At 52.4% G+C, this 68896-nt stretch overlaps 3 protein-coding genes across 10 annotated transcripts; all 3 read right to left on the reverse strand.

Annotated features, from left to right (window-relative positions):
* Positions 1 to 8978: 8978 nt before the first annotated feature.
* Tnfaip2 (TNF alpha induced protein 2) lies at positions 8979 to 20209 on the reverse strand. Of its 2 annotated transcripts, none has more exons than XM_075948397.1 (12): positions 19936 to 20209; positions 17355 to 17718; positions 16490 to 17120; positions 14775 to 14889; positions 14541 to 14663; positions 14295 to 14395; positions 13628 to 13726; positions 13107 to 13230; positions 12264 to 12386; positions 11884 to 12039; positions 11645 to 11766; positions 8979 to 10493 (listed from the first exon to the last, which is right to left on the reverse strand). In XM_075948397.1, exons 2-12 carry the CDS (start codon positions 17701 to 17703, stop codon positions 10352 to 10354), a joined length of 2085 nt encoding a protein of 694 aa, XP_075804512.1. In that variant the 5' UTR covers positions 17704 to 17718; positions 19936 to 20209; the 3' UTR covers positions 8979 to 10351. The 2 variants fall into 2 exon arrangements, with proteins under 2 accessions (XP_075804512.1, XP_075804511.1); XM_075948396.1 differs by having other exon boundaries at positions 19774 to 20209.
* Positions 20210 to 31427: 11218 nt separating this feature from the next.
* Exoc3l4 (exocyst complex component 3 like 4) lies at positions 31428 to 44122 on the reverse strand. Of its 4 annotated transcripts, none has more exons than XM_075947994.1 (13): positions 44002 to 44122; positions 40164 to 40315; positions 39295 to 39707; positions 37784 to 38438; positions 36710 to 36821; positions 36403 to 36525; positions 36030 to 36130; positions 35796 to 35876; positions 34653 to 34767; positions 34180 to 34299; positions 33948 to 34100; positions 33019 to 33140; positions 31428 to 31918 (listed from the first exon to the last, which is right to left on the reverse strand). In XM_075947994.1, exons 3-13 carry the CDS (start codon positions 39689 to 39691, stop codon positions 31735 to 31737), a joined length of 2163 nt encoding a protein of 720 aa, XP_075804109.1. In that variant the 5' UTR covers positions 39692 to 39707; positions 40164 to 40315; positions 44002 to 44122; the 3' UTR covers positions 31428 to 31734. The 4 variants fall into 4 exon arrangements, with proteins under 4 accessions (XP_075804109.1, XP_075804112.1, XP_075804111.1 ...); XM_075947997.1 differs by having other exon boundaries at positions 40164 to 40235; positions 43992 to 44122; XM_075947996.1 differs by lacking the exon at positions 44002 to 44122 and adding an exon at positions 40992 to 43971.
* Positions 44123 to 50336: 6214 nt separating this feature from the next.
* On the reverse strand, positions 50337 to 55806 carry Lbhd2 (LBH domain containing 2). Of its 4 annotated transcripts, XM_075947566.1 has the most exons (5): positions 55599 to 55802; positions 54420 to 54485; positions 53802 to 53883; positions 51861 to 52017; positions 50337 to 50683 (listed from the first exon to the last, which is right to left on the reverse strand). In XM_075947566.1, the coding sequence occupies exons 3-5, from the start codon at positions 53868 to 53870 to the stop codon at positions 50553 to 50555; spliced, it is 357 nt and encodes a 118-aa protein (XP_075803681.1). In that variant the 5' UTR covers positions 53871 to 53883; positions 54420 to 54485; positions 55599 to 55802; the 3' UTR covers positions 50337 to 50552. The 4 variants fall into 4 exon arrangements, with proteins under 4 accessions (XP_075803681.1, XP_075803683.1, XP_075803679.1 ...); XM_075947568.1 differs by lacking the exon at positions 54420 to 54485 and having other exon boundaries at positions 50337 to 50670; positions 55599 to 55806; XM_075947564.1 differs by lacking the exon at positions 54420 to 54485 and having other exon boundaries at positions 55599 to 55800.
* Positions 55807 to 68896: the final 13090 nt, after the last annotated feature.

Raw genomic sequence — 68896 nt, forward strand, 5'->3', positions numbered from 1 at the left:
TTTTTCAAAATTATCTCTTATTTATTTTTTAAATTTATTTTTGTGTGTCTATATGCCTGTGCACCGCGTGTGTGCTCCGTACGCACAGAGTCCAGAAGAGGGTGTTGCGTTCACCTGGGACTGCAGTTACAGGCAGTTGTGAGCAGCCTGATGTGGGCACTGGGAAGCAAGCCCTGACCTCCTAGAAGAGCAGCCGGTGCTCTTAGCCACCTCTCCAGCTCCCAGTCAGCTCTTTCCTTGGAGAAATCCCCTTCTTCCCACATGCTTTGGGTGCAAGTGTGACTAATTGTGCCCGGCATAGGAGATTTATTTTAATCTGTAATTTTGTTGCCAACCTAGAGTAGCAGTAGGGAGAGCAGCTGACTTGGGAATGGGCAGAGGATTGCAACCTGGGTGTGTATACTATGACAGATCATCAGAGTATCTGGGGAAGTTGAGGCGAGGGAGATTTTTAGAAGTACATGAAAGTTATTTTGAAAGAGTTCATTCGTCACAGTGGTTTGTCACAGGCAGTGATGTGCGCTTGCTGCTGTTAGATCTTCAGTGCCCAAACCTGGCTGCAAGGCAGTGGGCTCAAAGGCCCTTGAAAGCTTGTGGTGGGTTGGGCTGCCTGGCACTGGAGACATGTCCTTGTAGAAGGGGCCTTTGCTATGAGGCTGTGATTTCTGCAGTCTTCTAAGACATTCTTGGCGTCAGGCATGAAGGTTACTTTGTAGCTATCCTTAAGGTTCTCCGCTCATTACCTCTGCTCCATTTCATCAGGGTCAGATGTGTCTCCATTTTCATTCAGGCAATTTAAAATTTTATTCTTTTTTTTAAGATACAATATATTTTAGTACTTTTTGAGACTTCCACGTATGCACGAGTGTATTTTTAACACATTCATTCCCTCTTTCCCCTAACTCTTTCCAAATCCACCCCTTCCAGCCTCCTCCTTTTTTGTCTTCTTGGTTTGAGTCTAGTCTTTAATGGCTGAGCCACCTCTCCAGCCATCCCCTCCTTTTTAAAATTTGAGACAAGGTCTCATTTTATAGCCAAAGACGACCTCGAAGTCCCAACTATCCTCCTGCCTCAGTTTCTTGGAATGATGGGATTACAGATATGAAAGTTCTTACCAACTTTTTTCTATCTTTCCTTTCTTGTTGAGACAGTTTCACATGTAGCTCTGGCTAGCCCAGAATGCACTGTGTAGACCAGACTGGCTTCAGAGATCATCTACCTCTGCCCTTGAGAGATGGGGTTAAAGGTGAATAACACCACACCTCGCTCTTTCTCCCCTCCCCACCGCATTTTTTAAGACAGGGTTTCTCCATGTAGTCCTAGCTGTCCTGGAACTCACTCTGTAGACCAGGCTGACCTCAAACTTCTTAGAGATCTAGTTTCGGGATTAAAGATCAGCACCGTTACCACTGGGTTTGGTTTTTGTTTTTGTTTTTTTTACTTTACAATAAAACACACATAAAGCTTCCCATTTTTACCCTTTTTCAGTGTGTCTATTTATTTGTTTTTGTTTATATGTGTGTATGTGTGTGTGTGTGTCGGTGCTTTGCGTGTATGTATATCTGTGAACCACATACATGCCTGGTGCCAGTGAAAGCCAGAGGAAGTAGATTCCCTGGGACTAGAGTTACAGATGGTTGTGAGCTGGCATGTGGGTGCTGGGAACCAAGGTGGGATCCTCTGCAAAAGCAGTGTGTGCTCTCAACCACTGAACCATCTCTCCAGCCCACCCTGGCCCTGTTCGTCATGTGCAGGGGAATTCAGTCCATTCGCAGTGCTTTAGAAACCAAAGCCACCATCTGCTTCCAGAACCTTTATCCTCTGATTCCAAATTCTGTATCCCTTAACCTGTGAGTCGGGATTAATCCAAAATCTGTATCCCTTAACCTGCGAGCTGGAATTAATCCAAATTCTGTATCCCTTAACCTGTGAGTCAGGATTAATCCAAATTCTGTATCCCTTAACCTGTGAGTCAGGATTAATCCAAATTCTGTATCTCTTAATGTGAGTCAGGATTAATCCAAATTCTGTATCCCTTAACTTGCAAATCGGGATTAAACCAAATTCTGTATCCCTTAACCTGTGAGTCAGGATTAATCTAAATTCGGTATCTCTTAACCTGTGAGTCAGGATTAATCCAAATTCTATATCCCTTAACCTGTGAGCTGGAATTAATCAGCTCTTCACCCACTTCTTTCTTCTGCTTGTGCCTCTAAGAACTGACCTTATCTGAGCATTCCAAATACATCACAGGAGTTTTCCACATTGATGCCGCTTCCTGATTGGATCTGATTAGCCGGAAGTGTTGTGACAGCCTGTTGCCATCTGTGGCTCCATCTTGCTTTATGCCTGTTCCTTGGTCCGCATTCCTGAGTCTCTTACTGTCAAGATAAGACTAGGAGGTCACTAGGCAAGCATCACTTCCGGCCAGTGTCAAAACACCAGACATACCAGTTCAAACTCCAGGAAAACCGCCTTCTGCACTCAGCCCCAACCTGATCCTCTCAGGTTGTTAGGGATTCCTCACTTGGTCTTGGGAGCAGTGAGTGGATGTGGGCATTAGTCTACCTCCTTTCCGGGTCACTGGCACCCTTAATAAAACCCGTCCTTCTCCCCTGATTTCTGGAGCATTGATTTTTACAGGTGACAACACTCTTATCCATCAATCTAAAGGACAAAGTTCTGTGAGGCTCAGTGCAAAAGGCCTGGGTTTGCTGTAACAGAGAACCACGGATGTGTGGCTTCAGTGACAGAGTTTATTGTCTCATGGTTCTGGAGACTAGAAGCCTAGGATAACGCATGCACGCATGCACACGAGCACACATGTGCGTGCACACACACGTCTGACATTGTGAAGGATACATTCCACACTCCTCTTGGCTTTGAGTGGGTCTTTGAACTTCGTGGGACTGTAGAGACCTCCCCTGTCTGCCGCCAGCTTCCTGTGCTGTCCTGTCCGCACCTCTCCTTTTGCTCAGGGCACTGGTCACTGGTCACTGGGAGAGGGCTCACCCTACTGAGCTCGTCCTAGGCAATTGCTATGTCCAAATAAGGTCACATTCTAAAGGACCAAGAGCCAGGCCATCAGGGTGAATGTGGAGATACAATTCCCCAGATAGTCCGGTGTTTCCACAGAACCACGTTTGCTTTGGTGATCTGACGAAACCTATGCCTTGGCTCAGTGCCATGGGATGAGTGTCCCAGACTGATCTGGTTTGGCAGGAACTAGTACATGGCCCCTGGTGGCACCATTTCCATAAGGCAGCCAGTCACATATGTCAGACCACGCCCATTGGAAGGGCAACCATGTCCTCTCCTTGAGCAGACACATGTTGGGACTGGATTGGCCTTCCCTACCCATAATGCTTTTGCTGACCCCTGGGTTTGCAGATTCACCAAATAGCAAGCTACTCGCTTGCTGCTCCATGGACCATTGCTTTTGACTAAGGAATTCATTCCACTGTGAAGCAAGGGCAGAGGGGCTGCAGTTCACAGTCTCACTACCTGCCCCTCACCCAGCACATGGTCTCAGAAGGTTGAGTGACTCTGAGGATGGGGCCACTCAGGCAGCACTCCCAGGAAGGGTGGGGCCCCACTTTATAGGATTTCACGCATGCCTCGGAGCAGCGATCACTGCGGTTGCATTTCCACACCCAAAAATGCAGTAGGCCAGGGACAGGGATGAGGGGGGACCACAACCCCCACACCACACCCTCTTGCCCCCCTGCCCCCTCTGTTCCCACACTCTCATCATCCCCACTCTCCCCACTGCCCCCACACCCTCACCATCCTCTGAAAATGCCTGTAGTTTACGATGGCTCATGAAATTGTGGTGCTGCCAGTAAATAAGACTTGATTTGTTTCCTTGCATCCATGAACCAGTTTTGGGGAGCCAGGCATGAGACATCACTAAGGGAAAGTGAGGTGCCTCTTCCTAATCTGGCTACATTTGGAGGATGTACAGCTTGTGTTGCGATACTAAAACAGGTCACAGCTGGGCTGGAAGGGTGCTCGCCTCTGAGCTGATCCCCAGCACCACACAAATGGGGAGTGGGGGTCACACCTGTGATCCCAGCACTTAGGAGGCTGACAGGAAGATAGGGAGTTCAAGGTCATCCTGGACTACACAGAGGGCTTGATGCCAGCGGGGTCATTATAAGATATAAAAGGAATGAAATGTTGGATGTGAGCGAAAAAATGCAGAGGCAGCCTGCTGCCTCTCAGCTCTGCTCTCTCAAGTTCCGGGACTCGGCCCTTGCTAATTGGTGGTATTCAGCTGCAGAGGGCGCTGGAACGACCACGAAGAGGGTTTTTATTGTTTTGTTTTGTTGTTTTGTTGTAACTGGGGTCATAGCTTCCCTCTGCTTCTCTCAGGACTTTGCAACAAGCTTTCGAGCCCAGCCAGTCACTGCCTGTGTGTGACTCAAGCAGGAGCCGGAAGGGAGCCACAGGCTTGACGGAGTTGAAGGACTGACTTCTTCCCTGGGGCTCAGCCTCGCCATGGTTGGTGGCCATTGCCTAACTCTGATATTCCTGGGGTTTATTTATTTTTTGGTAGTTCTCTCTTAAATTTAATTAATTTATATATCTATTTTTGAGACAGTGTCTCACCATGTAGCCCTGGCTGACCTGGAAATCACTATGTATACCAGGATAGTCTTGAACTCAAAGAGCTCTGCCTGTCCCCGACTCTCGAGTGTAGGACTAAAGGTGTGTGCCACAGTGCCCATATATTTAGAGATACCTTTATTCTTCAGTAGCCAACGCCTTGTTTCTAACCCCATGTCAGAACCTTATGTTAGATGTCCCCAGTCAGACTACTGTCCTGGCACCTCTTGCTTGGCCGTAGATGGCACAAAGACCACTTGTTAAGGCAGAGCCCTCTGCATAGCTAAGTGTCATAAGAAGACTAGAGAGACCCCAGGGAACAGCACTAGGCCTTAGGCTTGTCCTCCTCTGGGCTGGAGACAAGGTCTGTTAAAGAGTCTGTTGGCCCTTCTTCATGACATTATCAAAAGCAGCTGTCCTATCCTGTCCTGTCCTGTGCTGTCCCATGTCAAGAGTCCAGTCATCTCTGTGAGTTCGAGGCCAACCTGGTCTACAAAGGGAGTTCCAGGACAGTCAATACTGTTACATAGAGAAACCCTGCCTCCAAAAAACCAAAAATCCAAAGAGAGAGAGAAACTGGGGGATGCAGAGGAGTATCATGAGTTCCAGGCCAGCCAGGGCAGGCGGTGAGCCTAGGGTTAAAATACTGTCTTTAAAAGGGTATAGGAGCGTAGCTCAGTGGTAGTGGGGCAGAGGACTGAGGCCCTGCTCTCCAACCCAGCGATGAGCAGATGGAACGGCTACCTCACTAATGGAGCCATGCTGAGACTCAGCACTCAGTTCCAAAAAGATCACAGGGTTGTTGATGGCAGCCGTGATCCCTATCGCAGGGAACTTTGGGGAACTAGGCAGGGGAAGACATTTTGTTCTCGAAAGGAATGCGCACAGCTGTAGTCAAGATGGACTGCGATAAACCGGCAGAGGGATGGCTGTGAGCACTCCCACAACTCCCCTCAAATACCAATCCATTTCTCCAGCTCCTACGTACGGACTTGACATCAACTAATGTGGCTCAGGCAGGAAGGAGAAGAGTGCAAAAGGCTTGCTCTTTCTTGCTGTGAATAAAATTGGCCTGCTATCACGTGTCCAGGCCAGGCAGGACATATTGTCAGCTCTAGGACCCTCTGAGGCACCCGACGACAGGAGGCTGTGAGCTCAGCCTCTAGATGCATGCAATCCCAGACATCTTCCAACACTCTTCCATCCCACAGGACGGCTGTCCCACTAGTGTGGGTCTTGACTGCCAATGCCCCTGCCTCCTCCTGATACTAGACTCCACCGGTACAGCTGCTGGCTACACAGCAGTGTGGCCCTGACTCATCTAGTCTTTAGCATAGGTTTAGTGTCTGCACCCCATCCCAAGCTCAGACTCAGGGAACTAGGACCCCAGATATTCATCATTCTCAGGGGAGACTCCAGAGTAGACTAAGACTAGTCTTTGTGGTAAACTGAGAACTAGCCCCTTGCCTCAGGTCAGGGAAGGCCTTGTTGAGGTTTGCGCCTGCCCACTCACTCTGCTATCGCTCTGAATTTGGGCTGCTGTCATCCGCTCCTGTCTCTCTGGGCCTCAACCTGGGTTCTCCAAGGGCAGCATCTGGTGCCCCCACCAGCGTCCATGTGACGCTGACCAGTTCCTTGAGTTCTCAACTCCCGGTGATGCCAGCCACACTGCTGGGTGACACCCCAGCCCTGCCTGATCTGCACCTATAACAGCTCCTGTCTCCATCACAAGGGCCCTCTGTGACACAGGAGTCCTGTCTCTGTTTTCCTTACTCCTGTGACCGACTCCTCCACCTGCTGGGGCTCCTTCCTTCCACAGGGCACCGTGTCAGAGCTCCTTACCCCTTCACGCATGCCCCATTCCCCCTGCCAGCTGAAAGCCTGAGATTTCTCGGTGAGAGCTTCTACCCAACAAGCCCCTTGTGCCTCCCCTGCATTCACCCTCTGCTAGGAGCCCCACTGTCACTCCCGGTCTGCCCTTGAGTGCTGAGGAAGCTCACACTGTGCTGTGCCTGCTCCAACCAGATGCTGCGTCTGGACCATCCTACACTGGGAATGTCGCGGCTCCTTTCCATTCCTGAGTCTCCAGCAACACCTGCCTTCCGTCCCTCAGTTGAGTGTGTAAGTATAAAACACTAATATCTACACGTGGCTCCATCATGAAATCACTACAGCTGCACTCAGAAGCAGAGTCAAATGTATATTCACGTTCCGTTTGCGTTCATTTAAAGGTAGAATACTGTGCGCTGTTATATACCGTGCTCTCCCGTAACATTATATGATCCGAATTTTCTAGTCAGCACGGAGAGACCTTTCTCCCTTTCTCTACAGCTGCACAGGCCTCCATTGTTGGGTGTGCTGAGATTATTCCCAGCTGCCCACTGATGGGCACTTTGGGAGTTTCCAGTATTTTGCTGGGACAATGGAAGTGACTGGCCCAATACCCCTGTCACTTTGCATACTTGCTGAATTACAGATCAGATAAAGTGCCAAAAAGGGCACAACTGGCTCCCAGTTATGAGATCTGCTAGCCTCAGCCCCGCCTCCCCAGAGCCAGGGCTATGCACAGATGTCTAGATCGGGTGCCCGACCACCTTACCCAGGACGCTGTCATTTCTCACATCTTGTAAGGAGCCACAGCTCATTTCTGCAGACCTTTCAAACTGAGCTTGGCTCAGTTCCTCCCCAAGTCCCCCAGACTCCCAGCCCTCCAGTTCCCCCAAGGCCTTCCTCACCTCTGGGAGTAGTGTGTCTGACCACAGCATGATGAATTGCTTTTAGCACAGAGCTAACCCATCTCTGTCCACAGTCAGCACCCTCCTTACCCCACCTCTCTCCCCTGGGGAACTCAGTGGGTCTTCTCTGTCTCTAAATCACTAAATCTTCTCTTTGAAACTCTCTACAGCTGGAATGAACTTGGCCTTGCCTGTCTCTCATTGCTTTCTGGCCTGTTCCGACCTCCTCCTGGGCCTGCTTTCACCCCCCAAATCCCCCCACCTTCTCCCTACAGCCTGACTCACCCCAGCTCCCATCTGCCGGCTTTTGTCCAAGTGTGCTTAGTCTAGGTCTGTGCTGGGGCGCCTCAAATCTGGGCTCTCAGCCAACTGTCTTCTCCTTTAGCCAGTTCCCCATAAAACCACAGCTAGAGTCGCCCCCTTGGTCCCTCCTGCGTCACCTCCACGGCACCCTGTTGTATTTAGGTCTCATCTATTTTCTCACTTGGTGTTTGTGGGGCCTCTGAAAACAGTGGGCATCAAGGAAATGAGCCCTTCGGTGCAAACCCTGGTGGATGAATGACTCTGCTTCCAGTGGCAGAGATGACATCAGGTAGTGACCTCTCCCCTGTGTCAGAGTTCTGGAGCCTGCTGGCCTACTGGCCTGCTGCACAGAGCTTCTGCCCCCAAGCCCGGTGACTCACTTCCCCTCTCTGGGACAAATCCTGCTTTTTGTGAGATTTTCCTGGAGCAGTGACTGGGGTAGAACTCAGGTGGCAGTTAGGTTGGGGCCTTATCCCCACCGAGCGCCAGGGACCACTGTGGTCACACAGGTGCTGCTCTCCTCCACTCGGCACCCTGGCACTTCGGGGCTCAGTGTATTCTGTGGGACCCTCTGACCCAGTTAGTGTCCCCTTATCTTCATCCTAGCGGGGAAGTCCCAGGTAAGGTAGGAATGTCCTGACTCCAATTCCCTGGGCTCTGTGAAGGAGACATAAACCAGCAGAAGATGGCAGCCAGTGGCAAGCAGTGAGGGGTCCTGCCCAGCTGTCCTGTCCTTTGGGTCTCCTGCCAGCCTGTGTGCCCACTTTGTGGTGGGATTCATTCCATCCCCATACCATGAAATTCTGCAGCAACACACGTGCACACACACACACACACACACACACACACACACACACACACCCCTCTATGGGGGGGGGCACCAACTCATCACTACCCTCTAAATTGTTCCTGAACTTCATGGAGTGGATTTGTTAAGCCCTCTTTTTTTTTGTCCCCGAGAGACTCAGCTCTGCCCCAAATCCTAGATCAGAACTGGGGTGCAGAGGAGGTGGCCATCATGCCCTTCCAGCCCTGCACAAACCAGGACCTTCTTGTTCACTCGGATCCAAGCATGAAGCTAACACGATGACAGCTCACACCTCACCTTTCCTCGTGATCAGTTCCAACTTATAGGGAAGAACTAGGCCTGGGTTCATGCAAGGGTGCAGGCATTCTCCAGGTTGGACCACAAGAGCTGGGAAGCCAGGACTGTAACTATGAACCAGAACTAGGGAAGAGAGGGTTTGCAGCCAACAGGAGGGTGAAGAAGCTACTAGAGCCACCCCAACCCCTCCCCCAACTTTGCAGTTCTTTAAATAAACCACTCTACAGTCACTTTTGAAAAGTTTTATATCAAGCTATATAAAAAACAACCACCCTAAATTCTGTCCTGAGTACATGCATACAAAATCAATACTATAAATATAATATTACAAATAGTAATGTCATCAAACAAGCTAACATCTACAAAAATATGAAGGCCTTTGTGCATTGCTTATACCAGCCAGTTTCTGGCCAGTTTTGTAAGACAAGTACCTGGGAAAGGGGACTTTAAATCCTAGCCTTAAACCACGAGGAATAATCAAGGCTGGCTCAGTGCTGAGAAGGGCTTTCATGGCCAGAGAGGAGAAGAGTCTATGGAGTAGCAGGTGCTTGATGGGAAATGGAGTTTCTGGTTTCCAGGGGTCAACCCTGTGGGACCCACAGGTCCCCAAAGCCAATGACTATTGGATGAAATGGCAAACAGGAATTAAATTTGCAGCTGGACTCAAGGCTGCTGATAAGTCTCCAGGCAGATTCAGTGCATCCCGGGGTCCTAAACACAGCAGGATTGGAAGCAGGAGACACCAGGGTGGCATGAAGGACACAGTAACTGCTCCTGGCTCTGAAGGTACAGGGTCTCAGATTAGAGATGTGGGCAGCCTCTAAAACCTGGGAAAGCCCAGGAAATGATTCTTCCCTGGAGCCTCCAAAGGAATGGGCCCTGACCACACTTAGATTACAATCCTGTGTCACACCTCGCTGTTTGCAGAACTGGTTCAAACCCACTCTGTGTGTGAAAATGTGGCACAGCATCAACAGGAAGCTAAGGAAGCACTGGCAGACCCCGTGTTCCCGTCCAGACACACACTCACACAGGGGCAGCCTATGGGGAGTGAAGAAGCGGGTCCTCCCGGCTGAGTGGCAGGGTCAGGGGCCACTACGGAAGTGGTTCTGATGCTGGCTCTGCCGTGGCATTTCATGAGTCTCCTTCCAGGCCCCAGATGCAGAGATTATCTTTTCCTTTTTCCTGTGTTTTCAGCTCGATCTCATTGCAGCCCATGGGCTGCAGGAAGCAGGATGAGGCTTTATCACTGGTCCTAGGAAGCTGGAGGGGCGACTCAGAGCCACCCGAGGGGGGCATCAGGAGACAGATTGTAATATAGAAGGCAAGGGGCACTCTGCCTAAGATGAACCATCATTTACGAGAAATTTCTTGTGGGCTCACAGGTCAGTTTCCCACAGTGGGTTCTGGGCCCCACTGGACAGGGGTCTGCTCAATCCTGGCTGCCAGGTCTTGTTCTAGAGTCAGGGCTAGGCAGGAGCATTAGAAGAACGTGGGAGGTCGGTGGTGGGTCACAGTGCCGGTGCCATGGATCATCCCCAACTGGAGTGGTGACAGATGTTCGCTGTGTGCTCGTTAGCACATCAGACATCTGGAAAAGCTAACCAACTTTTATAAGTGAAAATAGGGGCCTGCATGGCTCCTGCACCTCGGTGTTGATATCCAGTATATTCCGGATGCTCTTGACTTCGCTGCTTAGTAGATTTCCTTTGATGGCCAGGATGGCAGTCAGGTGGCCTTTGCTGGCAAAGAGAGCACCCTGTCAGCCCCACTGGTCATTACCGACCCTGCTCACAGTCCTTGCTGGCCCTCCTAACTCCAGGCCCTGATACAGAACCTGCAGAGAGTCAGTCACTCTGCCCAGTAGGTGACCTGTCCTCTCTACCTCCTCCACTCCAGCCCATCAGACCTTTGTATCTCTCCGCACACCCTTGAGGTGGCTGACTTCTTCCCATCTAGAGTTTCAACTAAACGTTACCTCTCTAGATGGCTTTGTCCTCTCTGACCAGCAACCCCCCCCATAATTAAAGATGATTCAACTCTACAACCTGGAATTTTCCCTTTCTGCCTCACTACCTCACCATGGTTAACCCTCGCCAGACTGTAAGCTATAGGAAGAGGACTGAGGCCCGTGCTTCCCTGTATCCCAGAACAAGGCACAGCAGATAGAGTCCAGTGTCTGGAAGATTGATAAATGACTGTAGTTGCGGTCCCGGGAGAGAAGGATGAGGGATGGGGTCAGTGCACAGCTGGGTAAGCAGACAGTGGGTTGGTGAGGAAGTAGAAGGATGGACGGGTAACTGCATGGATGGTTGGATGAGTCGGTGGACAAACGGACAGATAGCTGGAATGATGGACAGATGGGTCAATAGAAGAGTGGAGAGGCGGGTTAACGTAAGCACAGATGGATGACCACACGGGAAGGTGGGTAGACAGGGAGATGAATAGATATGTGACGGACAGAAGAGTGGATAAATACAAAGACTAGGTGGGTCGGTAGAGGTGGATGGGGCTTATATGTATATAGGTCAAAATATGTAGATAGATGACTGAATAGGTGGAGTGGGTCAGCCACACACTAGACTAGGCTAAGCTATATCAACCCCAGTCAAGACCAATTCAAACTTTCCCATCAGAGGACACAGCCTAGGAAGGAACAATGTCCATGGTTGACTGCGTTCTCAGATAGGTCCTTAACAGGAACAGGAGGGTGCAAGACACAAGCTCATGCTCCCAAGTCATCTTGAGAGTCAGACATTACGATCTCTCCTTGGTGGAACCTTAGCAGTTGAGGGGGTCATGAGGGGGACTCTCATCCCAGCATGCTCAGAGCATAGTGGGACCTGGCAGGGACAAACCAGCTACTCAGTTCCCGAGGGCCTCTAGTGCTCACCTGAAGTCCGGGTACAAGGTGGCATATGTGGCCACCTCAATCTTAATGGCGTTGGGATCTTGCAGGTGAATAATCTCAGCGATTTTAGGGAGGGCCTGGTTCAGCCAGGTTGCAGTGGATCCCTGGAGGCAGAGGAGTGGTTGGAGGATGATAGCTATCCCTTTCCCCCAGGGGTACTAAGAATGCAGTAGCTGGCCAGGCTTGGGGAGGGTCTCAGGGTGGGGTTGAGATGTGCTCACATTCTGAGTGCAGAAATGCTGGATGACGTCAGCGTTGGCCAGGATGTGCCTTGCCAGCTGCTGCTGCTGCTCCTCGGTCTTGAGGACCAGGCGCCGTTTGCTGAGCCGGATGATGTACTCCTTCACCAGGTGCAGGTGCACAGCCTCCATGAGCTCCTGGGCAGGCAGAAGCCAGGGGAGATGAGCCATCCATTGGCACCTACCCATAGGGCTAAAGCTTCTAAGGCAAAACACCCAAGAATGCATAGAGACAAAAGTGTGAGCATGGGTGCCTGCCTTTCCCGTGTGCATGTGGGGGGGGGGGGGGTATAAACACTGATAGTTGGTGTGGGTGTCCAGACAGCACCAATCCCCAGGTCCATTCCTGAGGATTTCCTCACCTCCCGGAAACAGTCCTTCAGTTCTGAGAACTCAGGCAGCCTGACGTCCACAGCAGTGATGATTTCCTCCAGGGTCTCAACTGGCGTTGCCCAGCGGGTCTGTGTGAACTTCTTGAACAGTGGCTGGGGCAGGCAAGAGGCAGGATGTCTGGTCACGCACAGAAAGGAAGGGCAGCCAGGCGCAGACACCCTCACATAGACACTCATGACCACAGGGTCCCAAGGGCTTTCCAGGAGCTGGCTAACTATGAGGTTCCTGCCCCAGATCGGAAGCAGAGGTAGTCTGTGTGTACCTTTCTCCCAAGGTCATGCAGCTGTGACTGGGGAAAGGCAGGACAGCCTGTCTGCAGCCCTGCACTCTCTTCCACTGCCCCTCTCTTAAACAAATAAATTTCTGCATAAACAAGGCCTTGTGCTTTGCAGGCTGAGCTCTGTGCCAGGTCATCTGGGGTCACCCATGGACTTCCCATACCCACTGGCCGCCCTTTATACCTTCAGCCCTGAAGTTGAGCAGGGAACCTCTCCCCTGCTTTCTGAGGGGCACCCAGGGCATGGAGTTTAGTTATCAAGGGTCCTGAGCCCCAGGAACTGGGAGCCAGGAATGGTGGGGGAGGGAGTGGAAGATGAATCTTCTCTAGATGTTCCTAGCTCTGTGGCCCTTCCAGGCCAAGGCAAAGTCAGGATGTGCGGTGGGTCAGCTGGAGAGCGGGTTAGGGCCCCATCACGTGGAAATCTCCAGAAACACTGCACACCCCCTCTGTACTGCCCACAGGTCTGAAGTGGGGTCTTCTACTACCACTTCCCTGATTTCCCTCCTGTGCCCCGGAATGAACCTCCTGATACCTTTAGGTCTAAAAACAGGCTCTGGAGCAGGGTGTCGAAGCCATGAGCCTTGAGATCTTTCAAGGGCTCCATCAGGTACCGCAGGGAATCTTGAGGAATCTGCCATGTCTGCTCCATAGACGTCCTGGAGAGGGAACGGAAGGGGGTCATGACAGCCTGCCCAGTCTCCAACACCGTGATCCTTGGCCTACTTTTCCTGAATCAGGTCCTTGCTCTAGGACCCTCAGTAGCTCTCCACTCCCGGTGGGATCTAGTTCAAGCTTTCCCATGTGTGCCCCGTGCCCCAGGCACACCCCTTCCGCCTTTGGCTAGTCTCTAGCTCTTCCCGCCTTCTGTTCACAATTTTATTATAAAGCTAAACTCATAAATAAATCAATTGCATCCTGCTGACTCCACCCCTCAGCTGTGGCTGCTCCAGGCCCTGTCATTTCCCCCACAGCCTTGTGACTCTTAATTCCCCTTCTGGGCTCCACCTCCCATCTGCCCTCTTTCCATGAGGCAGATCTGCCCAATACTCTCACCAGAAGGACGGGCAGTTGTTGATGTTGGCGATGATGTTGGCCCTATAATTTCTCAACAGTTTGCTTTTCTCTAAAAATTCATCAAAGGTGCGCTGGTAACTGACAAAACCAGAAGGGGCACATTTAGGACCAGTTCAAACACTGGGACAATAGAAGCCACTCCTCTCAGTCTGTGGGTTGCTGATCTCCCCAGGGATCAAGGGAGGGACCATAAGCTCCTAAATATCATATTACAAGCTGTAAAAACTGAGGCTAGAGGGGCAGAGCCCCATTTGGGCTCCAGAGAAAGTGCTGCCTGACTCTAGGGTCCCCATTCTTTCCCCAATCCCCTCCTCTTCCCCAGCCCCCTCTGTAACTGGGACGCCTAAGGGTGGGGAGGAAACGAAGTTAATTCAGAGGACATCATGGGAAGGAGCAGCAGGCTCTCTGTGCCTCGTGGCGTATCTTCTTCTAAGCCACAAACTGCTCAGTTAGGGAGCTCTGCTGATGACAAAGTCAGGGAGCCCACCCGAGGTTCTCGGTGCTCTGGACTGGGGCAGGGCAGAAGACTTGGGCTATAGCTGACATTCTAAGCGCAGAGAGATCCATGGTTCCCAGTGGTGCTGGGGTCCTGTGTGCTACACACACACACACACACACACACACACACACACACACACACACGTACCTCCTCAGCAGTGCAGCCAGCTCCACCAGTAGCAACTGCTTTATCTGTAGCCCCACATCGGAGGTGATGTTCTCAGCCTTGACCTGGCTTTGTGAGATGATCTGCAGGGAGCAGCAGGTAAGTATAGCAGGTACCCTCTAGACTGGGACAGGGGCAGAGCATGGGAGGGAAGTGCATGCTGGAACATGGGGCCCAGCAGAGGTGAGCTGTGGCTGTTCTGTGGGTCTGAGGGGCAGTTACGGGTACCTGGACGATGTCGATTGCCAGCTCACTGTGGTAGTGGCCATCCAGGCTCTGGGGAGCCACATCCCGGGCCCAGCGCTGAGACTCTAGCTCTAAAGCTCGGGTCATTAGTAACTTCACGTTGGTCTAGGAGAAAAGAGGCTGGTTACAGTGGCACTAAACCTGTCACTAAGCTCACGCAGAAGTGTCTGTCTCCACGCTGCCCTCTTAGGCCCCGCCTTCAGCATTTGAACTCACCACCTCATTGGACAGGAACACAGCCTCCAACAACCTGATCTGCTTAGGGGGCAGGAGGCTCCCAAGCCTGATACCTTGTAGCTCCTTGGCCAACTTAGGGCTGTTCAGAATATCACTGTAGGCAGAGAGACAAGGGCGTGAGGGGTGCGACAGCCGCAGCCCTGCAGCTTAGTCCAGCTGCAGACATTGTTGCATCTTCTGCCCCTCCCCCTCCCCATGTCAGACCACACTCAGTTGAGTTCAGGCTGGAGTCATCCTGCTTCTTTGTATCAGCCCCAGCCACCCCTCCTGCTCTAAACCAGTTCCCTAGTCCTTGTGCCCTGAACCCCGCCCAGCCCCATTCTCTCCTGCCCAGCTCTCTGAAAGATCTTCTTCCTTTTCCCTGCTTCTGCCCTGGCCACCAACAGTGTCTTCACCCTAGAGCCGCTCTCAAGTCTGATGTGTCTACCAGGCTTCCCCGCTTGCACAGATGCAACACAGCTTCTGGCCCCCTCTGCCTGTCAAGCCAGCCCAGTACTCCCATCAGGTCAGCCTTGTGGCTCAACAGGATGGGCTGACCTGGAACTGCTCTGTAGAACTCTCTTGGTGCCTCAAGTGGCCGCAGAGTTCCCAGGGGACCTGCCCAGCCGTGGCATGGCCTAAGGCCCTTTGTTTGCCTGGAACATTAAGAATGACCCTTTGTGCGCTTCACCTAGTTTGCATGCACTTGAGCCGCACTTTGGTTAGGGTTAGGCCTCAACATGCCTCCCTTGGGCTCCGTGTTCAGGCTAGCCTTAGCTTCCTGTCTTGCGGCTAGCTGTGCCCAAGTTAGGAGACCCCAAAGCATCACAGGGGCAGGAAGGTGACCAGGCAGGGGGTGTGAGTGCCTGGCATTTCCTGGTGAGTCAGGACAAACCAGCAGGAACTAGCTCAGGGCCCAGCTGTCTGTGGACGTCCCTGCCCGTTTTCCCCATTTCCTGCTGGCTCTTCACCTATCACCCTGCTGTGCCCTTTCGCTGGCCCTCCCACAGGAGGCTGGCTCAGCACCTGGCAAGCTGTTCACACACTGCTCACACTGTCGGAACCCCCAGTCTGCCCTCCGGTATACTTTACACTCAGGTCTGGGGAGTCAGTACGAATCCCTGGTCTTCCATTGAGATCTCTGTCTATCTGACAGTCCCCAAGAGGGACACCTAGAGCCACTCCACTGTAGCTAGCTCTCTTGCTTGGGGTTGTTAAGACACAACAGCTTGGTTCCCAGAATGTCACTTCTCTTACCTGGAAAATCACCCTCCCTACCACTTCTTCTTTGTATGTTCTGTCCCCTCCCTGCCTGACAGTACATCCATTAAAGTGTGAACTGACTCAATACATAAGACTCCCTGACTCCCCCAGATCTGGTCTCCTCTCAAGCCTGGTGCTCTGGCCTCCTCCGTGTCCAGCTGTGTCTGGCACAGACCCTCCCTGTTTCGCTGCCACAGCCCCTCCCTGTTTCATCTCTGTTCAGATCGGGAACCTCCTTGAGAACGAATGACCGAGTCCCTTTTTCTGTGCTTCCCTTTCCCCGATTGCAGAAGTGGCAAAGGTCCAGGAAACTGAAGTGCAAAGCCGCTGGGTACAAGTCCCAGCTCTCTCCCTTCACCCCAACACCAGCTTTCCCATCAACAATGTCTGCCTCTAGTGTCTCAGCACCCCTTCCACAGAGGAGACCCATCCCATCCACTGGCAAAGCTCACTTGGGGTAGAAGTTCTGCACCCAGAGCAGCAGCAAGTAGGTGTCCCTCTCACACAGCTCGAATTGTGCCAAGGTGCACAGGTGGGCCGCGAAGTGCTCGTGGTAGCTCTTGGCATAGGTGTGCACAACGTTGAATTCAGCGGGAAACAGCGGTTTCAGCCGCTCCACCACCACCTCCAGGTCCTCCTTCATGGTGCGGCCCATGTGCAGGAACCTGTTCTCGGCCTCCGAGCGGCCCTCGGGCACCACGGCTGGCTGCGCGTCCAAACGCTCCGCTGCCACCTCCGCCACGCCACCCCTCCACAGTTGCAGCCAGCACCGCGGGCGCGTAGCTGCCAGCACCGCCACCGCGGGTGCCGTGGCCGCCCGACGGTCCTCCAGCTCCTGCTGTGATACCACCTCCAGTGCCTGGTGCAGCCGCTCAGGTGGCGCCTCCAGTGGCCGCCGCAGCACCCGGAACACCTGGTCACGCAGCAGCAAGTACAGCGCCTCCACCTTGCTCTGCTGGCGCACCAGCTCCTCATCACTTGTGCCACCCGCAGTTGCCTCAGCCTCCAGCTCCCGCTCCAATGCCAGCACCCGCCACGCGGTCTCCAGCCGCCCACTCTCCAGGGCCTCCTTGACCTCCTCCACTGCAGTGTAGAAACCCGCGTTTAGGACCACAAACCCACCAGAGACAAGCGGAGGGTGAGATCCCAGGGAGGAGGCCAAGGCCCCCGACAAGATGGGGGCAGAGAACCACATCTCCTAGACTGGTGACTCGCCTAGCTGCCTCACCTGGCCGAGTGGCTTATGACCCCTTCCCCTCCAAATCTGCACCATGCTGCTTTCCTGCTACTCCAGCCTCAGCTACCCCCACAGCCTACCTGTCGGTGGTGGACCATCTAGCTCGGGGCTGGACTTGGGCTGGACTTCAGGATCTGATAATCTGGGCTGGCTCTTTTTCTTCTTCCCTTTGGTGAAGACACTGAACATGTTGGCCAGTCCTTTGGACTTCTTCTTCTCCTTCTTTGCAGACTCTTCTTCCTCCCCATCCGGAGCCATCCCAGTATGTTGGGATGGCATCAAGTCCTCAGAGGAAGCTTCTGACATGGAGGCCTCTGATTCTGCCTCAGATGTGGAGCGTGACTTTTGGGGGCTTCCAGGGAAGTCCAGGGTCCCCGGCACAGACTTTTGGCCAGGAAGCCCTTGGAAGAAAGTCACCATCTTCAGCATTGCCCTGGCTCAGGCCTGCAGATTGGAAAACAAAGCCTTCAGAGATGACGGTGAATGGTTCCCAGGCCCGAGTGCACGGCCAGTTCACAGCCTGGACAGTGCTCTATCCATTTCACCTGTACAGCCACCAGAAACCCTACTTCCTCCTTGGCCATGGTGCTGTGGTGCCCACAGCTTGTCTCCCCAGGCTAGGAGGATGCTGGGGGCCCGAGACCTCCCAGACTGAGGGGGCAGTCTCTGTACTGGGGGAAATCCTCCCTGGACAGTGAAGCTGCTTGGAGGGAAAGGGGACATGAGAAGTGAGTACCTTTCTACTCCATCAGACTCTGGTGAGGAGCCAGGGCACAGGTTACTGTTCCTTGGGACAGCAAGAATGGGTCTAAAAATTTCATAGCCGCGCTATGGGCACCCTTCCTACTGAGACCAGCCTCCACCTCCTCCCTGTGCCTCCTTGCACAGTTCTTATCTAGCTTTGGGGTCATAGATATATACCACCAGCAAAGCACAGCTGTTGTACTGGGACCACAAGAAGAATAGAGCCTGTCCCCTATCCTTGCTTGGTATTGGGGACTCCAGACTCTGAGCAAAGGACCCTAGGATGCTTTTTACATGTCAGTAAGGCACAGGGATGCCAGGGGAGGGGAGTGTCACAGCAACTTGAGTGTGGGACCCACACAGCTGGTTTCCACCTTACACTGCTTGTTTCTAAGTGTATTGACACAGTCTGCACAAAGGCTGTTTCTATGCCCTTCCTGGGTGCCCATCCCATCTCTTCTCTCCTCAGCAAGGGTGTTATTTAGCTTAAAATAACCTTGTGGTCAATAGCTTGAGCCACAGCATCTGGCTCAATGGCCGGCTTTTCCCAGGTCTCCACATCCCCTGCTGTATCTGGCTTGTCGGAGCAAGGAAGACCACCAGAAGAAGCATGGCTAGCTCAGAGAGAGAAGCAGACAGGAGCAGGGCCTCTGAGGAAATGGTGTGGCCCATTACCAGGGGGTGGCCTGCCTGCCCCATCCCCAAGAATACACAACCCAAGCTGTAGCTTCAATTCACCAAAATGCCCTAGAGTGGCCCTGAAACAGCCATAGACCCATCATCACGAAGAAGCAACTGAAGCTATCAATAGGAGGTGCTTGCCCCAAGCACCACCAGCTCCACAGGCTCAGATAAGGCAGCACTTTCCCACAGCCTCTCTGCCTCCACCGGCTCGACTGCCCGGCCCATTTCCTGAGGGGCTTGTCCCATAACTGGGGCATGGGTAGAGCACCCTGATTAGACAGGAAGCCTGGGCTCCTCCACCCCAGCTCTTGACATCCTTCACTAGGTGGCCTAAACAGAGAGACCCCACTTTTTTAAACCTCACGAGGCCTGACAATTCCACTTAGGACCATGCAGTGTTTAAGGCCTGTGCCACCCTATTTGCCTATCCGCATGGCGAACACCCAAAAAGGCTGGTCCAGCTGATGGAGCTACCCAGCAGCAACCTGAATATCTGGATGCACTTGCCCTTCAGTGCAGGGTTAGTCTGTGGGTCCAGGAAGAGGGACCAGCTGTGGGCTCAGCCCTACCGTATCTCACCAGTGTTAGGGCTGAACAACCCCCTTCCTCAGTCGGCCTCAGTGTTACCATTTGTGAAATGAGGATGAGCCCAGCTACTCACAGTGCTGCTCAGAAGATGTGGCAAAATCTCAGGCCAGGAACTTGGCACCAGATGGACCTCATCTATGAGTCCCCTGAGTCCTTGTGACCTCAGGCTCCCCAGGGAGCAGGAGTAATGAGGTGATGGCTCCAGGTGGACCCACTGAGACAGGAAGGGCCTTCTCAGAGGCACTGGTCTTGCAACCTACTGTCTCTTTCACCGGGTGACAGGAGAGCGTGCCCATGTCTCACTAGAGACTACCCAGGCAGAGAATCCCGCGGGTGCTGGAATCTTCCCATTATGAACCTGAGACTCCCTAGCTTTGTCCCCGTTCCTACACCCTGCCTTTCTCCGGAGAAGAGTCCTGTGCTGCATGCCGGGAACCGGTTCCCTGGCTCAAGGGGTTCAGAGTAAAACTTCTAAGGCCCTACCAGTGAGTATGCTGGAGGTCATGGGACCTCGGAATATTCCGCGTCTTCTTGGCCACTCAAGGCCATTCCCTCGGGGAGTCCTGCCGGAGATTCTGGGTCAGAACCCGAGAGGAAGCTATACAGAGCGGTAGGGACAGGGGCACGCCGGTGGAGGTCACTTACTGTGTCCGGGACAGGACGCCTTAGTCCTGGCCCTGGCCAGAGCAGAGCCTGAAATAATCTCAGGCTCCGCCCGGGCTCCGCCTACCCCACGAGCCGCAACCGCGGAAAATCCGCGGGCGGAGGCCAAGGACCCCAGCAAGACCAGAGCTGGGTGCGGGGCCGGGACGGTAGAGAGAGAGGCGGGGTCGCTTCGTTGTTCCCAACGGCCTTGAAAAGCGTGGCAGAGCTGGCTGAGCGTGGCCCGACTGTGTGCGCGCAGGGAAGGGCATCAGGGGGACCACAAGTTCCGCCAAGCGCGGGGCCATTGTCCCACGACGGTCTCTGATTGGCTGCCAAGCAGAGGCGCGCGCCCAGAGTCGCTGTTCCGCGTCACAAAAGTCAGCACCTACTTAGGTCTGGGGAGCGCCCTGTAACACTCTGTTACCCATCTGAGCACCACTGAGTCCGTGGAAGCCTGGAAGACAAGCCTCCTGAAGGAGGCGTCCTAAAGCAGCGGGGCACGCCGATCGTACTGGGATCTCTCAAGACATCTCCTTACCAAACCTTGAGTGTTAGGGGAGGCTTCATCTTTACCCAGAGGTCACACAGGCAGACACCCCTCACTGAGCCTCCTGCGGGGCTCCCACTGGCAAGCTTTCTCAGGCTGGGTTTGGGCCAGATCATTAGAATTCCTCCTGCAGGCTTTTTCTCAAGATCTGCCTAGGGAGGCTGGGGTTGTAGGCCAGTGTAGGAAGCAGGGTGCTTCACTCCTTAGGAATTTCTGCCCTCTGGAAGATGGGCTCACTCAGGAATTTCCCCCTGCTAGACACCAGTTTCTTTTTTGCCTCTACTTAGAGTTCGGCTCCTCCCCGTCTTTTGTTTGGGTCCTCTCTTTTTCCCCCTGACAGCCTAAGCTGGACTTTGAAGGGAGAAGAAGGGCAGCTGAGTAGGGGTTATGTTTAGGGGTTGTCCCTGGACACTCAGAATTTCCTCTTCCTCCTGGGAGCAGTGGCCAAGTGCCAGGTTTAAGTTGCTTCTCCATCCTATCCCTAGGCAGATTGTAGAAGGCAAGCACAGACAGTTGCTGGGCATGGTGGTACACACCTTTAATCACAGCACTAGGGAGGCAGAGCAGACAGACTCTATCAGTTTGAGGCCAGCCTGGTCTACATAGCAAGTTCCAGGTAGGCAAAACTATACAGTGAGACTCTGTCTCAAAAAACTAACATAAAAGTCAGGTGCCACCTCTTCTCCCAAGGTCCTAATGGGTGACATTTTCAAATTAGCCCACAGAGCTCAAACTGGGGTTTATTGCCTCTGTTCCACAGGGCACCCAAAGGAGACCAAGAACTTAGTGTTCCACCACACTTATCTACAGACAAAAGAGGACAGAAAACCAGGAGTCCTAGCCTACCACCTCCTGGCTGCTTCTTGATACAACGTGCAACTTCACTAGAGTCTCCCCAGCCTCTGCTGTATCCATCCAATTCCTAATTTCAAACAAGTTAGGGAATGGCTGGGAAACTCCACAGGTAGGGTTGAGAGAGGGAAGCCAGACCTTCAAACACCCGCATCTGCTCAGAACCTCTGGGCTCTGTGGGACTGATGTTGGACTGACAGTTTTGTCCCAAGATGCCCACAGTAACTTCCTCAGAGTGCAGCCAGGGTTGGCAGGAGCTAGTGCCACCCATCTTGTGTGGGCACACTTAGCGCTTCTCTAAGTTCAGGGTGAGGGCCAAAGGTCCTATGGGAAGTTTCCAACAGAGAAGAAATGTGGAAACTGGGCTATGTGGGTATCCAAGGGCCACAAATCATGTGGTCCTCAGGGACCTAGATAGTTTAACGTCTCTCCATAGTCCACCAAAGGTCAGCCGAGATGGATCCCACAGGAGAGAAGTAGCTGGAACAATTTTCTTGAAAAGCTGCTGTCCCAGCTCCAATTCCTGGCAACTTGAAAGTCAGAGCAACAAAGTCTCCTAGTCCCGCACAGAAGTCCTGTGGGGGGCTGGAGAGATGGCTCAGAGGTTAAGAGCATTGCCTGCTCTTCCAAAGATCATGAGTTCAATTCCCAGCAACCACATGGTGACTCACAACCATCTGTAATGAGGTCTGGTGCCCTCTTCTGGCCTGAAGGCATACACAGACAGAATATTGTATACATAATAAATAAATAAATATTTAAAAAAAAAAAAGAAGTCCTGTGGGCCAGTGCCTGGCTGGGAGCAGTGGCAAACTACCTGCACACAGCCCAGGGTTCCTGCTCGTTTGTTTGTTTGAGGTAAGAGCTTTATAGCCCAGGCTGGCCTGGAACTCAAACTCTCTCTATTCTATATCCTGGGCACTGGGATAACAGGCTAGCACCATCATGGGCTCTCTCTTTTGTGTGTTTAATTATAATATATACATAACACCAAATGTACCATTTTAGCAGTGCTGAACATTCTGTCTTCAGCATTCAGTGCAGTGTGTGTGCGTTTCTATGAGTATGTGTACGTGAGAGTGCAGAAGTTCAGTAGTCCAGAGAGGGCATCAGATCCCCGGGGCTGGAGTTACAAGCAGTTGTGCGGCTGCTCAATATGGGTGCTGGGAACTAAACCTGGGTGCTCCTCAAGAGCAGCAGGTGCTCCTCATCAACTGAACCATGGTCCCCATTGTACAACAACTGCTCATTCCCTTCTATCCCCTCAGCTCCTGGCAACCCCATTCTATGGCTGTGTGTGCCGCATGGATCCCATGAGTGGATGAATATGGCCCGTGTCCTTTTGGGATTGTGTGGTGAACTGCATGAAGGGAAAAAGACTAACTCTTGCCTTTATTCAAGAGTGGACCTGATGTATCCAAGAGTCTGGGTCTCTCCTGTTCTAGGAGTCCAATCTAGAATAGGTCCAGTCTAAAAGAAGTCCTAATTTAAGAGTCCTAATTTAAAAAGAGAGTCCTGAATCTAGGCTGTTCTTGCTATATACTGAACAACACAGTAAATGTAACAAACAGGAATGAGCAACTTTGGTCCTAATCTTTTGCAGGAATATTATAAAGGAGAAAAAGAAAATTTTCCTGGCCCTACCTACTCGGACTAGCATACAAAACCACAATGAGAGCCTGGCGATGGTGGCACACGCCTTTAATCCCAGCACTCGGGAGGCAGAGGCAGGCGGATCTCTGTGAGTTCAAGACCAGCCTGGTCTACAAGAGCTAGTTCCAGGACAGGCTCCAAAGCTACAGAGAAACACTGTCTCGAAAAACCAAAAAATAAAAATAAAAACACCACAATGAGGTATTATTAAACTGTAACCACAAGTTGCTTCCAACATATTTTGTAGGGGGTTGGGTAGGCTTGGTGTAGGGGTAGGGCATTGTTTACAATTCCTTACTGCTTCTGGCACGTGATCCTAGATCTGGTCAACATAGCCGGTGCACACACGTTGTCTTGAGTCAAGGGCATGCATGGATTTGTTGTGCAGCAGTTTCCTCAATATTAAAAGCTTCAGCTGTGGAGTGAAGTCCCAAAGACACCCATGGTGTTTCCAGGGAGGTAAACTAACAAGGTGGACTACGAGGAGGTGAAGCATCCCATGGAGCAGCAAAGTTGATTAAGATGGGAAGTAAATAATTCAGAATAGCTTCAGGAAGTCCCTAAAACTGACTAGATTCACTAGGTTTCTCTTTTTTGGTTTTTTTGTTTGTTTGTTAGTATTTTGAGACAAGGTTTCTCTGTGTAACAGCCCTGACTGTCCCGGATCTAGCTCTTGTAGACCAGAATGGCCTCAAACTCAGAGAGATCCGCCTACCTCTGCCTCCTGAGAGCTGAGATTAAAGGCGTGCGCCACCACCACCTAGCTGGCTTTTCCTTCTTTAAGCATGTATATTCGCTGTAAGAACTGCTAAGTGAGGCTCTCAGATAAGCTGAGCAGCCTAGAAGACGCTTACAGTTGGGCCTCTTGGGGAAATCAGACCAGTCAAACAGCCTGGAAGAAACGCATCAGCCAGACCTGCTTCATAGAGGCTCAGACTGCCTGAGCTCCCTGTAAATGACCCTCTCCAGCCTTCAGTGACCTGCCTGTAAGATGCTCAGTAAGAGCTCCAGGTCCCACTGTTAAGAACCATCAGCCATGCTGGTGATGGCTTCTGGTGATAAGGGCTGCCTGAGTCATTTTTCCTCCTCTAAGTAACCCTTCACCCATACACCTGTATGTAACCCCAATAAAACTCGTGGTTCACCAAGTTGGACTTAACATGTACTTTGGTCTGTTCACTGGTAGAGCAGGTGGACATTTGTCCCCAGGAATTGTGACCTGCAGCAGTCACAAAGGAGAAGTAGGATAGGAAAGATAGTATAGCCAAAGCTGCACATTCAGCTGAGCTTGCAAGACTTAGTTATGTTGGCAGTCCAAAGTATAGTAAGATAGGCTGTACGATTTTTCTTAGAGGCCGGTGAATCCTGAGCAGGTTGGATGTGCAGTGTGGAAGCTGGAAGGATACACTGTAGCAATGATCTGGAAGGACAGCGTAACTTGGTTTCAGGTTGGGTGAGACGCTGACATGTAAAGGCAATCTCCAAACTGAATTTCTCCAAGAAGCCGCTAACACGATTGCCTTAGTTAACATGATGTACTAGAGGCCTAGCAACTTGCTGAGAGGGTTGGGATTTCCTGCCTGTTCAGGTCCTAATTACATTCGGTCCTATGGATGGACCATATTTTGTTGTCCTCAATGGGCACGTTGGCTGCTGTGTATAGTGATGCAGGGACACTGAACTCAAAGGCTCCATTTGGGTCCCAGCTTCCGGTTCATGTGGCTGAACGGTTGACTTTCTGATCTCCAGAGCTGCTAAGCCAGGCTCTGAGTGTTTTGTGGTCAATAGATTTCATCACAGCCATATGAATTAGGTGCTGTCTAATGTATCTTTGCACGGGGAAACTGAAGCACAGATGTGCCCTGCCATCTGTCAGGATGGAGCGGCCCTCTGCTGTCCTGCTCCTCCAGGGCTACTCCGTATTTGAAATACAGCTTGATATATTTAGGCCAGGCACAGGAAAGCCAAGAATTTCCATGAGGAAAGAGGAGGCACTGTAGTTTATTCTGTCACGGGATGGGGGGGGCACCCCTCAATTCCCTTATTCAGTCAGCTATTAAACTATCATAGGCGGCACAAAGGGCCAGCCCAGCTCTGGGCAGAGAATAATAAAGGTAGTACATTGTTGACTTTCTCTCTATTTATTCCCTGGTTGGCTGAGAAAGTAGCTGGAGGAAGCTCTCAAAAGGAGAAGCTAAAAGCAGAAGGGCCAGTATTGTGGGGCAGAGTTCAGCAGGTACAAATGCCAGGCAGGGGGTCGGATAGGTGTGGAAAACCTGGCCCAGGGGAGAGGCTGCACCAGCTGGTGTGGCTGGCCACCTTGATCACAAGGCCCGTGCTGGTCTGGAGTGCACTCTCTGGGAAGGAAGACTAAGGCATTCCAGGGTGTCTTCCTGTCCTCCCCTGTCACTGGATCCACTTCCCCCTCTGTGATGACTTGCATTTCCCACTGGCCTGACCTTGGCTGTCAGGACAATGGTTTCTTCCTTTCACTAGCCAGGCCATCAACCAACCTAGGACCTTGGTTGTACTCTGTTTCCTAGGGATACCCCATGCATTCCTGACACTGGCCAGAGCCACCACATTTCTTGTGGACAGATGAGGAAAGTTAAGTCTCAGAGAAGAGCACCAAGGTGGGGGCACCTCTCTTTTCCCAGCCTTCTCGGGAGAGGAAGTAACTTGCTCAGGACATCAGCTGCAAGGGACTGGGGTCTGCTGACATCCTCGGGATCATAGGGTGACCAGAACAGGCCAGTCAAGAAGCCACCTTAATGACATGCCCAATCACCAAAGGCCACTCATCAGCCAGCAGTGCCCCACCCTAGTTCTGCTAGAAGTCACTCACAGTTGCTGCGTCCCCCTCCCCTTCCCAGGACACGATGGTGGTGGTGGTCTTGCGAGAAAGCGGGGCTAATGGCTAGGAGGTCTCCAGAGCAGTGCGGAGCCACCTCCTGGAAGTACTAGCCCTGCCTGTAGGCAAGGATGCTCCCTTCCCACGCCCAGCTGTTGCGTTGAAGACTGGCCAGCCTTTCTCAACAGCCTCTCAGGCAGTGATGTAAGCAAAGTTTCCATCCCTTCAAGTCCTTGCTGCCATGGGCCTTCTCTGAAGCGGCATGACTTACAGGAATTAGCTGGGGAGTGTGATCCACTCAAGTTTCTCTCAACAGCACAGGCAGGCCACCTGGCAGGAGCTCTCCTGGCAATCCCAGGCTTTACAAAGATGGCTAGGATGCTGAGGTCTGTGGATAATCTGGGCCCTAGGGAGCTCCATCACCCGCGCCTGTGGCTTATTAGTGACCTTCAATGGTCCAGGAATGGAGCTACTCTGCTCAGAAAGCTGGCAGTGTGGATTGAAGGAGACATTGTAGAGAAACACCTGCTGCTGCCTGGAAACTGTTTCCAATGGGCTAAGCCCTCCTCAGCAGCCCTCTCCCTGTGCTTTCTTTGTGAAGCTCTCAGTTTTACAGGCAAAGACGGAACCCAGAGTCACACCGCTAGGCAGGTCTTCCCCATACTATCTGCATCCAGAGTCAGATTTACCCACAGAGTGATTCCATGGGGACAAACTAGGCCTTATCATGGCACAAGTCAGCATCCCCAAAACAACAGCCCCCTTTCTCTTTTCTCTTCCCAGAATTCCAGCTTTGTTTTCTGGTGACTTCCATCCCTCGGAAAGCCTGGGTCCTCAAGGCTTGATGTTTGGATCATCTTAGCCTCCAGCTCAGGCGCCCTAAGCAGAATCGGGGTTCTCAGCGATGACAGATATGCCGCCTCTCATAAGCACCCCCTTGTGAGCCCCCAGGGATTGTGAGTTGTCATTTTAGGCAGGATGTCATATTCCAGGCTAGCCAGGAACTCTCTCCCAAGGATGACCTACCTGATTTTCTCTTGATCTTCTTCCTTGAGTGCTCAGATTGTAGGCATGTGCCACCACGTCTGATTTATGGGGTGTTGAGGGCTTTATGGATGTTAGCTAAGTGTTCTCCCAGTTGAGCTACATTCCTGGCCCTGATATTAGATGTTTAAATCTTGTCTTTTACCTACATTTTAAGTTTGGGCCTAGGGGAATATGTTGCTACCGGTAATGTTGCTAAAACTAAAACTAAAAACCCCTGCGGGCATGGTGACACACACCTTTATTCCCAGCACCTGGAAAGTAGAGGTGGGCAGATCTCTGTGAGATTAAGGTTAGCCTGTCATACATATAGTTCCAGGTCATCTGGGGCTCTGTAGCGAGAGCCTGTCAAAAAAAAAAAAAGCAAACTAGACACCATAAATGGTTTTTGTTTGGTTTTTTGGGGTTTTTTGTTTGTTTGTTTGTTTTTGTTTTTGTTTTTCAAGACAGGGTTTCTCTCTGTAACAATCCTGACTGTCATGGAACTTGCTTTCTATTGGCTGGCTTCGAACTCACAGACATCCTCTGCCTCTGCTTCCCAAGTGCAGGGATTAAAGGTGGGCGCCACCACCGCACGGCAATGATAAATGTTTTGAGCGGATGGTGAGTTTATCTGCACACAGACAAAAGGATCTTGCCTGGTCCAGGCTTCACAGGTCCAGACGTGATGTAGGGTACGTAGACTGGGATGGGAGTGGTGTGTGCATTCAGTTCCCATCACGAGTTGGGACACAGAAGTCTGGGCTGAGCCTCTGGCCATTCTTACACGGGTGTGCTTGCCTCCCACCCAGACACTTCAGCCGCTACAAAGCCAGGCTACCCTTGGAGCACTGTGGAATCCGCTATCAGCACCTGCAGTCCCTTTGCTTTATCTCGGTGGCCAGGCTCCTGCTCAGATTGACAATGTCACAAGGCAGGCCAGCCTTGCCCCTCCCCATGACTAATGATGGATGGTGGGAGACTGTGGTGGCCTGCTGCAGTTCCCAAGGGTTTTTGTTTTTGTGGTTTTCTTTTCTTCTCTGTGTGTGTATGTGTGTGTGCGGTAGCAAAGGAAGGAAATGAGAGTGGGAATAGAGTATAGCGCTGCCTCCTGCCCCCACCCCCTGCCCCCACCCCCTGCAGCCCGGTCAGTGATGAGAAGCTCTGCAGGAAACACCTCAAAGTCGCCGAGGGTGTTCCCCCATGAATGTGGCTTGCTGAGGTCTGGGGCCAGGAAGGAAGGAGCCAGGACTAGCAGGCAAGGAAGGAAGAGGGGGAGGCTGGGAAGGCACGAAGGGGACAGGCTGACTACCACCTACAGTACCCACAAACCAGGACCTCTGTGGACAGCCTGACTTGTCCCTATGACTCCCTATGAGCTACTCCATTTTATGGGACTAAGCCTCAGAAAGGAAAGGGACCAGAGGTTGCTAGCTGCAGAGGACAGGGTTGAGACAACTGGTCCATGTCCCCAGTCTTGTGGCTGTTTCAGCCTGGCACACTGAGCCCAGGGGACAAGGAGAGGGATCATCACAGAAGGCCTTGTGAGAAATCAGCTGAGTTCTAAGGAAAGAAGAGAGGGCCAGGCAGAGGCTGGGGACTAAGGGATAGCTGACAGGAGCTAGGCGTGGAGGTTGAGAGGCAAAGAGGTGGTTCCAGGCTGCCCTGCATATGAGAAGAGCAAAGAGGCTGGGGACAGGCTCCATCCTGTGGGACAGGCTGGCTGTGCTGACAAGGGCTAACAGATCCCATACACACACAAACACACACACACACACACACACACACACACACACACACACACCTTACCGGCCAGACAATCAGTGAGTCCCAAGACAGCTTTGAGAGACAGTTTATGTACCCTCAAGCTTGGCCTGGATAGCAGGATGACCAAGAAGATGCCCTAAGGAGTCTCTCTGGGTAGCAGGGGTAGTAGGTTCCCAAATCACACCACTCTCAGGACTGAAGAGCCACCAGCCAGAACCAGCAGAGTCTCTCATTGTCCCCCTTGTCCTCAGTCTCCCTGACTTTACCCTTTGGTCTCTGGCTACCCGTGACTGAGACTTAGGAAGGTCTTCAGGCCCTAGTCACCGCCAGGCTCATAGGAACACATGACGAAGCTCCTTGCACAAGGTACACTTCCAGTCAGGAAACCCAGATGCCCTGTTTCCAGGTCTAGGGACCCTCAGGAAGACAGTCTGGAGGCTCTGAGAAGGCCTAGGCCCAAGTCTTTCCCTGTGCCATGGGAAGCTGCTCAGCCTTGGGCACACCCTTCGAACCTGTCTCTCCTAACCAGACATACCCACCAACCACTTGCTCTACTAAACGCTCAAGGTCCCATTTCGCTTCCATCCGGTCCCAGCCCCATCTCTGCACTCAGGATCATCCCCCAACATTGGCTCGCAGATTATGGCCTGGCTGGGTCATAGGGTCATAGGGAGGCCAGGGGCCTGGCTTTATGATTACCTTCTGTTCCACCCTCCTCAGTTAGCTCTGAGTTAGCTCCTCTGGCTGGAAGGTACTGACAGCATGCCTGTTCACAGACAGGTACAGAGACTTGCCTATGGTCAGGTGGGGCAGGACAAGCAGGATTGGCCCCTGCTGGACCTGGAGAGGGAGGGGCCTGGGACTCACAAGTAGGGTGCAGGGAGGTCGAGGGGTCTCCGGGGAGAACTCATCTAAGATCAGGTTTTCTATCACCTGAGAACCCTGTCTGTAGTGCCAGCAGGACTCTGACGGTCACCGAGGGGTGTGTGTGGCAGCAAGCAGGGTCTCCTGGCCAGTGAGTCACTCACTTCCCCTCCTCTGTGACAGAGGTGCCTCTCACACCCCGAACTTTAGGTTGTGAGGTTTCAAGGCCACTTGCCCTCCACAGGCCTCAGTTTCTCTACTGGCAGGAAGGACTGCTTATCAAGTGTCAACAGTTCCAGGCCTTCACCTCCGGCTTTGGAGCCTGGGAACCTCAGCAACTTCACTTCCTCATTCCTGCCTGGCCTACCCTTCTGCACAGAGGTCTGGCTCTCCCCCGCTGGGCTGACCTGCCCCTGGCATCCAGCCCTGATACACCTGTGGTGGGGGGTCAGAATGCCCCCGACACCTGTTCCAGGAAGGAGCTAAGAATTCTGGATCTCCACCCCAGGGCTCCCAGCAGACCCAGACATGCTCTGCGCTTAAATCCCAGCACAGGGAAGGGCCAGACTGTCCAGGGCATTAAGTACCCTCTGGCTGTCTACAGCACAGGGAGAGGGGTCTCAGAGAACAGGGAAAGATGTGTTGCCCGCCCACCTCATACTGCAGTGTTTTAGAGCCCTGGTCTTACACTTGAGAAAGGAAACCACTAGGTTTTGGGAACCCCAGGCCATCGGCAGGTACCTGACCCCACACAAGCTAGTGTAAGAATCAGGCCCAGAGCCACAGGGGAAGCCTGCTGGGAACAGCAGGGTTAAGAAAACCATCCCAGCCTATGCCATCAAGTCCCTGTCAATCCCTGGAAATTGGAGCCATCAATGCAAATAGGTACCCAGCCGTGCCCCTCAGACTACAGACAAATTTCAGCAGTTATCTAGATAGAGGGCAGTTGCAGTGTCTCCCAGAGCTGTATCCACGGCTGAATCTGAATGGTTACCTTCCCACCCATCCACCACCACCACCACCCACGAGTGCACTGTAATCTGGCAACTTTTATCACTGGAAAGTCCCTCCTATGTGAAACCAGAATTCCTCAAGCCACAGAACCGGTGGTCACAAGGGCTCAGGTTGCCTAGAATGGGGCAGAGTACTGACCACCCCTTCTGGGCAAGACCAGCTTGTATCTGAAGTTATTGGATCCAGGGTCCTGGTGAAGGGCTGGCTTTGTTAATTTATTTGTTTTTAGTTTATGTACAGGTGTTTTACCCCCATGTATATCTGTGCACCACACATGCGAATGCTCTCAGAGGCCAGAAGAACGCACTGGATCCTCTGGAACTGGAGCAAATGACGGCTTATTACCATATGGGTGTTGGGAAACTAACCAGGGTCCTCTGGAGAGGGAACTGGCGCTCTTCAGCTCTGAGCCATCTCTCCAGCCCCTAAAAGCCTGTATCCGCAGCTACAGGCAGGGGCTTTTCCAGCTCAGGACTTGCATCAGCCATCCAGTTCATTCAGTGGTCAACAAAGGGCTGACCTACTAGCTAGTCGCCAATCAGCCAGCATCAACCAGATAGTCACCACAGTCTGCCACAACCAGATAGTCACCAAAGTCTGCCAGCACTAACCAGCTAGCCACCACAGTCTGCCAACATCAACCAGCTAGTCACCACAGTCGGCCAGCACCAACCAGATAGTCACCACAGCCGGCCAGCATCAACCAGATAGTCACCACAGTGGGTCAGCACCATGCCTCTCAACCAGCTAGTCACCACAGTCGGCCAGCATCAACCAGATAGTCACCACAGTGGGTCAGCACCATGCCTCTCAACCAGCTAGTCACCACAGTCTGCCAGCATCGTGCCTCCCAATCAGCTAGTCACCACAGTCTGCCAGCACCACACCTACCGACCAGCTTAGTTTACCCAACCGTAGGCACTATTTTAATTCACATTTATTTTTAGAATACTCAGCCACTTACTGTAGTGAGGATACACAGGGCAGTTAGAAAAGGAAACCCTCCTGGCCTGAAGTCCTGGAAGCCTCAGCCACCCCAAAAGACTCCCCCACAAATGCCTGGAATGCCTCCACTCTTGACTCCCTCTAACTGAGATCAAGGATTCCATGGCTCCAGGCTTCAGGGCTGCGGGTAGGGCCAGAGTGACTCACTGGGTTTTCTTCTTGGGGTCAGTCACGGGGAGGGTGGCAGACCCTCCGCCCACCAGTCTCCTGCCTGCCCTTCAGTCTAGATGCACGTGATCAGCACATCCACGGAGGTGGGCACTTCGATCTCTTCAAAGAGCACACGGCGTGGGGAGGGCCTGATCTCAGGCACTGCCCTCAGCAAGTGTTGGGTGTGTTGCAACAGATTATGATTCCTACGGCGACCGAGTCTACGCAGCGCCAGAATGGCCAGTACGTGGTCACGCCTGTAGAGACATGGGGGTCCTTACTGCAGAGCGGTGACCCTGGTACCCTCCAGCCCCGCCCGCCCCTAGAGAGGACAGGAACCAGGCTTGGGAGGAAGTATGATTCAGCCAGCATTCCTGGAGCTGGGTCAAAGAGGCTAAAAGGCTGGGACCCTCCCAGGCGGGGAGGGGATGAGGGCTCTAAAAGGAGGCGGGATTGTGGAGCTGGGGGTGCACAGCAACTGAACCTAGAAGCACACAGGCATGAGACGGGAAGGAGCACGCACACAGTCGAAAGAAGCTTTGAGCAGAGGCGAAGCAAGGAATCTGATCTAGGGAAGGTTCCAGAAACTGACAGAGAGCTAGAGAGGTGGAGGTGGAGGCCAGGAGAATGTCCTGGCAGTGTGCAAGACAAAGCAGCAGCAGGGGTGGGGGATCGGGAGACTGGAGAGGGACGGTGAGTGGGGAGAGGAAAGTACAAAGTGGCACCCTGAGCCACTGTTCCTTACTGGTTCCCCACAGTTGTCCAGGGCTTGGAGCTAGGAAGGGAGGGCCAAACCCGGGCTGGGGAACCCCCAAAGAGCGGTAGGGAAACTGAAAACTTAGATGGGATCGTTAGCCTGAACCAAATCTGGCAGAGCAAACCAGCTGCCCGCAGCCGCAGCCGGGAGCCAGGGAAAGGGCTGGACCAGGCCTTTCAGCGGCTTTCCATCCCGGAATCTCTATGCACATTGGAAAGAGCCGAACCGGGATCCCTACGGGTTCCGATGACTAAGCACCCGGCACAACCCGGGGTCCGGGTCCGAGCCTCCTTTCTATCGAAGCCTCAGAGGGATTCCAGAGAGGGTTTGCGCCTGGGGGCAGGGGAAGCCGCGTTGTACACGGGTGATAGAGAACACAGAGATACGGCACTTTTGCCTACAGTCCCTGTGCCCTTCCCTCGTGTGCATGCGCACACAGGTTTGCTCCGCTGAGGCATTGAGTTCTCTCAGCCGGGATAAAGTGGCTCTTCCCTGTCCTACTCGTCCGCAGTCACAGCCAACAGGGCTTTGCTGAAGGCGCGAGTGCCAGTTACTCCTGACTTCCGGTCAGAAGCTAGTGGGGGAGGAAGGCCTGCAAACCTGATGTCTGGATAGCCGCGTATAAGTGTCTCCAGATGCCGCTGGATGTCGTCTTTGTAGGTCTCGCCCAGGATCTCAGCCACGCACAGGATGGCTTGGTCCAACCACTTGGCTTCAGAGCCCTGAGGAGACAGGAAGATGTGTGCTGCGGTCCACTTCCCCGTGGAGCTCCTTATATACAACCCCTCCTTTAGTTCCCTGCTACACCCATCCCATGTATCTTCCGCGGGTGGTTTGCCCATAATAAGATGCCACTGGGGCAAAGGACAGAGGGAGCATCTGCAAAGATTCTGTAGAGATGGCTTCTTGTCTGCACAGATGGGAAATCCTCGCCCTGACCAGGGACGTGCAGCGTGGAGCCTGCCAACAGTAGGAGACCAGCAACCCAGATAAGAAATTTGGGTATGGGGGCTGGAGAGATGGCTCAGAGGTTAAGAGCATTGCCTGCTCTTCCAAAGGTCCTGAGTTCAATTCCCAGCAACCACATGGTGGCTCACAACCATCTGTAATGGGGTCTGGTGCCCTCTTCTGGCCCGCAGAATATACAGAATATTGTATGCATAATAAATAAATAAATATTTAAAAAAAAAGAAATTTGGGTATGGCTCAGACTGTCCCGAATCCGAGTAGGGAGGGAGAGACCGCCCACAGATCTTGTCCATCATAATCCTCATCCTTTCTTCACCTTCATCCGCAACTGTGCACATATATGAAGTGACATCCCCATCTGGGCCTGCACCTCTTGAATACAGCGCTCCTCTCCCCCATCTTCCCAATGTAGTCTGAAGAACTGCCTGCCTACGTAAGCTCTCTTCTCCATGACCCTTTCCTACACCTGCCCTGGGTTTTGTTTTTTTACAGGATGAGAATAGGAAGTGCCTGACTGGCCAGAGGCTGAGCCCTGCTTGACATTCAGATGTTGCTCCTACCAGTCCCTGGAAAGTGCTGCTAATGGCCTGAGCATCCAGGCTCATCTTATGGGAACCGTTCACACGATCCAGGCCACTGAACCTCTCGTGGGGCCTCAGCACCTGCCCCAGGTACTCGCGGACCACAAAACGGTGAACCTCCTGCAGAGTCTCCTGGAAGAGTGAGGGTTTAGGGTCAGGATAAAAGGCATGGGCTCTGCACACCCATGCCAGCCACCCCACTTCCTGGTACCTGTGCCAGTAGTGGGGTCACATGCTCAAGATGATGTGCAAAGTCCACCACCTTGACCATGAGGGGACGCAGTGTGTCCTGTGTGAGCCAGCTCTTGGTATGCAGCATCTTGAATAGTGGCTGGGGACAGAGGGATATGGGAGTGAGCTCTGTTTGCCATCCCTAACCCCCTTCACCGCCAGGTTCCCTTGTGCCATCCTCTTTCCTGGGCACAGATTTTATCACTGCGCCTTTCCCAGAATGCCTCCTTCAGTGGGCATGGTTTGGGTTTAGTGTCTTGTCAGGCCCTGCTTGTGCTGAAGAATATTTCCTGGCCCACCATCCCAGAGCTCGGGTGTTGGTCACAGAGAGGAAGGGATTACAGTGGGGTGGCAGGTGCTTCCCAACTGCCCTTGCTCAGCTGGGAACTCACTTAGGGTCAAGGAATGCCGGGAACGGAGGGCACCATTGGGCATGGAAAACCTCCAATTCACCTGTATGTCTTGCTGTGCCATCTGGAGCAGGTGCTTCTGGAAGCTATTGGTGGCAGCCACAAGGGGTTTCTCCAGTTCCTTTACAGTTCCAGGGAACCTGGCCAGAAGGCTGGTTCTGGGGAGGGGCCAAGACAAGTAATAAGCTGGGCAGGGGGAAAGAGGTTGGGGAATAAGACCCAGCTAGCGTAACCCTGCAGCCTGGGCACTGCACGGACTTCATTCATTTACCAGTGGTTCTCAACCTTTTTAATGCCGCTACCCTTTAATATAATTCCTCATGTTGTGGTGACCCCAACCATAAAATTATTTTTATTGCTTCTTCATAACTGTAAGAATTTTTGCTACTGTTGTGAATTATAATGCAAATATCTGATATGCAAGACACCTGACACGGACTTCTGTTGAAAGGGCTGTTCGATCCCCACCAAGGCGTCTCAACCCACAGGTTGAGAACCGCTGATTCAGACTGCTGTGAAGGGCAGATCCTGGAGGGGTACAGAATAGCAGCCATGGAAGCAGAACTGAATGAGGGAACAATTTTAGAGTCATGGGAGCCAATCAAACTCTGGCAGCAGAGTGGAAGCTCAACTCCATGACAGAGGTCCCATCTGGCAACTTTGAGCCAGCCCTCCATGCCCCTTGGGGATGGGACTGTCACCCAGCCATGTCTGGCACAGCTCCCCACTGAGCTTCATCACTGCCTCTGAGGGTGACAGTACCCCACTTCACTGTTGAGAACACTGAGGACCAGGCTCTATCCAGTGCACAGTTCAATCTATCAGATGGAGAACGCTTCCTGGGGCTGAGTGGTCATTGTCATGCAGTCCATGTCTCCCCCCTCACCATTCCCCACCCCCACTGCTGAAGACTAGCCTGGTACTGTTAGTACCAGTTGAACACACTAGTGTTGAACACATTAGGGCCAGGGCGGAGAGGGGACAATCCGGGAAGGCCTCGGGGAACCCACAAGAATCAACGCTCAGGAGGTACTACCCCAAAACCCCCGCTCCCCACCTCTCCCGGTCTCCGCATCCCCCACCACCCCCGCCTGCCCAGACTCCGCTGCTTCGGATCTTTTTTTCCTGTGCTCGCGCGCCTCCTGCTGGCAGTGCTCAGCAACTCCCTGGAGCTGGGGCGACCTACCTCATCTCCACGCAAGCGTTAATGTAACCGCCCAGGTAGCACTCGCTCACCGCCTTCGACGCCAGAAATGCCTTTTCAAATCTGGGGATCGAAAAGGATCATTCCTCTGACCTCGGGTGTCCGCCCTCTTAGGTCCTCACCAGTCTTGAGGGTCTCATACTCAGACAGGTGGCCCCCGCCCACTCCTGGCCGTGTCATCTCCCACCCTTCCCGGGCTGAGAATGCCACCCGCACCTGGGCACAAAGAGGCAGAGCGCACGTGCGCAGATCTGCAGGGTGGTGGCCTCCAGCTTCGAGGAGATAGCGCCGGCCGCCTTCACGTGCTCAGCCACGAGCTGTCAGGGACGCCACACGCTGAGTGCAGTAGACTCTCGAACCCAGCCCACCTCTGTCTGCAGTTTTCAGTTGCCCCAATGTGAGGGTCACCCCCAACCCAATCCGAGAGTCCACCGGCAGACCAGAGAGCTGTAACCTAGACTGGCCATGTGCTTCAGGGGCCTAGATCACCCCCACAGGTTCCCCTCTCAGTATAACTTAGCTCTGAGGGATCTCCTCCACGTGCCTGAGGCCAGAACCAAGCCCCTCCTCAGCCCTCTCCGGTACGCACCATGTGCACGTCGATGGACAGGGGCGTATGGTAGAGGCCCTGTAGCACTTCCAGCTCCTCGCCAGCTTCCCAGCGACTCTGCTCCAGATGCAAGATGCTATCAAAACAGCTTGTGATCTTTGTCTGTGGGATTAGGAGTGGGCTGCGATTAGATGCCATCCACGAGGAAGGTAAGAGCTCCCCCTGCCTTCCAAGCCCCACTTTGCACCTTGAAGGACTAGCGTCACTGGACCCCACCCACAGACCACGCCTACAGGTGCCTCCAGCACAGCCCCAATTCTGGAGCCCGGAGCCTCCCCAGCCTCACCTCTAGGAAGTTAGTGTAGTCACTTTCCAGTCGGGCCCACAAAGCAGGCTCTAGGAGTGGGGGCAGCGGTTCGGTGGGCAGTGCCAAGTCTGGGGCGCCTAAGAAGTCAGGACTGAAAAGCAAGATGGGGTGGGAGAGTTGCTGAGGACCCGGGAGGAGCTCTGATACCCCACCAGCTGCCTTCTCTCCCTAACCAGGCTTAAAGTCCAAAGTCATCATTAGGTCCCTGAACTCCGTTTCTGTTGACACATTCCAGGCCTCTACCCTCTAGATCTACGCCATCACTTCCCTTCCCTCCCGTCCCGGAAGCCTCTGCCGGCTGCCTTGGACTTCTTGGCACTCACGCATCCAGCTGGGCCTGCTCAGAAGGCTTAAGGAGCTGTTCGGATGGACCTCTGCCAGACTGCCTCAATGTGACCTCTACCCTCGTGGTTAGCTACATTAAAGACTGAGCTCTAAGCAACAGCCCCCCCCCCCCACTCACACATCACCATGTAACCCAAATCAGGGTGCCCGAGAATGACGGCCTGACCACAGCAATGTAAAGAGGCCAGGGTTTGGGCAGCCTTCTCCCTCGCGTATTCTTCTCCCTTTGGCCTGTGGCAAACTTGGGGCCCATTAATCTGGGAAATTAAAGCACCCTTGTTACACAACACCCTTCTTGTTACACAGTACCAGGGATGGATGGATGCTCATCCAGAGGGAAAGGAGGCTGAACCCACACTCCGAGTGGTGCCCTGCCTGCAAAGACGCTTTTTTCTAATGCATTTGCAGTCGCTTTAGGGACTAGCAGGGCTCTCTGGGGCTCCTGGCTCTGGTGTGAGGCGCACATGAAAGACTCTCTAGCTTTGGGAACCTGTAGCTGCGTGGTCCTTTAGGAAAACCTGGGATAGTAGCACACAGTCTAGGACAAGAGAAAGAGTGACAAAATCCCCAGTCTTCCTGGCGCTCCATCGCTTTGCCTGCGAAGGAATGGGGAAGAAAGGTGCCCTGTGTGTTCGCAACTGTTTCCCAAGGTCTCCTGGTGGGTAATGGTCCCGCTTCTGCCGTAAATAATGTTATTTCAGGTCTCACCTGCCGTACACATTGGCGGCCCAGTCTAACAGCACATAGAGCTGCTCACAGCCGCGGGCGTCTCGTGCCAGCTCCTGCAAACGCTGGGCCACCGCGCTGTGAAAGGCACGCAAGTAGGTCTCCCACACCGGGAAATCGGTGGCTTCGTAAGCGGGCTGTATCTCTAATCGCACCTTCTGCAGGTCACGGCGAACCACGCTACCGAGTTCAGCCAGAAGCTGGGCTAGGTCGGAAGAGCCCTCCGCAGCCCCTGGGGTGACTTTGACGCCAGCCTGCTGCACGCGCTCCTGGGCGCTGCGCTGCACAGCGTCCTTCCAGTGCCGACGCCAGTGGCGGGGCGTACTCAAGAAGTCACCGTCGGCTTGGGGGGCCTGATGGGCCTCCTCTTCCAGGTTCACCACCTGGGCCAGTTCGGCTAGAGCCTCTCCATCCACGCCTTCGGAACCCAGCGCCTCGCGCACAATGGCTCCGATCTCCGCGGCTATTCCGTCGTAATGTAGGCAAACGTCCATAGCGCGCCGTGCATAGGCGGTGGGGTCCTGCGCAAAGATGCGTGAGGTTTTGTCCGCTACCAGCCGCGTCTCCAGGTACCGCAACTGTTCGAAGGCCTTCACTAATTGCCTCTCAGTGATGAGGTCTGTCACGGATTTGCTCTCTGCAAGCGCAGGTGAGAAAGGGGTCAATGGAGGGACCAGCACAGGGTCTTGGTACCAACTTAAGACATCTAGGCTGCTCCCAGAGTCTTGGGCTGGGCTGCCTGGCCATTACCCAGATGTTCTGTGAGCCATTGAGCTGCTCCACCTGCCAGAAGACCTTGCTTAGTTAGAATCACGTTTGAGGGAGCAGAGCCAGGATTCAAAACCTGGCTGAAAACAACAATTTGGGTCATCTCCTGATTGCACGGCAATATGGGGCCGGGTACCTTTTATCTTGCACATCCCCCACTCCCATCTCTGCTGAACTGGTCCTGGTGTTCTCATGTGTGGCTGTAATTGCAGGTCTAATAGGTTCAGAGCTCAACTGGGTGTGTCCTGTCCTAATGTCCAGAGTCAGCCTTTCTGCTGGGCTGCTCTTTGCCTGCCCCTTGTTGGAGGAGTTTCTCTACTTCTGATGGATCCCTTGTTGAGAGTTCAAGTTCATTGTGTGCTCACCTGAGCAGTCCCTCTAGCTGCCTCTCCAGGTGATAGTGGCCCTATGGTCCTCTGGGACCCTGTGATCTGAGAGAATCAGTGCCTAATAATTAGGATGAGTTTGCTCAAGGGGCCAAGTGGTAAAAGGCCATGCAGATCTGGGTTCAAATCCCACCTCTCTTATAGTTAGCAGTAAGACACCAGCAAGTCACTTAGCTGAGCCTGACTTTTCTGTTTGCCCAGTGGGTATATTAGATTTCCCTTGCTAGATCCTGGAAGAATTGGTGCAGAAGGCAGGATTTGGGTATGTGGGGATATCTTGGCTCAGCTCCCGCCCTCTCTGCCCTCAGTTTCCTCTCACACTGTTGTATGAGACCCTACCTTCCTGGAGTTCCAGATCCTCAGGTCCCATCCCCGTGGATGCCTGCCGACAGATACCATCAGTGACACTGGAAGGCTTCTCTGTCACTGCAGGGACTTGAGGGTGCCCAGCAGCTAGGCCTTCATCCAGGGCCCGTCTCAAGGACCGGAACAGGCGGGAACTTCGCCTGATTAGGCCCTGGTCCTCCTTAGGTTTGTGGGTGGAAGCTGGCAGGCTGGTCCGGAAGAAGGTCCGCTTCAGGGTGCTCAGGCTGGGTTTCAGAGTGTCCCCGTGGTGAATACTTGGCTCTTTCATACTGTTGGACTTCCGGGTGCCCTGAGCTAGGGTCTGTGGCTTCCCAGGCTCCTTGGGGCTTTGGAGCTCTGGCCCAGCGGTCACTGACCATGGCAATGGCATCTTGGCAGCAGGAAAGCTGGGGGCAGGGTGTGAGAAAGCAGTTCAAGAGGCCTGGAGGCTGCCCAGCCCAGGAAGAAGACACAGAAGCCCAGGGAAGCTCTCCGGGGCTCAGTAGGACCCAGGAGTGCAGGAAGGCTTGATTTCTTCAATGGAATAGGAAATGTCTGCCAGCTACTGGGCTGGCCAGAGCCTTCTGCAGGCTGGAATGCAGCTGGAGCTAAGATGCAGACAGCTACTGCCTCCCTGGTGCCATCCCCAAAGACTCTCTCACAGGTGGCCACTTTACTGAGCCCGAGTGGTTCTCACTGAATTAGGAATGTTGATCACTCATTCCGGGAAACCCACAACCCACAAGGGCAGGGTCCAGTACCCACATCCCAGACGTCTAGGATTTTAGATTCTAAGGCCAAAACCTCTCCCCATCCCTTCCTCCCCCAGCCCCTCTTTAGCCCCTCCGGAGACGTGGGCTCACCTCTGTCAGCACAAGACGCAGGATCACTTCTGCTCAAACAGGAACCTCCTTAAGAAGCATTCCCTTCCGAGACTCCGCGAGCTGGAGGAGGGTACGATGGTGCCCTAGGGCCCTAGCCACAGGCACCCAACCACTTATCTTCACCACACAGCCTGAAGGGAAGGTTGTGGGAGGGGCCTCAGGTCTATATTTAACCTGGAGCTGAGGAATCCCAATACATTTCCTACCTGTTGCTCTTCCCCCCTCTTGCAAACCCCCCAACCTTCACTCCACGGAGTGAGAAGCGGGCTCAAGAGCATGAGAGACACACTGCTCGGGCTGCTGGCAGGCACCGCCACCATATTCTCTTCCAGCTAGCAAAGCCTAACTGTTTGCTTTCTGAGTGTGTGTTCAGCCTTCCTGGCCACTGGAACCTTCTGCCCACCACATTGTGCAAGCTAGACATGGGTGGGGGATGGTACTGGGCCAGTAAGCTCCCTGTATGCCTTTGGAGAAACTGAACCAAAAGAGGGCTGGACTGGGCTGAAAAGATGGCCCATGGTTGAGAGTATTCGTTCCTCTTACAGAGGACCCAGGTTCAATTTCCAGCACCCATACAGTGGCTCACAACCATCTGTAGCTCCAGTTCCAGGGCAACCAGTGTGCTCTTCTGACCTCCAAGGGCAGGCGTGCACACATGGTATGCAGACATACATGCAAGCAACACACACACATAAGATAAAGCAAATAAATCTTTAAGAAAGGAAGGAAGGAGGAAAGAAAGAAGAAGAAAGGCTAGCCCGAGCAGAAGCATAGCTCCCAGCCCTCTTCAGGACTCCCCCATCATACCAGGACAAATCCAGGTAGGAGCTAGAGCCAGATCCCTGGGTGAGTCAGGAAGGAACTGCGCTTTCCTGGGACTTAAGGCATGCTGGACAGGGGCCAGCCCCTATGCTCTAGCCCTCCAGCAAGGTATCTGACAGAGTCAGCTGAGGCCTACATTTCTGGAGCTCCAGAGGCCACCAGTAGCTTCAAGGAAGGAGAGAGGTTCAAGTGATTGGCTGTGGCCTTATCAGCCCCACCCTGGTCACAGGTCATTATCCTGCCCTGGCACCCAGTTCAGGCACCCAGCTCCACACAGATGTGACCCATACACAGCAAACTCTGGCTCCTTCCTCAATGGAGCCCTTCAGCACCTAGTGTGGGAGACGGCCTGTTGTGTTCTCTCAGGGGTACTGAGAAAGGACAGGTGGGTCCTGCCTTGACTGGGGAGAGTTTCCCTTTGTTTACTAAGCCCCACCCATGCGTGCTTTCACTTCAGTGCTGACAAAGGTCTGATCCCCATGACAACAAAGTTGGGGAGTTTTATCTGCCCCATTTGAGAAACCAGGTGCTTAGAGAGGGAAGGATCCAGCCTCAAGCCATTCAGCCTGGCCCAACCAGGTCTCCCCAGAAGCTAGGGACAAAGGGTGATTAGTGTGTGTTCATGAGCACTAGAGGACTGGGTGCTACCGAAAGAGCTCTTTTCCCTGTGAGGACCCCAAGACAGGAGTCGGACTTGGCAGTCCTTGCAGGGGAGTCTGGGACAGATTCTGGATAAGGAAGGACAGCTGGAACACGTGAATTTCATGGCAGGTTATAAGGAGTCTTTGGACTCACTCAGACTGCTCAATCACCCTCATATAAAACCAGGTTTGCACTATAGGGCCCTCAAGGCCGCCAATCAGCCTCTCTGGCTGTGGTCAGCCTTTCTGGCTCTGGCTGTGGCCAGCTTCTCTGGCTGCGGTCAGCCTCTCTGGCTGTGGTCATGCCACTTTTGGCTCTGCAGCTCTCAGCAGCTACCCAAACCATTCTTGACCTCCCCCAAACCAAATGGGTCACTCCCCTGTCTTAAAACCTTCTCTGACTCCCTGATACCCTCAAGCTATCCTGAGTCCTATAGCTGGGCATTCAAATTCCCCCCACCTTCTGGACTGATCTTTCTTTGCCTCACTCCTGGTCTGCACGTTAGCCCATGGGACCCCCTCCATCCTGCTGAATGTGCAGTTTTCAACACCCCCCCAAGCTGTGTCCCCTCCTGATCCCCTCTCTCTTTGGTCTCCAAATCGGACCCAGCTTTCAGGACCCAGTGAGTCCCCTGCCTCCAAGTAATCCTCAGCTTTGTGCCATCTTCTCAGTGGCCCCTCAGGACTGTCCCTACTGTGATGTAGTTTCTTCCAGGCATGAGAGTCTGTCTGTCTGTCTCCCTTCTCTTTCATTCCAGAGCACAGTTCAAAAGTATGGACTATGCAGTGTGAGTGGGTGCCCCACGTGAGGCTGGCCTGGCTAGGTGCCATTCTGGTGCCCACTGGGCTGATCTGTGGACTTCACCGCCATGCCTTCCCTCTGTTGGCCACAAGGTCCATCCCTGGCTCTCTATCTCCTCTCTCCACTGCGGCCACTCCCTGACTGAAGCTTGGTACTCAGCTCCAGGATCCTGCAGATCCAGGCCAGTCCGGGCCCTGGGCTCATCTCTTTCCAGGTCAAGCTACAGTCCCAGCTGCAGGGCCAGGGGCAGGGGCCGGGACAATCACCATGGGCAACTCCAGCTGTGACCATGAGGCTAGGTCTAGACTCCCCAGTTTCCCAGACTTGCTTCTACCCTTTGCTACCCTAGTAGAGCTGTACCAGCCCCTACTGTCTCAGTTTTTCTCCAGAACAAACCACATCCTTCCTCCCCACTTGCTAGGACTGGGTCATCCCCTATCCATCAAAGCCCCAGAAATAACGGCGGCAGAGAGGTTGTGACGCTCTTGCCTTGAAATGTTCCCTGCAAGCTGGGGGGCCTTTCCTGAAAGCATGGAATAGGATGAGTATAGATGGTTTCGGTCGTCCTGGGTGTCACCCGCAGGAGTTTGCAAATGTCGGAGAGGAACAGCTCGGGTTGCTGTTTTAGTTGTCTGTATGTGTCTGACTAGAAATCTCAAGGTTGGGTATTATGGGCTAACAAAAGAGTTTGGTAAACTTCATGTGTTGATTTTGCAAACACAACCAGTAGCTATCTTATATGCCAGCCAAACTTTTTAAAAAATATGCAGGCTCCCCTCATAGCTGCCAAAATATAAACACCCCTAGGTTGCCGTTGCCCACAGAAGAGCAGACTTCTTGTCTTGGCACACAAGGCCCTTCCTCAGGTTTGTCACGGGTTGCCCCTCACGCTGTCACTCTCTTGGCCTCTGTCCACTCAGAGTTACCCCTCCTCCATGCCTCTGGGTCAGTTGCCCTTGCTTCTAGCAGTGACCTGAGCTCTCCCAGCTGCCAACCCTCACCAGCTGTCCCAGCACACAGCATATTCTTTTCTGGGTCTAACTCCGGCCCTAGATAGTTATGTGGTCTGAGATGTCTCGGCCCCTTGACCAAGGGACCCAGGGAGCGTGGAATGAGCCTGGCTCAGATCCATGAAGGGCAGTTAAATGTCAGCTGGACCAAGGAAGACGAAGTGGCTCTGACGTGATTGTGAACCTGTGGTACATTCACACATGGGTGAGCTTCCGTTTTGCACATCTTCATGCTTCCCAGAGTGTGTGTGTGGTGTATGTGTGTGTGCGTGTATGATTATTCTGTAATATGTGTGTGTGTGTCCTGTGTCTGTGTGCATATTTGCATGCCTCATGCGTGGCTCTGCTTTCTGTAACCGCGTGTGGCTGTCTACACACTCGGATATGTGCATACCTTCTGTGACTGAGCTAACACTGTGGCTCAGTTGGCCCGGACTTGGAACCCAGACCCTTAGCCAGAAAGGCCACTGACAGAGCCAGAGCAGTCTCCACCCACTGCCCAAACGCCCTCAACCCTCCTGCCCCACCTGACTGGGTCATACCTGGTATGTGAGCCGATAACTAACTGCCCAGGCAGAAGAGGTCCTGGGGAAGGCAGCCACGCAGGATCCCGAGACCAGGTCTCGGCAGGAGGCCTTCAGAACAGCCCATTTGATTACCAACAGCTGGGACTTCCCAGCCACAGAACCGCCCACGCCCACTTTCTACTCAGACCCCACGCTTTCGCTTTCAGAAAAGTCCCGCCCCTTCCATTCCAGAGGCCTCCACTCCAACCTTTGCTCTGGAGCCCGCCTGAGCCGGACCCTGAGCTCCTGGAGAGGTTAGGTTCGCTAAGGAGGTGGAGATTAGTGAAGGAGAGGTCAGGGAGGTGAAAGTTAGAGGAGGGTGGCCCTCTGTCGTAGCAGTTGGGGCAGGAGCTGTTGGGGACCACTGAGGACTGCCAGACCCTCCCACTGCCAGAGGCAACCTAGATGGGGGGTGGGGTTGGGGAACACTCAGCCCCCTAGTGCCCAGAAACATACTCCTCTGTCCACTCCAGTCTAGGAAGTTCACATCAGTCCCACCTCTGTTTGCCAGAGCTACGAGGCAGAGGGCAGATAGGAAGACCTGTCGCCGGTCATGCCTGAAGGAGCAGGTACAAGCCATATACTGTTCCAGAGTGCTGGAAGGAGAGGGCCCTGGGTCCCAGAGGGTCACACTCGGGAATGAGAAGCACCTTCTAGACAGAGGCAGTACAAGCAGTCACAGCGTCTGGGGGAGACCAGTTGTGACTTTTGAACTCAGGGGAAATCCAAGGACACACTCAGGCCTGTCCCATCCTGTGCTGGTTGTAGTATCGATGCTCCAGAGTTACAGTATTGGGTGTTGAGGACACAGCACCACACAGTCCGGGGCCTTCCTGGCTTTGTGTGCTCCTCTGTTTGTGGGTACTTGTCTGTATATTACATGTGAGGCCACCTAGTAAGTCCAGGCTGCCTCAAACTCAGAGACCTGTCTGTCTCTGCCTCCTGAGTGCTAGGATTAAAGACTTTCTTTTTCTCTTTTTTTTCTTTTCTTTTCTTTTCTTTTTTTTTTTTTGTGAGACAGGATTTTATCTTGTAGCTGGGACTACTAGCTTAAGATGACCTTGAATTTTTCCTCCTCCAGCATCCACTTCCCAGTTCTGGGGTTACTTGTGTGAGCCTCCTCAGATCTGGGGTTACCTGTGTGAGTCTCCTCAGATCTGGGGTTACCTGTGTGAGCCTCCTCAGTTCTGGGGTTACCTGTGTGAGCCTCCTCAGTTCTGGGGTTACCTGTGTGAGCCTCCTCAGATCTGGGGTTACCTGTGTGAGTCTCCTCAGATCTGGGGTTACCTGTGTGAGTCTCCTCAGATCTGGGATTACCTGTGTGAGCCTCCTCAGTTCTGGGGTTACCTGTGTGAGCCTACTCATATCTGGGGATCTAATTCAGGGCTGTAAGAATACTAGGTAAGCTTTCTCTCTACCTGAGGTAGAAGGATGGGGAAAATTGTGGGACATGAGAAATAAAAGGAGCTCCTGACCCAGGAATCTGGTGGAAGCATCTCACCAACAGAGAGGCAGAGATCTTGGCATGATCAACACCTCTTTAAGGCCTTTCTCCCCTCCTAGCTATCAACCTTTGATTTCCTAAGGATCTCACCAGAAACTTCACTTACAGAGAAAGGACATATACTAAATTCGAGAAACCTTCTCAAATTATAGTTCCATGTAAGAATCTCTATCATCATCACTCACCTGTCAGAAGAGAGAGGAGGGAGGGGAGAGCATTCTTAGTGATGTCTGAGATGTAACGTGAGAGTTGCCAAAATGGTATATACGGCTAATAGCTCAGGCAGCTCGCTGCGGAGTCCCTGGAGGAGGCTACACCCTCACGCAGGCATGTCTTATTTCTGCTCCCCCTCTCCGGATCCTCATGTGTAATCCTGTATTACAGTACCTTTAGTAAAAATGCCCAGCTTTTCTTCAGACTGGCTAGTCCTGAAATTGTCTTCCTCATTAAAGCCACAAATCTCAGTTTGACATACTGACCTGATTTTAACTATCTTTTCAAAGACTCTGTCTCCAATAAGGTCACATTCTCAGGTTCTGGGGCTAAGAGGTCAACATATGAGTAATATATCCAAAGATACCAGGCATGCTACAGCACCCCATGCCGTCTGGAGTCAGACCAAGCCTGACAGGAGCCATTGGCATCTCCGCCAGGATGCCTTTGGGTTAATCACTCCTTCAGTAATGAGAAGCCCTAGGCTCCTAGGCGGATGGTGTTATAGAGTATTAGTTTAGGATGTGTTACATTTGTTTATGCTGTGGAATGTAGGGGGACTTTTCTGTCCTTCCTGTCAGTTCCCAAATAACCACACGAAGACTTCTTATTAATTATGAAAGCATGGCTGATTGCTTAGGCTTGTTTTTAAGTAGCTCCTATAACTTAATAATCCCATTTCCATTCATTTGCTTTCTGCCTCGTGGCTTTATTACTTTACTCTGCCCGTGCTGTTTTCCTGCTTCCTCCGTGTCTGGCTGGCAACTCCTCACGACTCTGCCCTTCTTCCCAGTGTTCTCTCTGCCCTGAAAATCCTGCCTTGCTATAGGCTGTTTAGTTTTTTATTAAACCAATCACAGCGAAATATCATCACACAGTGTAAAGGATATTCCACAAGAGTGGAATATTCGTTTAATGATATAAAGATGTGTTACATTCTTTTATGCTGCATTTGTTTAACCCCTGTGAAACTGTGTTACTCTGCCTGCCTAAAACACCTGATTGGTCTAATAAAGAACTGAATACCCAATAGCAAGGCAGGAGAGAAACAGGCTGGCAGACAGAGAGAATAGATAGAAGAAGAAGACCATGAAAGAAGGAGGAGAAGAGGATGCCAGGGGCCAGCCACCCAGTCACCCAGCCAGCCACCCAGTCACCCAGCCAGCCATGCAGTAAGAAGCAAAGCATATAGAATAGACCAAGATAAAAACCCTGAGGTAAAAGGTAAACAGGATAATTTAAGTTAAGAAAAGTTGGCTAGAAACAAGCCAAGCTAAGGCTGGGCATTTATAAGAAAGAATAAGTATCTATGAATTTATTTGGGAGCAGGGTGGTGGGCCCCCAAAGAGCCAAAAGTGTTCAAAGTAAAGCAAATAAAACAACTACAGAATGGGGCAGTGGAAACCCCAGCCTAAGGCCAAGAGTTGCCCAGCCAGCCCTTGTACCTTTCCTCCCAGCTCAGCTTGGTCTGCCTATTGGCTCCCTGTAAGGGGGCTGCCCTGGGCTCAGGGACCCACCGACCACCAGAGAGACCAGGACTGTCTGCCTATTGGCTCCCTGTAAGGGGGCTGCCCTAGGCTCAGGGACCCGCCGACCACCAGAGAGACCAGGACTGTGTCCAAGTCACACGAGAGTCCTGGGACCTCCAAGTTCAAATTACCTGAAGATGTCTGAGCAGCCAGATTCTGGCTTTTTCTGCCTTGTCTCTTTGTACAACCTCAAAATCTAATACCCAAGACCAGGAAGATTGTTCCTGGGCCCCACTGAACCCCAGACTTCCCATACCCACTTTTAGTATGAGGCAGTGATTTTTTTTTATTTTGTTGTTGTTGATTGGTTGGTTGGTATTTTTGTTTTTTAAACATTTTTTTTCAACAAAGTAGAATTTTAAATGTTTTGTTTGTTGGTTGGTTGTTTTTTTTTTCTTTTTTTTGAGACAGGGTTTCTCTGTATCTTTGGAGCCTGTCCCGGAACTAGCTCTTGTAGATCAGGCTGGCCTCGAACTCACAGAGATCTGCCTGTCCCTGCCTCCTGAGTGCTGGGATTAAAAGTGTGTTCCACCACCACCCAATTCTAAATGTTTATTTTTTAAAAAAAATTATTAGACAAATTTATTTTATGTGAGTATTTTGACTGCAGAGGTCAGAAGAGGGAACAGATCCTCTGGAACTGGAGCTAAGGATGGTTGTGAACCATCATGTGGGTGCTGGGAATAGAACCCAGGACCTCTGCGAGAGCAGCTTGTGCTCTTAACTGGCTGAGCTGCCTCTCCAGCCCCAAACTGTTTGCTTTCTATGTATATGGGTGTTCTGCCTACATGTATGTCTGCGCATTCCTGATGCCATATCTTCTGGAACAGGGGTTAAGACTGAGAGTCACCATGGGGTGCTGGGGACCATGCTGAGTTCTCCGGTGGAGCAGAGCCACGTCTTGAGTTCCAAGTCGGTTGGTTTTTTGAAGCAAGGTCTCAGATAGCCCAGTTTGTTGGGTACTTGAGGATGACCTTGAATTCCTACCCCTGTTTTCACCTCTCCAGTACTGAGATTACAGGATGTCCCATCACCAAGACACGTGTGATGTTTCCTTTACTTTTCCACGCTGCTTTCCCCTGGAAAAGTTAGTAAAATCCCAGTGGAAAAGTCCCAGCCTAGTCTCAGAGAAGCTCTGGGCAGTCAAACTGAGGTCAGAAGAAGGTCGTGGAGGGGGCAGTCGGGAGGGAGAGAGAGGCACAGCTAGGACACTAACCGAAATTCAAACCAGCTCCCGACGGCCTTGAGAGAGACTTCTTTGTACTTGAGCCTTAATTTACTCTTCGGTAAAATGGGATTATTGCTGGGATGAAGTGAATTCTAGGTAGGTAAGAACAGGAAGCCCCTCAGATGTTTGCTTGTCTCTGGGTCAGTTTTGCCCAGAATGTAAAGAGGCCCAGACTGGAGACAAACATTAGGGAAGCAGAGTTCACCTCTGCCCCTGATATGGCGAGGGCTGGGGTGGGGGATGGGGGTGGGGAGGGTGGAGGGTGGATTTTACCACAGGCCAATTAGAGACCACTGTGCTGCGGCGCCGGCGCTGTGAATGCACCAGAAGGTGGCGACTGCTATTTCCATAGTGACCCCGGCGGACGCTAGGGGGAGCTCCAGGACGATTTCACGCCTCCAGCGAGCTGAGGAGGGGGCTGGACTGGGCTTCTGGGTGGGTGTGGCGTCCGCTCTGGCCCCACCCAGGCTCTTTCCCACAGCTTGGAGAGGGTTGGACAGAGAACCGACCCTCCACGCCACCTCTAGCTCTGGAACCTCCAGAATGGGTCATCAGTACTCGGCCACTACCCTGGTAGATCGCGGAGACAGCTTGGGCTGGGATCTCAGGAGACCCTCTCTAAGGGCTCTGGACTTGTCTTCTGTGGGACCCTGTTTAATTGGGCATACTCCTCCCCTAGAGAGAGGTGGCGTCATCCCATTGCTCCGTTCTGCTCTGCTTCCCGAAGTGGGCAGAAGTTTGCTTCCTCCCAAAGGTCAGCAACCCCTGACTGTCCCCACACTCCCTCCCTATTTCCTATCTCGTTGCCCTTGCTCAAAACTGGCTCCGGGACCCACAGGAAAGGCTGGGGACAGAAAGGTTCTAGAACAGCAACACTTCTAAACTGTGAAGCTGGGTAGGGCCCAAGGAGACACCCTGGGCACCGGACTCAGAGCGCCCACGGTTTTAAATTTAAAGCAGACTCCCAGGCAGACTTCCACACCTCCCCTCCCACCTCTGGCGTTTGGGGGCCAGGCTATATTTAGAAGGAAGGCGGGCTGGAAGTTAGCAAGGAGGCCAGGAGAGAACAGAAGGCCTATGTCTCCCGCAGCCCTTTCAGTTCACTCAGGGTGAGGCCTGGGCCTGGGGGCTTTGTTAAGCTAACATTTATGGAAACTTCCTAGTGGCTTGGCAACACACTCAATGAGGGGGCCTCTAGGCCTGGTCAGCTTTCTGCTCCCCAAGCCAGCCCTGACTAGGTACCATAGATCCCCTCCTGCAGTGAGATAGCCAAGGTAGTCTGTCCATCCTCCAAGGCAGGACGAGGTGCTTGCCCACCAAAGGTCCCACATGGGTACTATGTATGGCCAGCTTGGTGAATTATCAGCCTGAGGGTCCCTACATAGCCCTTGCCAAAACTAGTCCATGGCACCTCATTTTGCTCCTAAATTTCCTCACCTGTGAAATAGGACTTTTGCTCGAATTCATGAGGTCCAGACTGGAAGACCTCTTACCCTAGAGACCATCCTTGTGCCCTAATGCACCAGTACGAAGGGCACAAGAGGGTGTCTAGCCCCAGGAAATCTCCAGCAGGGCTAGGAGGCCACCAGGAAGAGCGGCCATAGCAGTCTAGCTGAGGAAGAACAGAGAGAGGCAGTAGAAGAACCTACTCTGCGGTCCTGAAGAGACCACCCCGAGCCTCTGGCTCTCTCTGCTCAGCCTGCCGTTCCCCCTCCCAGACCAAGAGCCAAGCACTTACCCATCCAACACTCCAACTTGCTCAGCCAAGGCTCTTAGAGAGGTTAGAATGCCACTGGTCAAACCCAAATTGTCCTCAGCACCTCAAGTACCCATCAAGGGCGCCCATGGCCACCAGGAAGGGTGCCTTTATTTCTGTTTCAAGCCACTGAACAAAGAGGGGTACGCTTCAGATCTGGGCAGTGGAGCACAAAGGCAGGGACTCAGGTCCTGGCCACACCTAGCCAGACAAGAAGCTTGGTGCGCTGGGTGTCCTGGTAGGCCGAGCCTTTCTGTGAATCAGTCAGTCGTCCTGGGATCGAGGGCCTCTCGGTGGTCAGCAAGCAGAGCCTGCCACGCCCGTATCTGTTACTGGACCAGGGACTTCCTGGTGCCCAGAACTGGCACCCTCGATGCCATCATGATCCGCTGTCTTTCCTGGTGCTCCTGGTGGACTCGAAGAAGGAACTGCATTATATATATATATACACATATACATATATTATATAATATAAATGTGTTATATGTGTGTATATGTATATATACACACATATATTGTATATATATACAATATATATACACACACACATACATACACACACACACACACAGGCCTTTATATTGGTGATGAGCTACAGCTGGATTGGTCCTAGTGATATAAGGTAAGCCTCTGGCAGACACCTGGGTAGGGCAGCCCCTTCTTCCCAAGGGCTGATGGGAAGGAAGGGGTGATGATACACTTGTTTTAGAGAGAGAGAAAAGGATGAAGCCTAGCTCTGGGAGCAGAAGCGACCCTACCCCCACCCTGCCCTGAAGTACAGGACAGGGTATGGCCAAGAGAAGGGTGGTAGATCCAGGACCTCTCCAGAGCCCAAGCCTCAGTGGTCATCTAAGGACCAGTCCCTGCTGCCTCTATCTCTGATGCTGGTCTGACAGAGGGTGAAGGAGCTTTGCGTAAAAGTGGGGGCTGTGGGCATGGACCCCTTCAGGGCCCAATCTACATAGGCGCTACAGTGATGGCTACTCCCAGGGACTAAGGCCTGGGGAGAGGAAGAGTGTTTGTGGGGTCTGAGCACCCTTCATGGGAGCTGAGCTCGCTCCCTCATAGGAGATCCTCCAGAGGCTTCCAGACATAAAGATTACCAGGTACATCTTAGCCACATGCCCACAGCTTTCAGTGGCCTAAGAGCCACTCCAGAGGCCTCCACTGACAGCTTGCCTGCCCTAAGGACTGACCCCATCTTGTTCTGCCCTCCTCTAGAAGCTCTAGGCTTTCACCAGGGCCCCTGCTGCCAAGACACGAGGAACAAATCCATGTTCCCAAATGTGCCCCTTTACCCTGGCCCCTTGGGGTCCCTGTGGGCGATGTGCGCTGTTCCAAAGGTCTTGAATCAAGAGGGAAGGAAGAACAGAAAGCCGGATGATAGGAGAGGGTGCGCCTCTCAGGTGATGGAGCCACAGGTGTGCACAGGGGACAGACACAGACAGGAGGAGGCATGGTAACAGGGGGAGCAGACGAAGACACAGCAGTGCTCGGGCGCTGGGCAGACAATGTTGGGGTGTGAGCTAGGGCAGGGGTCCCACACCTATGGGACACAGACAGCAAGTGGGTGTGGTTTCTGAGACAAGTCAAATGTCCTCTTACCAGGAGCAGCCTGGATCTGAGGGGTACCTTTCTGGGTACCCTCAGGTGGCCAACGCAGTTCCCCACTTTCCACAGCACCCACTTCAGTGGGTTCCACCACAATAGAGGGCAGTCGCTGGCAGAGCCGAGGGCCCTTCTCCCGGACACCTACTGCAGCCTATAGGGAGAGTGAGGAAGGCTCAGGGCAATACTGGGCCATGGACTCCTGGCCCCTGCCTCTTCTCCTTGCACCCTGCCCTAAGAGGAAGGCCAAGAACAGGCAGGGTGAATAGCCCCTACCTCTTCCCACCCCTAGGGAATAGGCACCCAGCGAACATCACTGCACTCACCTGGGCTCAGACCCAGAGAAGCCCATTTCACAGACAGACCCTAAGACCATAGAAACCAAGTCACTCAGGAGGGAGCTCGGGACTGAGCACCCCAGCTGCTTCCAGTACCTGGAACCCAGCACAACTCTTTTCTGGGGGCTTCCCTGCTGGGTCCTTGGCCTCCTCCCTCCACATGGCAGGCTGAGGAGCTAGGAAGATGGTTACCATGGCAATCAGAGCTGCCTCTCGTTCATTGTTCAATGCCCACACGCCCTCTGGGTGCCCCCAGCACCTCCACACCCTATTCAAGGCTTTTCAAGGTCGAGGCTGTCTCACACAGCTCCACTCCTTGGTGCCCCAAGGTCCTTACTCGCCCACCTGCGTCGTCCCACCTTTGTGTCTTCCTGGAGTTCTGGCAAAGACGGCCACCTGGTGTATGTGCTCCTTCCCACAGAGGCACGCTGGCCTCCAGGAAGGCAGCACGGAGCAGGCAGGCTGTTACACTGCCCCCACATGGCTGCTTAGAGTCACTGGACACGGTTTCCCCCCACACTTCCAAGCTCTCTCTACCCAGGGCCGGGCCCTTTTAGCCAAGTACAGCAGGTGGCCCTGAGGTCTGAGAACAGGTGTCACCAGTCTGGGTCATCTGAGGAATGGAAGAACAAAAGGCTTCAGATGACAGCAGAGCAGGGACCCTTTCCTGATCCCACTGCTGAACACTCCTGGGACTGCCCCTAAGCCGCCATAGCCAAGTCAGGCCTCCTTCCCCATCTTGGATGCCTCCTCACGTGCCGTTTTACTTCCTGCCCCTTAGTCAGGGGTTCTGCCTGGAGGGTAGCCACTATGGGGAGGTGGCCAGGCCATTTGGACCTTCAGGGTAGCTAAGCCCAGAGTCTAGGCTGCTCCCCCCTCACCGGCTCCACTGACCTAAGTCAGCTCTGGAACAGAAGATCCAGTTGTTTCTTTGTGCAGGGATTAGATTCCCATTTTATTTTACTTCTGAAACAGGCTATCACAGCCCAGACCGGCCTGAAACCCACTATGTAGCCAAGGCTGGTCTTGATCTTTTTGACTTACTCTCTAGACCACTAGGATTACAGGGGTGCATCAGTGCACCCCAGTATAGACTTAAACATTTTGCTGCATCAACATCCCTGACAAAAGCTAGACCTGAGGGCACCCTAAAAATGCTGTCTATCATACCGTGTGGTGGTGGCGCACACCTTTAATCCCAACTATTCAGAGGCAGAGACAGGAGGATCTCTGTGAGTTCGAGGTCAGCCTGATCTACAGAATGAGTTCCAGAACAGCCTGGGCTATAACACAGAGAAACCCTGTCTCAAAACAAAACAAAACAAGCAAACAAAGAAAAAGCTGCATCGCCCTGCAGAGGGCAAAGTGTGGTCATGTGCTTGGGGAATAAGCCTTTGTATCCCCAGGTCCAGAAGGGGTGCTAAGTAAGCCAGGGTAGCTTGCTTTCAATGACTTTACCCCCCAATTTTCTATAAAGATAGCAGTGACCTCCCCACATGGAAGGGTAGACTGAGGCTGGCAGAGATGGGAGACATACCTGACGTCATAGGCTAGAGAGTGAGGCTGCTCCCTCTGGTCTCCTGCCCCTGTCCTCACTTACCGTCCCTGCTGGGCCTCCTCCGGTGCCCTCCATAGGACTCTCTGGTGCAGCTGGCTGTGGGATGCTCATGCTGCTGCCGGCACTGGGTGACACAAAGAGCAGAAACGAGGTGTCCACCGCTGTCAGTGCGAGCTGTCCTTCTCCAGGAACCTACCCCACCTCACCCTTGCCTGGCCCAGCACTCAAGGCATAGGCCTGATCTTTGGTATGCTGCTCCCACTGCTCCCTCATAGAAAGAGCACCAGCCAGTTGCCACCCAGTGCCCAGGCAGTGGAGAAGTACGGCAAGAGGGGGAGAGACTGACCGAGCCCTGAGAGCCAGGAAGGCTTCCTGGAGGCAGATCAGCTGGCCCAAGGCCTCCCTAAGGGAACAGCAGGCAGGGCAGCAGAAGGAGAGATTTGTGTGGTGAGAAGCAGCAGAGAACATAGCAGAAGGGGAGACCCAAACGGGTCAGAGTCAGAAGGCTGGGAACACCCGTGACTGAGTCTGAGCCAGTCGGAGGCCAAGGTACCCAGTCCTCTCCAAGAACACCCCTACACCCACAGACCCCTGGGCCATGCCCTGAGGGTCTGCCACCAGAGGGAAGTGGACATCTTGCCTGAACATGGCCATGCCTACCTAGGCCAGGCACAGATTGGGGAGACTGGGTCAGAGCCTCCACACGGAGGACTTTGGAGACAGTCCCTGCCAAAAAACACAGGCCCACTGTCAGAACCCCGCTCCGTGTCCCGTACACACACACACACACACACACACACACACACACACACACACACACACACACTGCAGTAGGTTCTTGGGGCCCAGCCTAGGCTAGAGGAAGAAATGGGGGTGGGGTCTAAGAGGCATTGGTCAAATTGAGGACAGGCAGCACAAGGCCACAGGCAAGAGGCCTGGGAACTGGAAGGAGTCTGGGCCAAGGCAAAAGAGTGCCCAGCGGGATGGAATGGTTGAGACACCCTGCCGGAGGGCAGGTACTTCAGGTGGGGGTGGGGCGCTCTAGCAAGGTCAGCTGCTGGTCTGGAAAATGATGTTCCTTTTTCCCAAATGGCCACCTCAGTCAGCTCAAGTTCCATGGAGTTCTAGAGAAGTCTGGAAGGGGGCCATACGCCTATGACGGGCATCCCTGGGCAGTAAGCAGCCACGTAATAGCCACTAGTGCCTCTACCCAGCGCCTATGGGATGTCCCGTGGACTGCTGCTTCCAGCTCCGAGACTCCCCCTTAGAATCCTGCAAACCTCGGAGCTCTGGGAACCTCGGCTAATCCCAGAACAGAGACCCAAGGATGTCTCAGATACATTCGAAAAAGAGGGAAGGAGAGTGGCCATAGAGGCTATGCAAAGAGGGGTAGAGCTGAAGAGTGAGAAGAGAAAGAGGCAGAAAGAAAGAAGATAGTTCCAGAAAAAACCTGGGGAGTCAACACAGCAGCAAGGGTGGATCTACAACGGGGCGGCAAGCGGAGGGCAAGTGCCCACAGGCTGCCTTGCTCTTGCCCAGTGCCTGGTGTCCGAAGCTACAGCTGCTAGTGCCGCCAACACTTCCATCCACTCTGGGGTGCAGGAGGGCCAGGTGTGGTGGACCGCTGGCAGTAGAGGGCCTCTTGGTCCAGAGTCCCGCGTTAGGTTGCCAAGGGGGACCGTGGGACCCACGCCCTTCCCTTCCCCGGGGCTCTCCCACTAACTCCTTACTGTACTCGCCATCCTCCCCACGCACCTGCCCCTGACTGCCAAGGTGCACCTTGGACAGAACCCGGAGGGTGAGGGTGGGGAGGGGGCGTTGCGCCTCCCGCACACTCACCGAAACTCGCCGCTGGCGCTTGCGGGGCCTCCACGTTGGCTAGGGAGCTCGCCTCCCTCGATCCTCCTCCGAGTTCTCCGCCCACACACTCGCTAGCAGCCCTCCCCTCATTCACACTCCCGCCCTCTGTTTTGCAGGGCTACCGGAAGGACCTAGCCTCCACCTCCCTAGACAACACCCTATCGCCAGAACCGGGTCCTGGCCACTTCAGATTTCCTCCCCCAATCTCAAGATTCGAATGTGAGGTGTAGCATCATGTGGCGCCAGCTAGGTAAGGAGAGGATTTTCTCCAACCGTGCACCTGAAGAGGAAATGAAGAGGAAAGGAAGTGGGGCAGCTTGGGATTGTTCCCATTCCCTCTCACATATTCATCCCAGTCCCATTTCCCCAGAAGGTTCTAAAGAGCCGGGACAATTGGTCTGGTGAGCGACTCTGCCCCCCAAGACCATAGTGCATCATCCCTACACAAGTAATCCACAAAATTCTCCTTCTAGGATCCACTGTGGACTCTCTAACGTCCCAGTTCTCTCAGAGATCTACAACCAACATCCACTTCTGCTTAGCCAATTCACCTCTTGCCTACCATCAACAGCCCAGCATGCATTCTATGGTCAAGCCACCATTACCTTTCAACTGCCACCTTTCTCCATCCATCGCCCAGCTAACACGCACTCACTGCTGCCTACCACACAGCTCTTCTGCTCCATCCCTCACACGCTCATCCTACTGCATTCACCATCCACCCTCACTAGTCACCCGAATACCTAGTCATCCATCCATCCCTCACTAGTCACCCGAGTACCTAGTCATCCATCCATCCCTCACTAGTCACCCGAGTACCTAGTCATCCATCCATCCCTCACTAGTCACCCGAGTACCTAGTCATCATCCATCCTCCTTCCCTGTAATTGTTCATCTACTGTTATCGTCAGCCAATACCTACTATGAACACCCCGTCATCACCACACACCATCCAACGACTGCACACACACAATTTACTGAACACCAGCATACTAGAAATACCCATCTAACAGACATCCACTTACCATCCACTTATCTCTCCAGAATTGTTCAGTGCCACAGGTTTCCAGCAGATAACTTCACGCTTCCATGTGCCACTTCCTAGCTTCAACTGTCCGTTACATGCTTCCTATCCATGTATCCTGAGCTTTCTGCTAGCTTCTATCTGATCAGTCACAAGTCATCAGCTATCATCCATATTTATAGGAACTGTATTCCATCTCATCCACCCACTGACCTCGTTGATCGCATGTCTACCTGGTCCATGTCCACCTCACACTATCCACCACCACCCCCGTTATCTGCCATAGCTCACTATTAATCCCAAATCTACCTAAGTATCATTGGCCATCTATGCACTCTTCATGGAGTTCCGCTTCTGTGTCAAGCATTGTTCTGCCCGCTGAGGACAGACGAGAGAAGCAGCTACCATTGCTCCTCCCCGCTGCCATCTAGGCACTACCCACTCATCTCTCATCTAGCCAGCTTTCCCTGTCACTTCATATTTATCTTCAGGGGTCTCTCATTATCCACTTGCCATTGGCCCATCTGTACATCAAATCATCCACTACATACTGCTTGCTGCCTTCCGGCCAGCCACCATCTCCTCACTGTCCATTCATCCACCATTCGGGTTTCATGAATTAGTTTTCCAGGATGTCATCATCAACTACTTAGCCTTTCTCCATCTGCACATGGCCACCTTCTGCCTCCCCTCAGTCCACCCATCATTACCCACTCTCCATCATCCGCCTGCACTCTGCCTGGCGTCCTTCAGCTAGCAACCATGTATTTGCCATTTGCGATGGTGACTCTTGGCTGTGAACTCAACAGGCTCTGGAATCAACCAAGAGGCAAGTTTCTGGGCACGGCTGTGGGGGTTTTCTTAATTAGGTTGAAAGACCCAGTCTAAGTGTAGACAGTAGTTTTTGGTGGAGGCCCAACTATAAGGAAGTTTTAGGGGGGTTTAGCCTGGCTGTCTTCACAGCCCCCTGGTGAACTCATCCACTTTGTTGCTGCTACTGCCATGGTTGTTGCTGTTTTCACCAAATCAGCACCCGGCTTCCTCAGCCTCTCAGAGTGGATTGAAGCTCCGCAGGAATTCCCCAGGTCTTCAGAACCAGATTAGGACTGCTGGGGCATGCAGCCTCGGGGAGTGAGCAGCCACCGTTTTCAGCCTCTCTTGTGTGAAGAGGACCACGCTGGACTTCCCAGGCTATGTCGGATAAATCCCTCTGTAATATCTATCCATTCTCTCGTTCTGCTCCTCTGGACAGCTCTCATCCACCATCCGTGCCCCACCCACCTTCTGTCTGACATGCTCTTGCCCATCACTCATGATCCGTCCACCGATCCTGTGGCCATGAGCACTTTCCACTTGACTTTATTTGAATAGACCCAACATAACCAACTTACTAACTATCCACCTTGCATCTATGCTTTATGCTTTAACTACCAGATGTCCACCATCCACCATCTGTCACCTACAGCCCACCTACTATCTATACATTCATTCACACTCTTTTTTTTTAAAGATTTATTTATTATGTACACAGTGTTCAGCCTTCATGTATGCCCGAAGGCCAGAAGAGGGCACCAGATCTCATTACAGATGGTTGTGAGCCACCATGGGGTTGCTGGGAATTAAACTCAGGACCTCCGGAAGAGCAGTCAGTGCTCTTAACCTCCGAGTCATCTCTCCAGTCCCATTCATTCACTTTCTACCGATTGAATCTTCATCCATATACAACCGATCTATCAATCTACAATTTATCTGTTTATCACCACTCAGCCGCCTACCTTATATAGATACTTCTTCTCTCTTCCATGCATCCACCATGGTAGAACAACCAATGACCGTGTTTCCAGTGCCTGCTTCACCCCTGTGCATACATCCCGCTTACATCATCCTACCGCTGTGTGCAACATGCGTCCCCACCTAGCCTTCCAGCCACACAGTAGCTCACCCTCTTCAGCACACTTCCATCTCGTCACCTATGATCCTGACGTGTTGGTGTCCGTAGCCCGGACCATAGATTATTTCTCTTGACCAGACCCCAACATAAACTATCTCTCTCTGGACAAGCGTGGAGGCGCGGGAATAAAGACAAAACTCACATGGCTTTATCGGGAGGGAGATTCTCCATGATCCCTCATGAAATCCTGAGTTTACATCCTGAAGAATGTTTCTCGTTTATTTTCCAAACAGCTTTTATACCAAAACATAAACTGAGTGGGAAATACACCAGCATTCTGTCTCCTAGGTAACCAGGTGAATGGCGTTTTGTCACGTTTGCATTCACCTGTCTGCTGTGTATGCTAGCTGTCACGTAGGCTCGAATTAGCACTTTTATCAGGCATCCTCCAAATTATAAAGAAAGGAGCAACAACATCCTGAGCTTTTGTTCGGGCAGTGACAGTCTGTCTGCAGGGCTGCGTGACAACCTCAGGTGGGGCCTATGGCTTCAGAGCCTGGCTGCAATACCATATAGAAATATGGGCTTACACTGACATCACTGATAATGAATATCAGTCAACTATTTTCATCTCTTTCTTTAGACCTATTTTCATAATTTATCTTTTTTCTTACTTACCATTCTTTTCCTCAGTCATAAACCAAGGATTAACTTATTGATAAGTATTAAAATCGTTGTGTAGGAATGACAGGAGAGATGGCTCAGCAACTAAGAGCATTTGTTGCTCTTGCTGAGGACCTGGGTTCAATTCCCAGCACCTGAGGATGCCAGGCATACACATGGTACACAGACATACATTCAAGCAAAACATTCATACACATAAAATAAAACAAATTAATCTCTAAGAAAAATTCAATATAAATTATTAATAAGCATTCATTGTTCAGCACTGGGTTCTGAAATCATCAAGACATAGAAGAAACAACCTAAATTCATGGTCCAATGATCCACAAAGAGCCAACAAGTAGGTGAGTGTTGGCATAAAAACCTGTATTTAGGGGCTGGAGAGATGGCTCAGTGGAAGCATGTACTGCTCCTGCAAAGGACCCCACTTCTGGTACCAAAACCCACATCAGGTGGCTCATGACCACTTGTATTCCAGCTCCGGGGGATCTGACACCTTCTTCTGACCTCATGGAAACGAACACTCATGTGCACACAGCCACACCTTCATACGTGTAATTAAAAATAAAAACAAATCTTTAAAACTGTGCTTTGCCCTGAAATTTCAGTGCCTTCATCTCTTGGGTATGGGGCAGATGAAGCTTGTTGCCCCAGTTCCCAGGGAGGAGGAGTGGGAGGAAAGAGTCACAACGGGGCTGTGCCTGTGGCTGCAGCCTGGGAGACCTGGTGGCGTGATTCAGAAGCGTGAGACTGGGTACTATGGTGACAGAGATCCTGCTGAGTGGATCGGTCTCCCATTTGGGGACAATGAAGAGCTCCAACAGGACTTTGGGCGGGGCATGTTCTTAGAAAGGACCACCTACATACATATACCCCTCCACTCCGGGCACAGAAGCCCAAAGGTCAGACCAAAGCATCACATGCTGGTTGATCAGATACCAGGGCCACTGCCCACTGTGGCTTCAGCTGAACCATAACCTTACAGCAGGAAGTGCTCTGTGCGGACATAGCCCTCCCTCTGCTCCATCCTCTCTCCCTTCCTTCCTACTGTGCAGGAATTGCTCGCCTTACTTCTTAGTGCAGGTGTTAACTGCCATCTGAAGTGTTAACTGGCATTCAAGGTGTTAGCTAAGGAGAGGCTTCAGCGGCAAGGGTTTGGTCCTGATAGAGCTGTCTGGAAGTGTTGTGCTGTAATGGATGGGCGTAGGGAGTGTCTGTAAAGACAGGGCCAGCCCAGAGCTTCCTACAAAGTCACCTTGGGCCTCACTTTGCTTTTGTCTCAAATTTTAGGTCTTTCCCACCTTCATGCCCCCACTTGGGGACTTCTCCACAGAAAAGAGCAAAGTTGATAGTAGGAGCATTGTGTCTGATCGCCTGAGGATCACTCCCTGGGGCTCCCTGTCGGTGCCAACGGAGTGAGGGATGGCGAACTGAATGAAGGTAAAAATTGAGTACCTCTGATGTAAGAAGATAGCTGTGGACAGGTGCTGGATTTGGGCCTAATAGTTTGTTCTTGTTGCCCTCTGGTGGCTGCTCGAAGCATTGGTAAGTCTCAGCATGAAATGTTTTTTACAGGATGCTATAAACTCTACAGTCTAGCATTTTGTCCTCATGTACTGGTCATCTGTGAGAAGACAAGTTCAAAACTGACCATTGTCCTTTATGGGCTTGTAGGCAGACTTTAAAAATATATTTAAAAGAATTTATTGTTTTAAAAACGTATGCAGATGTTTTGTCTGCTTTTATGTCTGTGCACTCTGGGCATGCCTGGTATCTGAAGAGGCCAGAAGAGGGGGTCAGATTCCCTGGGACTGGAATTATAAATGGTTTTGAGCTGCTACATGGTTGCTGGGGATTGAACCTGGGTGTTCTGGAAGAGCAACCAGCGTTCTTAACTGCTGAGCCATTTCTCCAGCCTCAGAAATTTTGTTTGTTCATTTTGTTTTGTTTTGTTTTGTTTAAGATTTATTAGTGTGTGTGTGTGTGTGTGTGTGTGTATTTGTGTGTGTGTATTTGTGTGTTTGGGTGTATGCATGAGCCAGAAGAGGGTGTTGGATCCCTTGGAGCCGGAGTTGTGTTTGCAGGATGCCTGGTTTACAATTTGTTAGACATATGCTGGGATTTGAACTCTGGTTCCCGTGGTCGAGCTTCAGGTGCTTTTAACCACTAAGTGGTCTTTCCACAGTGCTTTCTGAGGACTCTGCCTCGGGCACTGGCTGCCAGCCTGCAGCTGGGAAATTCCCCACGAGCGCCCCACTCCTATCCTACTAAATGGCAGCTCATGTCCACAACGGTGAAGACAGCCCTTCTCCAGTGCCCATTGGTAAATAAATGGACAGTAATCGTCATGAGAACGTGGGTAACACAGTTTGAAATATATGCAGTTTATGCATTATGTATAACACGGAAATATTCTGGAAAGATACTCTGAAGTTCTGGCCAACCAAGCAGTACTTCCAGTATGCAGGCTTTGTCTGTAACTAAAATCTGCAAATAGTTTCCCTTAATCACAAAACCCCGGTGATGATGACATGAAACCCCAGGTATCATGAAAGAAATTAAGCCCAGAGAGGTTGAGAAAGCTGTGTGGGGTCCCAGAGCTGAACAAGAGGTGAGCTTGGATCGGAGTGAGCGAGTGTCTTGCTCGGTTAGGCTTGAGGCTGTCTGTAAAGACCGGGCACATCCTTTTCAGTAATTGGAAGTTGTTCAGTCACACCTCAGTGGAGGTGGGAGGACCCTCCTCCTCCCAGCAGTGCTAGGGATGGGAGCTCTTAACTCTCTGAGAGGGTGAGTGGTTTGCCTCAGGGTGAACAGCTAGAAAGGCTGAACTTGAATTTTCCAGGCTTTTTCTGCCTATCAAGACCAGGAGAACTAAGACATTCTCCCTTTCTATGAGTCAAAGCGGACATTAGCCACTGCCCACCATCACAGCCTGGAGCCTAAAAGATTCTTCCGGTTGACAGTCTGCACTGTAAAAGCCCCCATTTGAAATTCCCTGCATACCTAGAGGCAGAGGCTGTGACCAGAGCCAGTCAGGTTGGGAGTACTGCCACTCCCTGCTCCAGCAGGGACTGCGGATGGGGGTAGTGTAAGGTTCAAAGCCACTTCTGCCTTGGTCTTGCTTCATGCCAAGAGGTGGGGCCCTACAGGCCCCTGCACCCGGAGGCAGCCATAAAGAGTGCCCACTATATGGCTGACATGACCACCTGGATGTGCTCTGCAGAGGCCTGGGCACACATTCCCCAACAAGGCCAGCCCCCACCAAGCCCTGCCTACCTTGAGGTGACCCAGTGGTACAGGCCAGCATCTCCTCCAGCAGTACATTCTGGAACGCACTGCAGCAACCCTGGATAGCACCCCAACATAGCATCTACCCCAGGAGTGGGCATTCAGGGCAGATGAGGGTGAAGAAAGACCCAGAGTCAAGGTGGGAGGGGCAGCCTGCTCAGGCTCAGACTCGCCATGGTGGGAAAATGAAGAGGTGGCTGCCTGCATAGCCCCATAGCCCTAAAGGACTAGTTTAGGGAACTGGTCTTTTTTTTTTTTTCGAGACAGGGTTTCTCTGTAGCTTTGGTGCCAGTCCCGGAACTAGCTCTGTAGACCAGGCTGGCCTCAAACTCACAGAGATCCGCCTGCCTCTGCCTCCCGAGTGCTGGGATTAAAGGCGTGCGCCACCACCGCCCGGCTTGGGAACTGGTCTTCAGAGCTCTACCGAGGGAATGAGAATCTCATAATAATGTTGACATGGATGTGGCCACCACGCCCACTCCGTCATCTCTTTTCTCTTCAAGCATGCTGACATGTCCTGATCAGTTTTGTTGTCAGCTGATACACCTGGAAAGAGAGGACCTCAGTTGAAGGATGGCTTCTCCTGGACTGGTGTGTAGGCATGACTGTGGGGGCATTTTCTTTCTCTCTCCCTGTGGAGCCCTGGCTGCCATGGAGCCTCAAACTCATAGAGATCCATCTGCCTTTGCCTCTTGGTTGCTGGGATTAAAGATATGGACTACCGTGTCTGGCCCCTATAGGGCATTTTCTTGACCTGTGATTAATATGGGAGGGCCCGACCCACTGCGAGTGGTGCCGCCCTGGGCACGTGGTTGTAGGATGTATGTGTAAGCCAGCTGAGCGGCTAGTAAGCAGCGTGCTTCCATTCCTGCCCTGAGCTCCTGCCCTGACTTCCCTCAGTGAGAAACCATGGCCTGGGAGTTGTTAGATGAAGAAAACCCTTTCTGCTCCTAAGTGAGTTTCAGTCGGTATTTCTTTTTCCTTTTTAGACTATTTTTACTTTATGTGCATGGGTGTTTTACCTGCATGTGTATCTATGCATTAGATACCTGCCTGGTACACACTTAAGGCACCAGAGGCTGTCAAATCCCCTAGAATCCAAGTTATAGAGTGTTGTGAACTTCGTGGTGGGTGCTAGGAATCAAACCCGGGTCCTCTGGAAGAGAAGCAAGTGCTCCTTACTGCTGAGCATCTCTCCAGCCCCTGGTCAATGCAACATAGAATACAAACTAGGGCAGATGGCGACTGACCCACTCACCGGCAGACGAGGGACAACCTGCTGATCCTCTCCCGTGTGGAGCAATGTCCAGGCTAGCCGGTCCCCGAGATGCTCACTCTCTCTGTTCTCACTTAGGACTGGAGCACTGCTATGTTAGGATCTTGGAGCTGTTAGGCCATCAGGGGTGTGCTTTCAAAGAAGATATAGGGTTCTAGCCCCTTCCTGTCACTCTCTTTGATACCTGGATCCCTTAAGTGAGGATGTCTCCTCTCCTCTCCTGTGTGTCACGTAACACCACTGTGATATGTTGTGCAACCACAGTCCTAAGTCAGTAACACCAAGTAACCTTGACTGAGCCTCTGAAGTCGGGAGCTAAGATGAAACTCTCCCCCTCTGGAATCAACTGTCTCAGGTACTTGTCACACCAAGACCATCAAATGAACACAGGTAGGAAAGTAGAGAAAGGCATGTGTTCACAGGCTAGCGATAGAGCTCTGGAGAGAAGCCCTGTTGGCTCAGACAATAAGCCAGAGGTCAAGGCAGGTTCTCAGGCTAAACCTGCAGCAGGATCCCTAACCTTCCTGTAGAGTTCTGGGTTAGCAGGTTTAGAGTTCCCAAGTACTGCTGATGGTCGGTCCCATTGGAGACCACGCTGAGAACTATGAGTCGTGGGATAGTCAGAAGATGATAATGTCCTCATCCTGCCAGTCCTGGGTCTCATCAGTTCACATCTCAGGCTGTACGAGCCAGCCTTGTAACCTCTGGGGACTCCCAGGCCTCCGCTAGCCATAAAAACTTAGAAAAAGGTCCTACCCTCCTCTGGTTATGTATCTCTAGGGGGCCTCTTGCCCATCTAAGCATATTGTGGAGAAGCTGTGTATCAATCAGAGAGAGACGATGAGGCCAGAGATTAGCCTTATTTGGAAGGAACCACCTGCCTCTTGGGGGAAGGTGGAATAGTATCATGGGCCAGGATTCCTGGGCTCCAGACGGGCAGTGGCTTCCCCTCTCCAAATGTAGGCTTGCTCTTCTGATGATGATGCAGGTGCTCCCTTGTCCCTTTCCTGCGGAGCACTGAGCACACAATGTTTGTAGCCAGGAAGAGAAATCCTTGACTAAATGTCAGCCTCGGAATTCCCCATCATCCCTGAGAGAGCAGGAGCTGTGGAAGGATCCAGAGCAAGGTTGGGGTGCAGTCATTGCCAACTTTCCTTGAAGATGCCTCTGATGGTCAGTGGGAGATGTCCAGGCTGCCAGGAAGGAGTGTGCATGCAGTCAGAGCCTTGCACAGATTTGTTGGCCAGCATCTCTTGTCCCTGCCCTTTTCTTGCGACTGTCACCAGCAACCCTGTGTGACTCTAGAGCTATCTGTGAGGACTATGAATTCCCAGTAACTTCACACACCATGGCAGAGTCTTCTTCCCCCAGTGAATGAGGAGCTGGGGCCTCAGGAAGCCCTTGTGCTGTTGGCATCCTGGGCTGGCAATGCTGGGCTTGTGCTGGTAGATGCCAGAAGCATCTGCTGGCTGCAGTGTGCTTTCCCAGAAGATCTGAGAGATGGACTCGGAAGGGCAGAGCTGTGTGCAGTCTAAACCAGTGCGACCAGAAGCAAGTGGTAGTGTATTTGCAGGGAAAATGTTGGTTTCTAGGTGTCCAACCACCGAGACCACCCTCAACTGGAAGGAAAAGGTGAAGGCAGCAGAAGTCGGGCTCCAGAAGGGAGAGGGGCACCTCCCCTCTGCTTCCTGGAGAGGGGAGTAACATTTGGTCAGGATAGTGTCAGGTGCCAATGGCAAGGAAGAAGCCCTCCTTCCCCCTAGATGTTCATCCAAATCCTCATTACCTGAAGCCAGGGGCTGGATAGCTAGCCTAGATATGATGGCACCCACACAGGCACCTTCAGAGATGTAGCAACTCGAGAGGGTAAGGTGAGCCTGGGGCCTGAATATGAGAACTGTGCCACCACCAGCTTCTTCCCGCATCATCCTTGCGGTCCTCCCTCTTTCCCTCTGTCCTAGGGCTCTTTGTAAACACGGCTTTCTAAAATGATTCCCATCAGATGGTGCCAGTTGTTCCCTGCTGTGCTCCTGCCCAGCAGGGATGTCCGGTGCTCTGTGAAGGTTCCCTGGCAAACTCTCCAGAGGCTGTCCCCTGCTTGGCCCCCTTACCCCAGCATACTGGTGGGGGTTCCCACATAGACTTCTTCCTTTGTGGTCTATGTGTATGGCGTTCATGCCAGTGGCTCCTTGGCTCCACTCTCTCAGCTTCTCCGCCCATACCACATTGCTGAACAAAGTGGAGGTGTTCAGAGGTCCCCATTTCTCAACTTGACATGCCAAGCCACATCATAGGTTCTCGGGGCCCTCTGTCCCCCTGCATCCTTCCCGCAGCTCCCTGCCTCTTTCCTTCACATTAATGTTATCAGGCATTTCTTTGTGTCTGATCATGGCAAGGCCTGTGATCCTAAACTTCACAGTCTTCAGTGTGGTCAGCAGGGGTGTTGAATAGGAGAACATACACCTTTGGGAAGAACTGTGATCCAGAGAGTCTGGCTAAAGTATGCTTGGAAGTTGTTGCCAGGATCTCAGGAGTTGTTGCCACAATCTTTACTTCTTTATGACCTGATCTGTGGTCTGGTCCCAAGGTTGGAATGAACCTTATATCCAGAAAGGATTTCAAGGAGCTGATGGTTCATACCCTTGGTTTGGTTGAAAGAATTATTTTGCACTGTTTTTAGAGACTACATAGAATTCTTCTGTCTGGTGTGGTATGTGTATGTGTGTGTATGTGTTTTGTTATTCGTTCATTTTTATTTTCTGAGTCAGAGGGTTTTGTTGTTGTTCTCTCTCTCTCTCTCTCTCTCTCTCTCTCTCTCTCTCTCTCTCTCTCTCTCTCTCTCTCTCTCAGACAGGGTTTTGCTGTGTAGCCCTAGCTGTCCTGGAACTTGCTCTGTAGACCAGTCTGACCTTGAACTCACAGAGATTCACCAGCCTCTGCCCCCTGAGTGCTGGTATTAAAGACGTGAGCTACCAACGCCCATCTTCGCAGACAGTTTTTTGTAACCCAGGCTGTCCTGGAACTTGCTATGTAGCCAAGAATGACCATGAGCTGATGCTCCTACTTCTGCCTCCCAAACTGAATTAGCTACATTTTTGCTGCTGGGATCAAACACCATGACCAAAGCAACTTATAGAAGAAAGTTTATTTGAGCTTAAGGCTCCGGAAAGTTAAGAGTCAACCAGGGAACTCATATAGCATGGTGGGCCCTCGTGACATACTTCCTCCTGCAAGGCCACAAACTCCTAAGCCTCCCCAACAACAGTGCCACCATCTGGGGACCAAGCATTCAAATGCCCAAGACTATGGGGGGCATTTCTCATCCAAACCAGCACAGCAGTGCTGGGATTACAAGTGTGTTCCACCAGGTCTGGCTGGAATTCCACCTTCCAGTGTTCCAGACTTGCCTATTCTCCTGCCTGTATTGACATTTAGGCTTTCATTTTTTCACAGGTGGTAACATGCTATGACTGTCACTGTACAAGTGGCTGGGTCAGCCTGGCAGAGACCACAGCCTGCAGGAGAACTGAGGAGGCCTTACAAGTGACCTGTTGGGGCTGGAGATATGGCTCAGCTGTTTTTTGTTTTGTTTTTTTTTTTTTGGTTTTTTTGAGACAGGGTTTCTCTGTGGCTTTGGAGCCTGTCCTGGAACTAGCTCTGTAGACCAGGCTGGTCTCCAACTCACAGAATGGCTCAGCTGTTAAGAGCACTGATTGTTCTTCCAGAGGACCCGGGTTCAATTCCCAGCACCCACATGGCAGCTCACAACTGTCTGAAAATGCAGTTCCACAAGATCTGACACCTTCACACCAATGCACATAAAATAAAGTTAAATAAATCATTAAAAGTAAAAAAGAAAAAACAAACAAGTGACCTGTTTACCAGGGTGCAGGCAGGGTCTGGTCAGGAAGAAAGGGATGGACCAACTGTTGTGTCCTGCTACAGGTCTCATGGGGTGGCTGGAAGGAGGAGCGTCACAATCCGAGAGCAAGAGGGCCCCCAAGGAAGGGCCTAACTGGGAGCTGTTCTGTCGGTGATGGGGTAAAAATCATCCCTTATGCTCTTACTAGACACCCACTGCCTCCAGAGTCTCCCTGGACAGCCCACTCTGGGGTACAGAGTAAGATGGGATTTCAGATCTGTAGAGGTAACACAAACCTCTTAGCCCCGTGCCTCTCAGCTTTCAGCCTGTCCTTAAGCCAAAGGCCACAGAGCTTCAGCCTCTGGTGACCGTGACCAGGGCTGCATCTATCAGAAGTCTAAGACTTGGCATCACCCTCAGTCTTCGCAGACGGTGCCTGTGAGTGGGTGGGACTGCCCAGCAGGAAGCAATCTTCCAGTCCCATGCCATGGCTTCCTGTGGGGGCTCTTTGGCAGCTCTCGCCCTCAGCCCTGGAGATATGGCTGGAACTTTAGTTCATTATGGGCCTAACTCCCCTCAAGACCCATTTCTAGTGTGTCCTCTTCCTTTTCTGCAGTAAGAGTTATTAACAAGAAGTATTGAGTGAAAGAATAAAATTCATAGGTTCTGTTCAACATCCCCTGCCTCACCAGCAGAGCCCGCTCCTAGTCCCCCTGGTGGTTGAGGCTAAGCATCTTAGGTTTGGTGGGGTGGGGCAGACAGGGCTGGTGGAGGAGGGGCAGCCTCAGCAGAAACCATGCAGTCCATCTGAACTGTGTGGCTGCGCTGTGACTGTGTTTCCTGAAGGAAGCATTCCTTTCTTGGAAGTTTGCCCAAGGTCACAGGAAGGAAAGCAGAATTCCTGTGTGTGAGCTGGTGTTAGGGGGTGTTGGGGGGGGGGGGTGGGGACACGCGCTCCTCTGCGGCTTGGTTCCTGGATTCATCATCACATGCTATACCGGGGCACGGCACCAAACAGAGCCTGCTGGGGAAGGACTGCTACCACACCCTCCAGGGTGGGCCTGACGGTGAGGCATGTGGTAGTCAGGGGATTTCATGGCCATGAGCTCTCTACCAAACTTCCTTCTCCATAAAATGAATCCTACAGTTCTCGGTGGTGTTGTTTGAGTTGCTATGGTGATGGATAAATAAAGCATTCTCGAAGCCCAAAAATGGTGGTGCTGGTAGAAGTGCTGTGGCCGGGAAAGCCAGC

Source organism: Microtus pennsylvanicus, chromosome 14 (genome assembly GCF_037038515.1).
Source record: "Microtus pennsylvanicus isolate mMicPen1 chromosome 14, mMicPen1.hap1, whole genome shotgun sequence".
In the NCBI taxonomy this organism is placed as follows: domain Eukaryota; kingdom Metazoa; phylum Chordata; class Mammalia; order Rodentia; family Cricetidae; genus Microtus; species Microtus pennsylvanicus.

Excerpts from the sequence above, each read along its gene's own strand:
- Tnfaip2 (XM_075948397.1), bottom strand. The coding sequence starts at position 17,703 with ATGCTGAAGATGGTGACTTTCTTCCAAGGGCTTCCTGGCCAAAAGTCT. Across the intron at positions 14,396-14,540 it reads TGGCAATCGACATCGTCCAG|ATCATCTCACAAAGCCAGGT; the intron begins GTACCCGTAACT and ends TGCTCCCTGCAG. Across the intron at positions 10,494-11,644 it reads ACCTTGTACCCGGACTTCAG|CAAAGGCCACCTGACTGCCA; the intron begins GTGAGCACTAGA and ends TCTCTTTGCCAG.
- Exoc3l4 (XM_075947994.1), bottom strand. The coding sequence starts at position 39,691 with ATGCCATTGCCATGGTCAGTGACCGCTGGGCCAGAGCTCCAAAGCCCC. Across the intron at positions 36,131-36,402 it reads TGTCCATCGACGTGCACATG|CTCGTGGCTGAGCACGTGAA; the intron begins GTGCGTACCGGA and ends CGTCCCTGACAG. Across the intron at positions 34,768-35,795 it reads AACGCTTGCGTGGAGATGAG|AACCAGCCTTCTGGCCAGGT; the intron begins GTAGGTCGCCCC and ends GCCCCTCCCCAG.
- Lbhd2 (XM_075947566.1), bottom strand. The coding sequence starts at position 53,870 with ATGAGCATCCCACAGCCAGCTGCACCAGAGAGTCCTATGGAGGGCACC. Across the intron at positions 52,018-53,801 it reads GAGGAGGCCCAGCAGGGACG|GCTGCAGTAGGTGTCCGGGA; the intron begins GTAAGTGAGGAC and ends CTCTCCCTATAG. Across the intron at positions 50,684-51,860 it reads TCAGATCCAGGCTGCTCCTG|TTCCTTCTTCGAGTCCACCA; the intron begins GTAAGAGGACAT and ends TATATAATGCAG.